The 72,089-nt window shown below is 33.6% G+C and overlaps 2 protein-coding genes and 3 long non-coding RNA genes across 12 annotated transcripts; 2 read left to right on the top strand and 3 right to left on the bottom strand.

The window, feature by feature from the left end:
• Positions 1–7,846: 7,846 nt before the first annotated feature.
• Positions 7,847–9,216, top strand: LOC145069253 (large ribosomal subunit protein uL23). Of its 2 annotated transcripts, none has more exons than XM_079016196.1 (4): positions 7,847–7,959; positions 8,147–8,187; positions 8,500–8,863; positions 8,969–9,216. In XM_079016196.1, the coding sequence occupies exons 2-4, from the start codon at positions 8,172–8,174 to the stop codon at positions 9,051–9,053; spliced, it is 465 nt and encodes a 154-aa protein (XP_078872322.1). In that variant the 5' UTR covers positions 7,847–7,959; positions 8,147–8,171; the 3' UTR covers positions 9,054–9,216. The 2 variants fall into 2 exon arrangements, with proteins under 2 accessions (XP_078872322.1, XP_078872323.1); XM_079016197.1 differs by having other exon boundaries at positions 7,914–8,050.
• A 16,454-nt stretch (positions 9,217–25,670) lies between these two features.
• Positions 25,671–35,373, bottom strand: LOC145066707 (uncharacterized). The gene is made up of 2 exons (XM_079013984.1): positions 33,927–35,373; positions 25,671–27,265 (listed from the first exon to the last, which is right to left on the bottom strand). The coding sequence occupies exons 1-2, from the start codon at positions 35,371–35,373 to the stop codon at positions 25,671–25,673; spliced, it is 3,042 nt and encodes a 1,013-aa protein (XP_078870110.1).
• A 4,997-nt stretch (positions 35,374–40,370) lies between these two features.
• On the top strand, positions 40,371–43,009 carry LOC145071029 (uncharacterized). Its single transcript, XR_013690195.1, has 5 exons — positions 40,371–40,637; positions 42,180–42,223; positions 42,306–42,378; positions 42,560–42,625; positions 42,750–43,009. It is a non-coding gene; the product is annotated as an uncharacterized LOC145071029 (long non-coding RNA).
• Positions 43,010–49,913: 6,904 nt separating this feature from the next.
• LOC145070348 (uncharacterized) lies at positions 49,914–51,920 on the bottom strand. Of its 5 annotated transcripts, none has more exons than XR_013689910.1 (6): positions 51,577–51,920; positions 51,386–51,472; positions 51,245–51,314; positions 50,998–51,063; positions 50,670–50,710; positions 49,914–50,178 (listed from the first exon to the last, which is right to left on the bottom strand). It is a non-coding gene; the product is annotated as an uncharacterized LOC145070348 (long non-coding RNA). The 5 variants fall into 5 exon arrangements; XR_013689907.1 differs by having other exon boundaries at positions 51,612–51,918; XR_013689908.1 differs by having other exon boundaries at positions 49,914–50,191; positions 51,386–51,919.
• An 872-nt stretch (positions 51,921–52,792) lies between these two features.
• Positions 52,793–58,399, bottom strand: LOC145070349 (uncharacterized). 3 transcript variants are annotated; one of them, XR_013689911.1, is made up of 10 exons: positions 58,171–58,399; positions 57,308–57,381; positions 57,147–57,232; positions 56,706–56,813; positions 56,512–56,627; positions 56,344–56,421; positions 56,173–56,267; positions 54,931–56,098; positions 54,801–54,846; positions 52,793–53,143 (listed from the first exon to the last, which is right to left on the bottom strand). It is a non-coding gene; the product is annotated as an uncharacterized LOC145070349 (long non-coding RNA). The 3 variants fall into 3 exon arrangements; XR_013689913.1 differs by having other exon boundaries at positions 56,353–56,421; XR_013689912.1 differs by having other exon boundaries at positions 57,171–57,232.
• Positions 58,400–72,089: the final 13,690 nt, after the last annotated feature.

Raw genomic sequence — 72,089 nt, 5'->3', positions numbered from 1 at the left:
AAACTTTTAATGATTATAAAAATATCTTTAGGAAATAGTTTAGTTAAATTGAAATTACAATTTAGTTTTTGCATTTATCACTACAATATATCAATTTTAACTATTTACAAAATATTCTTTGATTTTTTTAAGTGGAATTGGATTTATATTTAAGTTGACATTGTAATGTTATATTTAAATTAACAATTTAAGTATTTTGTCCAAACTGTTCAAAAGTTGTAGCTTTAAACTAATAAATGTTTACATACAACAACATTAATAAATTAAGTATAATATGTTAAAAGTTAAAGACATAACTTTATAAGTAGAAGTAAAGATATTATTTTAAAACTAAAATTTATTATATTTATGATTACTCTTTAGTTTTGATATTTATTTAACTTTATTAACCAACTTATAATCATTATTAGAAATACACTACAATTTATCACTTTTAACTATTTGCAAAATATTATTTGGGTTGTTTAAGTTCAACTAAAATTTATATTTAAGTTGACCTTGTAATGTTATATTCAAATTAATAATTTAAGTATTTTATACAAGTTGTTCCAAATTTGTATATTTAAAATGATAATGGTTTACATCCAACAATATATTTAAACCAATAAATTAAGTATAATATGTTAAAAGTTAAAAAAAAACATAACTTTATAAGTAGAAGTAAAGATATTATTTTAATATTGAAATTTAGTTTATATATGATTGCACTTTAGGTTTGATATTTATTTAACCTTATTAACCAATTTATAATTATTATTATTAGAAAGAAATTGAAAAGTCATGGGAGTTTCAAATGAATATGACGAAAGAAAAAATGCATGGTTGTTTCAAATGAATGTGGTGAAAGGAAAAATGTTTCATTTATAATATAGTATGATATGATGATTGGGAGATGCACAAACGAATAATCAACTTTAAAGAATTAGATAGTCAATGGGGGGAAGATATCGGACAAGAAGTGTTGAAATGTATTCAGGGGTAGGGTATCAAGAATGTCATGACTTGCACGATTAATAATGCAAGTTCTAATGACAAGACAATAGAATTTTTAAAAAAAACAAATTACCAAACATGTACAACGAAGGAAAACACTTTCACATTAGGTGTATGACACACATTATCAATCTAATTGTGAAAGATGGGATGGATAAAAACGATGAAAGTGTTAAATGTTTGCAAAATGCGGTAAGATATGTTAGAAAGTCCACACAAAGGATTACCCTATTTAGAAAGTGCATGAAAGTCGTCGGGGCGGAATCAACCAAGTTTTTTAGCAACGATTGTCCCACTTGTTGGAACTCAACCTACGACTTATTGAAGATCGCAGTGGATTTAGAAAAAGATTTATACGAGTATGAAATGGAAGGTAGTTTCTTATTATATTCTTTTTTTTTTTTTTAAATCTTCTGCATTGTTGCTGAATTTTTTTTATTAGTTTTAAACTGTCATATCTAATTTGCTATAAGTCCGTTGGGACTGATTTTTTTTTTTAAATGTAGTTCATTGTTTGACAATAGTTATCGACTCCAGAAACACCTTATTTGCATTTGTATTGAGTCATTTACAACCCTCCAAAAATGAGATATCAAGTTTTTTTTTTGTTTCAACATTGTTGCCGATTTTTTTGTAAGTTTTAAACTGTCATATCCACTTTGTTATAAGTCTGTTGGGGCTGATTTTTTTTTTTTTAATGTAGTTCATTTTTGGCGATAATTATAGACTTCAGAAACACCTTATTTGCATTTGTATTGAGTCACTTATAACCCTCCAAAAATAAGATATCAATTTTTTTTCTGTTACATCGTTGTTGTTGAATTTTTTGTTAGTTTTAAACTGTCATATCTACTTCATTATAAGTCCGTTGGGTCTGTTTTTTTTTAAATGTAGCTCATTGGTTGACAATAGTTATAGACTCTAGAAACACCTTATTTGCATTTTTATTGAGTCACTAACAACACTCCAAAAATGAGATATCAATTTTTTATAGATATTTTTTTATAGATCGTTCCTTTACATGAGATATGGTAACCCCCGTGAGTGAAGATTTTGTAACTTGTCGAGCAATGGTCTCATTTCTTGAGAAGTTCAAGGTCAAAACATAATTGGTGTTGACGACTTTAAAACCGATGGCAAATCGGTTTTTTGGAGAAATATGCGGCGTTTACAAGCATATACGGGTATGGTCGAAAAACAAACGATTTTCTTCAATTGGGAAGGATATGATAGACAAATATGAGAAGTATTGGGGCAAATTTGAAAAACTGAACGACTACATGTACTTTGCGACTATCTTGGATCCGCGAATGAAGACAAAATTTCTTAAACATGCTTTTGAAACATTTATTAAGTACAAGATGCCGAAAAATAACCCCCTTTCTGAATTAGGTATTATTGAAAAGGCTAAGTCTTTATCAAATGATATTTAAAAGAGATTTGAGAACTTTTATAATGAGTACAATACCGACTCTAACGTACCATCAGAAACCGATAGTAGTCAAGATGTCGTGCATATTGATGACAATGACGACTTTTTAGACGACTATTTTGTTCAATTGATGAACCGATTGGCTTCAAAGGAAACGGAGTTAACACGGTAGTTGAATGAAGGACAACCCCAAAGTGTTAAAAACTTTGATATACTAGTTTGGTGGAAAAATAGTGCATCTCATTACCTAATTCTCTCGCGGATGGCAAAAGGTATAATTTTAATTACTTATAGTTTTTATTATAAACAAACGATTTTCTTCAATTGGGAAGGATATGATAGACAAATATGAGAAGTATCAAATATGAGAAGTATTGGGGAGAATTTGAAAAACTGAACGACTACATGTACTTTGTGACTATCTTGGATCCGCGAATGAAGACAAAATTTCTTAAACATGCTTTTGAAACATTTATTAAGTACAAGATGCCGGAAAATAATCTCGTTTCCGAATTAGATATTATTGAAAAGGCTAAGTCTTCATCAAATGATATTTAAAAGAGATTTGAGAACTTTTATAATGAGTACAATGCCGACTCTAACGTACCATCAGAAACCGATAGTAGTCAAGATGTCGTGCATATTGATGACAATGACGACTTTTTGGACGACTATTTTGTTCAATCGGTGAACCCATTGGCTTCAAAGGAAACGGAGTTAACAAGGTAGTTGAATGAAGGACAAACCCAAAGTGTTAAAAACTTTAATATACTAGTTTGGTGGAAAAAGAGTGCATCTCATTACCTAATTCTCTCGCAGATGACAAAATGTATAATTTTAATTACTTATAGTTTTTATTATAAGATAGTATAATTTAATATTATATGTTTATGTTATTAGATATTTTGGGCATTCAAATATCTACTGTGGCATCCGAGTCCGCTTTTAGTACAAACGGTTGTATAATTGATACTTATAGAGCAAACTTGTCCACACCTATAATAGAGGCCTTGGTTTGCAACCAAGATTGGGTAAGGAAATCAAAGAAACCGATTTTTTTACAACATCGAAGACATTTTTAAAGATAATGACATAGTTAAAGGTAACAAACAAATTCATTTTATTATCTAATAACAAATCGTTGGTTATATATTTACTTTCACATTACTTTTTTTTCCGATATATATTAGAGTTGGAAGACGCGATACGCACCCAAAATCGAAATGGAAAAAGCCCCATAGATATTAATGACTAGTTATATTCTTTTGATATCAATTTTATTAAAATTATTGGGACATGGTTGGTTCACTGTATGATTAAGATGTGAGAGTTTCTAAATTTATCATTTAATTGTATGATTTACTTGTTTTGTATTGTGCATGTGGGTGTAAATTACACAGGGTAAAAGTGTACACTTTACTCGGATGAAATATTTTAACCATTGGATGAAACTATAAAATTTATTCCAAGTTGAGGTACTTAAAATGTTACATGAGAAATTTAATTGTATAACTTATAGTTTTTCCAGCAAATAAGCAACTAACCTGGGTAACCATTCAACCATGGAGGTTGGTGTCATACATGGAAAGAACTTAATTTAATAGATTATAATTAATTAATTTTGTTCGGTGTCATAATGAAATATTTAAATAAAACAATTCAAATGTAATATTCAAAACAATTGAAATCAATATTCTTAAACAATTCAAAATCAAAGTCTAATATTCAAAACAATTCAAATCAAAATTCTTAAACCATTAAGAACAAGACAACACGTGTTCCTTGACCATCTTGTCGAGTTAACGCATCTTCAATCTCTATTGATAAAACAAAAATAAACATATTTAGTATTGAAAAAATGTTACCAAACAAATTTAAAGCACAAAACTTATTACCTAGTTATATTATTCGGATTTTTGACACACGTACGACAATGTCTATTAAGGCTACTTGTACCGTGTCGATAGATCGGCTTTAAGTGTAGCGAAACAATACTTACAATTTGATTGCCTTCATTCAACCGCATCATCTTCTACTACCTACAACATATCAAAATGTAGCCAACATGTGGACATCTCCTTCAAATTCAAATGTTATACAAATAAGTAAAAAATCTAGGTAGATTTAAAGCATGTAAAAAAAAACGATGTATCAAAGACATAAAACTAATAGATTCAAAACGAAACCTAATTGAAGTATAAAGACGTAAATTAGTCAATTACTTTAAATGCATATTTGCATAAAATTAAAAAGAAACATACTTCAATTGGGCGGTTAGCTTCCATGTATGCTCTTGAAAAGAAAAAACAACTTCAAGCCTTCAACCTATAGAATAATAAGTTAAATGAAAACGTAGAGGTGGAAGGGTCTATTTATAATGAGATGTTGTGAGGTGTTGACAAAACATGAAAATTAAAAGATTGCTAATGTCAAAAAATTGTCTTCTTGCTTTTATGTTCATGTTTTTAAAGTTGAAGCCTTAAAAGTCAAAGATACAAAAGACAAGTTAGTGTGGTTGCCCAATAAATAAATAGATAAAAATTTAGAATTTCCACAGAAAGGTGTTGAAGAGCTCGACAATATTATCTAAATATCTCGGGATAAAAACTTCTCGAACGAAAATCCATATTTCAAGCACGAACCCAGCCTATGGCTTTTCCATTTTTACCCTTCGGCCCAAAACACAATTTAAGGGTTAGATCTCTCAACCATTATTACCTCCTTTCACAATGTCTAATACTTACCTCCTTAAGTCTCAAAGATTTTACACAATCGACTTTTGGCCCACGACAAAATAAGAAATGACCGGAAATATGATGTTACAAATTACAACAATAGTATGGAACGAGACATTTAGAAGAAAGTATTTATTTTTCAAAAACTGAAAAAAATAATTATTTTCTTCAAATATATCATTTATATATGTTATATTACTTAATTTCCCTAAACGAGGTTATTATCCATAATATTTGAACATTTAATATGCTTCGATGTAACTCTTTCCGTATAAATTGGTTATAAGGATGGTCATATTTATCCATACCAAAAAAATATAAGTAATTTTATAGGTAAAAAAAAGTAGAAATTTGAAGACTATGCCTACTTTTGAGATTTAAATCTGGGAAATCTCCAAAAAAAATCATAATATTTTACCATAATTTACGAAAAAAGACATAAACTAAAATTTGTTTACGAAAAAGCATGAATTACGGTTAAAATGACGATTTGACCACTTTTTTTCAATTTGTCGGTTTCATTACTTATCTGTTTCCATTAAAGTCTCATTATTTTATCATAATTTAATAATAAGTCTTCAACAAAAGTTTAATGATTTGACCATTTTCTCCATGGAACATATATTTTTCGGTTTCATTGGTGGCCTAAACGCCTAGTCATTAAATGAGCTGATCAACTAGATATATTGAGTTATATAATGTTATGTTTAGGGATGAGCATTTGGACCGGGGAACCGGCCGGAACCGGTCCCGGAACCGGTACCAGAACCCGATGGAACCAGTAGGGCCGGGACCGATACTATAATTTCGTTAATTTTTGGAACCGGGACCCGGTAAGAACCGGTCGTTGGAATCGGCCCAAAAACGGGAATCGGACCGGATAACTCACTCAAAATTTGAAAGTTGCATAACTCACTCAATTTAATTTTTTTGACCTGAATTTTTTTCTACATGTAGATTATGATTTGTAGTTAAGTTTAGACTATAAAAACACTTGATTTGGTTAAAAATTGAATGAGTTACAAGCCCCGTAAGGAAGGGTGTCAAATCAGAATTTTTTTATGTTTCAGCAATTAAGTGTAATCTGACTTTGTTGTTCAAATATGCATAACTCACTCAATTTAACTTGTTTTGACCTGAATCTTTTTCCTACATGTAGATTATGATTTATAGTTAAGTTTAGACTATAAAAGCGTTTGATTTGGTTAAAAATAGAATGAGTTACAAGCACCGCAAGGAAGGGTGTCAAATCATAATTTTTTTATGTTTCAGCAATTAAATGTAATCTGACTTTGTTGTTCAAATATGCATAACTCACTTAATTTAACTTATTTTAACCTGAATCTTTTTCCTACATATAGATTGGGATTTGTAGTTAAGTTTAGACTATAAAAACTCTTGACTTGGTTATAAATTGAATGAATTACAGGCCCCACAAGGAAGGGTGTCAAATCATTTTTTTTATGTTATAACAATTAAATGTACTCTGACTTTGTTGTTCAAATATGAATAACTCACTCAATTTAAGTTTTTTTGACATGAATCTTTTTCTTACATATAGATTAGGATTTGTAGTTAAGTTTAGACTATAAAAACTCTTGATTTGGTTAAAAATTGAATGAGTTACAAGCTCCGCAAGGAAGAGTGTCAGATAAAAAAAAAATATGTTACAACAATTAAACGTAATATGACTTTGTTGTTTAAATGTGCATAACTCACTCAATTTAAGTTTTTTTTTTTACCTGAATTTTTTTCCTACACTTATTTTAGGTTTTGTAGTTAAGTTTAGACTATAAAAACGTTTGATTTGGTTAAAAATTGAATGAGTTACAAGCCCCGTACGGAAGTGTGCCAAATCAGACCAGTTCCAAAATCGAAAACCCAACAAAAACCGGAACCGGTATAACCTTTGGGCCGGTTCGGTTCTTGATTTTGGCCGAAACCGGTTCCCGGTTCGGGTCTGGGTCCTGCCAGTTCGGTCTGTTTGCTCATGCCTAGTTATGTTTACCATAAAACTTGATATATTGATTTATTGTATATTTTTTAGAATACAAAATGCATTCAATGAAGACTGCAATAATTACATAAAGTAGCAACAGCTTCGTTATTTTTTAAGTTTATAAGAAATTTCAATTTGTCTATCTAATCTTATGTAACCTGGTATATCGATCTCATTAGACATTAGCTCATTTCCCGCCATTTTCCCCGATAACATATACATAGTCATAAATGAGCCAATGAGATGAATATCAAATTTTACGGTAAATGTAACATCATACAACCCATCATATCCAACTTATCAACTCATTTAATGATTAGACATCCACGTAACAATAAACTGATAAAATGTATGTTGAAAAAATGATTAAATCATCACTAAGTTTTAATTTTTGACTTACTCGTAAATTAGGTAAAATAATGAGACTTTAATGGAACCATGTAAGTAATGAAACTGGAAAAAAATGGTATAATCGTCATTTTTACAAATAATTCATGATTTTATAAATAAATTTGAGTTAAATTTTTTTTTCCTATATTAAAATAAAATATTAGTATTTTTATTAAGATTTTTTTTTATTTTTTATTTTTTTATTTTTAAAATCATGTAAACTATGAATGGGCTCATCTCTTATCAAGGTTGAAGAATAGTTAAAAATAATCGGTGTACGGTCTTTATCGGGCTAGGCCCATTTTCATATTAGTGTATCAATTTAATAAAAACCTCAATATGAACGTCGAAACTCGAAACCCTAGTTACTAGCTGCCGCAAGCAACTCTTCCTCATTTCTTTTTTGCAGGGTACGTTTTTGGTTTTCTTCTTACTGATTTAAATATTCTGAATTAGGGTTTCAGATTACATTCGCAATCCATACGATTGTCGCTATACTATGTATGCTCATCACTTAAGATCTATCCTATATCCGTTTGTTTTTCCTCGTTTCGCAATTTTACATCGTTTTGACTAACCCTGTTTTATTATTTTCAGTGGATTGCAGTAGGTTCGGCTAGCAATGTCGCCCGCTAAAGGTAACACCTCATCGCTTCTATATGCTGTTCCTTTTTGTCGATCTATATTTATCAATTTTATCGAATATTTAAAGCTTATACATATCAAAGGCTAGAACTCACTTTACAATCCAACCTTATGTTTCACATCCAGCAAACAAATTTTCTGTTTAGTTAATACGAGATTGTTGAGCTGCAGGAAGCATGAGTAATTTGAAGAGAAGTTAGGTCACAAATATATACTTGTATTAATGCGTATTTGTATGAATGCTCTGCATCTGATAAAAAAAGGACTTCTTGCTGATACTCATGTTGCCCAATTTACTGTTACAGCTGATGCTACAAAGAAAGGAGATGCAAAGGCGCAGGCTCTGAAGACAGCGAAAGCTGTGAAGACAGGATCAACATTCAAAAAGAAGGCCAAGAAGATCCGAACAAAGGTGACATTTCATCGCCCAAGAACATTGAAGACTGACAGAAACCCAAAGTATCCTCGTATCAGTGCCCCACCAAGAAACAAGCTTGACCACTACCAAATCTTGAAGTACCCTTTGACTACTGAATCTGCAATGAAGAAGATAGAAGACAACAACACCCTGGTTTTCATTGTTGATATTCGTGCTGACAAGAAGAAAATCAAAGCTGCAGTTAAGAAGATGTATGATATCCAGACCAAGAAAGTCAACACTTTGATCAGGTATTATTTTCAATAATTGTCAACTATTAGTACACATGTTTGATAAATTTTAGACAAAATGGTGGATTTTTGAAGTTTTGTTGTTTTTATTTAAAAAAAATCCAGGCCTGATGGAACAAAGAAGGCTTATGTTAGGTTAACCCCAGACTATGATGCTTTGGATGTAGCAAACAAGATTGGAATAATCTAAGTGAGGTAAGGTGTTGTTTTGGTTTAAACTTGAAAGGGAAAGTGTATGCTCATTGTGGCAGTTTTGTTAGTTTTAATATCTTGAATGTTACAAGTTTAATGTGGTTATTTTTTATTTGGATTCTTCATTTGGTAATGGAAGCATACTATAGCCTCTGTTTTAAGTTGTTTTGTTATGTTGAAGTTTTTTTTTTCATGGTTTCTTAGTGGATCTGAATTTTTAAAACATGAATTTATAACATGTTGTGGCGCTGGAACCTTTGAATTGTTTTGCAGAATTGTAAAAATGATCATTTTACCCTTTTGTATTATTTTGAATTCAATGTTTCTGTTTTATATAATGCTGTAACCATCTTTTTAAATAATCATAAATGATATATAAACACCATACAAAAACATGATGACAAATTCCATTATATTGATCAAAATTGTAGAAATCTAGAAACATTTAAAAGAACAAAAAAAAAAGATTAAGCTTTTGGATTCCCAGAGGAAAAGAAAACATGTATTCTTTCCATCGTTACATCAAACATGCCCTTCAATGGTCACTCCATTTTTCTTTCCAATGTTTAAACCTCCAAATTCTACAAGGAAACAAATAGGCTCGATGGAAAGTTATACAATCATTAATGGAGGTATTTTCATTGACTTCAAAATTGAATTGATCTTCAGAAAACTGAAAATGATTAGATTATAGTAGACAATCCACATGAAATTTGTAAGATTCCAATCAAACCAATAATCCAAATGAAGACAACCAAAAAATTATCCCATGGATGTTAGGAACTGCAAGGATTGTCCAAGCTGTATGCGTTACATTGGATATACAGCTAGGGTAGGGATGAGCATGGGATGAAACCGGCACCGACCCGTACCGTTCCTGATTTTCCGAAAACCGAATTCGATCAAAAGTTCATCCTGAGTACCGAACCGAATTAAAATCACCGGTACCGGGAATGGTACTGGTTTTCGGTACTAGTATTGGTACCAGTGGTTTCGAATCCTGAATTTTGTGTATTTGGAGTACCAAGTACCGTCCCGTATTTTTAAATTCGGTACGGTTCGGTACCGATACGGGATCGGGATTTGGGAAAAACTGCTTATCCCTAAGCTAGAGTACTATGACATTTGTTTAGTTGCAAAATACAACACAACTCTTCATTCTCATATAATTTATTGGAATAAAGAAATACATGATGCAAACTAAACTAATTACATTTGGACATATGCAATATCTTACCAAAACTCACTTGTTTGACTAAAAAAACTCAATGATATTGCAACAAATGAAACATAATTCCAGCTGTGATTTTCAAGCATCGCAACTACATACAACTTCAACATAGAAAACTCGATTTTTAGAGGAAAAACAAACCACATAAGAAGAAATAAAAAAGACCAAAACAACCCTAATATCTTGAACTCGATTTTCACAGAAAGAAAAAAGAAAATAGCGTTTGATAATTGATTTTTAGAGGGAGGAGGAAATTAACAATTGAAAATACAAGCAAAACATTCCAGAAAAAAGTCTCCAACTCTTATTATCGAGTTTTGGGGGAAAAAAGATGAAGAAACTCTCACCTCGAAAAAAACATATTACTTTGACGAAGGGAGTCGGCGATAGAGGATGCGGCGCCGTTGGAGGAGTTGCTGCCGGCAAAGTAGCTGGTGGAGGGAGGTAGCTCAGAGAGGGTGAGAGGGAGAAGTGGTTGCTGGTTTGGTGGAGGTGAAGGAAGATAACGAGCCTTCAAATTTTGTGGGTGTTTGGCATAGCTTTTTAAAACAACTTATTAGTTTTTTAGCTTTTCAAAAAGCTAATAAGTTAAAAAATTGTTTGTTTATTTGAAAAACACTTTTTAAAACAGTTTTTTGGATAGGAAAAAATAAAGCTTTTAAAAAACTGAAAAATCCATACTTTTTAGCTTTTTAACCATTTTACTTTTAAAAAACAGTTTTTCTTATTCAAACACTTTTTAAAATCAATTTTTCCTAAAAGCCATAAGATAATAAACACTTTTATTAAAAAACACTTTTGTGCTAAAAAAGCTAACCAAAACATTTAGATCACAAAGGAAAAGACGCATTATTTTTTAAATTCAGACATGGTTTCATATATGAAAGTTTAAGAGGTATTTAGAAAATTAAGAGTTAAAAACTAAGATGCTAACAAACAAACTGAATCTGAAAATTTAAGAGTTTGCCTCTTAATTTTCCAATTAAGAGGTAAACAAACTAAGGAAGTAGTTCGACACAAAAATCACACTCGATTGGCTCAACTAAAGTAAAAACATTTGGACAATGATAAACCAAACTTTCTAACATACACCAAGTATTTGGATGATTGAGATTTATCAACAGCAACAACGGACCCATATACAGCAAATATGGGCTCAAAAACCCAATTAGCTAATCTATGTCTACCTAATAAGTAACTAATAAGATTGTATTTCATGTACGAAGGTTTTGCCTTGTGGGTCCTGTCTTTGATCTTGTTTCGTCGAAAAATGATCTATGACTTTCCCACCTTGTCAATAACCATCCCAGAGTCCTCGATTAGCCATGAAAGTTGTCGAAAAGTGATTGAAAAATGATAACATGGATTTAACCTATTTATTTAATAAATTGGGTTGGAGAAAAACATAAGTTAATCCAATAGCAACCCATTTACCCGGAATGTTATGTTGGTTTGAAATTTTAATCCATTTAATCAAATATGTTTTGTTGGATTGAAATGTTTGACCCAATTAATAGAGTTTATTTTAAGTTGTGTTAAATGTCAAACAGAATACTTAAATGTAAGTTAAAAAAAAGTGCTATTTCAAAAATATGAAAAGATAAAAATAAAATAAAAAAATAAAGTGGTATAGTTGTGAAACATACCAAACGGAGAATACTTGCTCACTGTTTATCATGAGATGGCAAAAAGCCTACTCTACTAAACAGAATAAAAATCTACTTCTTGCAGTGAAAATCTCGGTTCAAAAGAGAGCAAAGGACATTTTTGCCCTTTCTTTCACCTATTTTGTGTTTCCTTTCTTTATTTTCTCTCTGTGTTCTCACCATGGCAAGATATCCATATCTTGTTGCAGCTTTTAATTTACATTGCATATTTTGTGTACTGATACAAGCAACCCAATATTATAAGAAACCCATGATTCTCATCTTTTTAAATCTGACGATGATATGTATTTTTGAAAAAAAATAAAAATCTAAGTGCATAGTTTCTGCAGTTAAGAAAAATGTTTAGAAACACATTTGAAAGATATCACACTCTGACGATAACAAGTTTCTTCTTTCTGCAACACCACCATCCTCTCTATCCATCGTGCGAATGAAAGAAGATCTGAAGTGAAGAGAGTCGAGGTATGGTTTCTTAATTTCTAGGGTATTCCGGATCTTCTTTCTTATTTTGTTCCAATTCCAAACATCCTAATTAATTTGAGGGAACGTAATGAACATCGAATCCATATATCGCGCTTTAATCTGTGTATATGTTTTATGGTGTTGTAGTTTGTTAATGATATGAAATTGGGATCGGATCCATATCTCTGTGGAATCCTACTTTTCACTACATGTAACAAGATGAGATCCCACGGACATTTCTTATCTTGCCTTGATTATTGGAATCGGTGGTCTCGGAAGAAAAATGGATGTGATTAACATATCCACAAGGTAAAATTCCTTAATTGTAGCTGCATTACAAATCTTTTATATAGACTTTGGAATTATTTATTTGACCTATATATAGAACTAAGTGTGAATTAGTGAATATATTTGGGGTAAAGTTTTGAGCTTTGTATACTTGATAAACTGAAAACTACAGAATTTGTACACCTATATATAAAACTAATTTTTACACTGAGCATGATCATTCATCGAGGTCCATAAAAAGAAATAGAATTTCATAAACTTCACTGTAACATCATGGGTTTCTTTGAAGAATAAAACATAAGTCCAAAATTCAGTTCAAGTGGTGGATTTTTGTGTTGTTAGTTTTTGTTATCAAAACTAAAGAATTTGCTTCTCTCTTTCATCCTTGCATTTAACTTTAAAGATAAAAGTAATTTTTTAAGTTGTAAATGTTGGTCAAAATTATTCTAAAGGTATATATATATATATATATATATATATATATATATATATATATATATATATATAGGGTTAGGTTCACATCTCATGTCAGACGGCCTAATTTTGTGAGACCGTAAGACGCATTTTTTTATTTTTTATTTTTATTTTTTTTAGTTAATTCAAGTTCCGAAAATAATATTTAAAAAAAGAATTTTTTGATGTTTCCATTTATTTTGCATTTTAAAGTTATTTTTAAAATATGTACAGTGTAATATTCTATTTAGAATATTTTACGTATTTTAAAAAAAAATAGATATTTTTTTTTATTTTTATTTTTTTAGTTAATTCAAGTTCCGAAAATAATATTTAAAGAAAGAATTTTTAGATTTTTCCATTTATTTTGCATTTTAAAATTATTTTTTAGAATATGTCAGTGTAATATTCTATTTAGAATATTTCACGTATTTTAAAAAAAACGGGATTTTTTTTTAATTTTTATTATTTATTTATTTTTTAATTTTTTTTAGTTAATTCAAATTCCGAAAATAATATTTAAAAAAAGAATTTTTGGATTTTTCAATTTATTTTGCATTTTAAAATTATTTTTAGATTTGGTCTCACGGTCTCACAAAATTAGAATGGTCTCAAATGAACCTGAACATATATATATATATATATATATATATATATATATATATATATATATATATATATAGAGAGAGAGAGAGAGAGAGAGAGAGAGAGAGAGATTTGAATTTAATAAAATTTTAAATTAAACAAAAAAAACATCATATGGATAATTTGGTATTTTCAGTTTTCTGAAAGATTAAATAAGCAAGGAAAGATTTTCAAAAGGACCATCAATCCACAACTTAAGAGTTTGGACGTTTTTTTCTAAAAAAATACATATTACAACGACGATTTTTACATTTTTGTCACCTGTTAATATATATGTATTTTTCTAAAATTATGCAATTACTTATGATTGACATGCACCATAATAACATCTACTTTGTTGGATATAAAAAGAATGATCTTAATGACACCTTATTATAACCTATTTTTCTGTTATTTTTCATATTAAGATAGTTGACTCATTAAATTTTGATTTTAATTTGTAAACATGTTTCAAATTATGCCCTTGTTTTATATAAATAATTTTAACTAGATTCCTAACCTCCGCTCCGCGGGAGGCAGAGGGAATCAAAAAGTCATTACAAACATTGATAAGTGTAGAAGGTGATTAATATGCTTATAGGGTAGATAAAGACAGTAACTTATAAGGAGGAAAAACTAATATTCATTAAGTGATAAAGGTTGTCGATTACAAAAGAGTCTGAATGACATTCGATTACAAAAAGTGTAGGAAGAGTTTCTTGTTCATGGTGTGTGGTGGTCTTCAATGATTTTGTTGCAGATGTCTTGCCGCGCTCATGTTGTCTTGCATGCTTTGGAAAATGTCCAGCATCAACACAGTGTTCTTGTCGAGGTCGTTGATGAGCGATTCCGTGATGACAACATGTATGTACGGCATTTCCTCAGGAGCTTCTTGTATCATTTTCTGTCTTAACTGGTTGATGTTGGTGAATGTGTTTTGGACCAAGGCTAACGACTCTTACATTGTTTCCAGCTGGTTCTTCAGTTTCTACATAATGACTTCCATATGTTGTGTGTTGTGTTTGTTGGTGAAGCCGATGAGTTTGCTGTGGGATTTTATAATGGAGTATTGTGGTTGTTGGATGGTATTAATTAGGGACAATTGATTACTATTCTGGGAAGTAATGGATATAGGGTGGCTGCTGTGACCTTTTTTTCCTTTAATTGATAGATGTGATTGTTGGGTTTGTGTGTGGTATTCAATTAGCAATTTCTGTCCAGATCTTTGACTGCATGGGGTCAATTTTAATAACTTACCTTTAATTGGGTACATTTCTTTTGGTACTTACATTTGCGTTGATTGGTATGTCAGAGAGCATATATCTATGTATTATTATCTGTTTTAATTGTTTATTATTGATGTGGAACAAATATAAAATTGATACCATTAGACAATGAAATTAGTAAACTTAAGTTATTTAAATTATATTTTTGAAATAGATAGTGGCTGTTTTGTATCTGTAACGGATAGAAAGTGAACAACAATGACTGGTGCTGGGATTTAGGATTCACTTCTCTCATTTCTTTTGTTCAGGTTTAAATAGAATAATATTTTGTAACAATTTGTTTTTCTTACTGGGTATATTTGTCTTTTTGTCCAAAGTTGTTTTTAGGTCGGGAATAATTGTGTTGCTGTATATAAGTGAGTTATTAATTAATAGAGGAAGGAAATAAATTTTTTCTTCTAGGACAAGCATGCAAACAGTGTTGACTAATTATAGTTTCGGATAGTAGGATGTTGCGATGGAATGTTTATACATAGGATACTTGTTTATCACATTTGTTACAAAACGATAATGATATCATTCGAAACAAAACATGGGGTTGAAAGTGCAGCTTTGTGGTATTTACTATTTGCTGCTCTGTTTTTGATTTTTTGCTGGTGGTGGGCCTGTGATAGGTGAATTGGAAAAGTGTTAGCATTCGTTGTGGAAAATATATATATTTTTTATCTTAGATATTGGTAGACCGGGTTATTACCTGGTGTTGGAATTTTATATATAAAGGAATTGCAAGTTGGCAATTTCCTTGTATCCCACATTGGTGGGGGGAAGAAACTTTTAAGGGTTTATAAGCCTATTCCCTTGGTAAGCCTTCAAAGGCTTTAGTGGATCAAAGGAATGAGCCAAGCCCACGCGCGCGCCTAGCCTAGCCTAGCACTAGCCGACGCTGCGAGTGCGCGAAATGGCTTGCTTAGAGAGCAAGTCGTCGCCCTAGGGTTTCTGGGGCCGGCCTATGGGGGCCCGTTTTATGTAGCCCCCTAGGAGCCATTTAGAATACACACGAAATCTAAAAGCTCTCTCCCTCTCTCTGCATTTTTCTTCTAGTTTCCGAGTAGTCGCTTTGTGTTTGTCGATTTCCAGTGCTGTTGGAATATCGATCAAGCTGCATTAAATCCTGGGGTTTTACTCTGTTGCTTACAGCCAGTAGAAGCGAAGTAAAAACCTTTAAGGACAGGAATCTGATCCGTGCAGTTGCTTCAAGATCAAGTCAGCAATCAACAGGTCGGTTTTACTTTTCTGTCTTGAGTTTAATTCGTCCAATAACAGGACAGTCTTCTTCTACCTTTCTTATAATCAGATCTAATCGAGAAGGATAGATCTGGTTTCTGGACGAAACTTGGTAAATATAATAATAATAATTGAATTTATTATTCGCAACTAATCGACATATAATTCACAATATTATTTGTCGGTTTCCTTGCGCGTCTTTTAGTTTGATTTACAACATTCTTAAAGGTTTTTTTATTTTGTGATAAATCAACAGACTAATGGACACTACTGCTAGCCTCCACTTCATGAACCAAGAGTTTGCCAAACTTGACCAATTCGATGGTCAGAACTACACCCGTTGGGCCGAAAAGGTCAAGTTCATGCTTCATGTCTTGAAGCTCTCCTTTGTGTTGGATCCAAAACTGGCACCAATTCCTGAAAATCCAATTCCCAAGGAGGGGGAATCTGTGGACCCAGCGGTCATTGCAGAACTGGAAAAACAAAGGATTCTGCGTAGAGAATCCGAGGAATTGTGTGTGGGTCACATCAAGAATTCCCTATCTGATCGGCTCTACGATCTTTACTCGCCGGTCAAAGATCCAAAAGAGCTATGGAGTGCGTTGGAACTTAAGTACAAGGCACACGAGGAAGGTACTAACAAGTACCTTGTGTCCAAGTACTTTGAGTTTCAAATGGTTAATGACAAATCAATTATGGAGCAAGTGCATGAACTCCAAGTCATGGTCAACAAGTTGAACGCACTCTCCATCTCTCTTCCAGAACTCTTTCAGGTTGGTGCGATCATCGCAAAACTGCCACCCTCGTGGAAAGATTTCTCTAAGAGAATGATGCACAAATCTGAGGACTACTCCTTGGATGATCTGATGAAACACCTCCGCATTGAGGAGGAAACTCGCATCAGGGACAAGCGGGGTAAAGTTGGCCAAAGTGTGCATCATGTGTCAGCTGGGAGTTCTAGCCACAAAGGCAAATCTGGGGGACAAAACAAGAACTTTGGACCCAAGAAACAAAGCTTCAAGAAACCGGGTCATCAGAATCCCAACTCAAAGCCAAAAAGGACCGGTCCTTGCCACGTCTGCGGAGAGATTGGACACTATGCGAGAGAATGCAAAGATCGCAAATCAGTACCGGTTGCACAAGCAGTCGAGAAGGTGACTGACATGGTGGCTAGTGTGAACCTTGGAGAGATCTTCATGATCTCCTCTCTTACTCGAGCAATCTGTGCTCGAGGTTGGTTCGTGGACACTGGAGCCACTGTGCATGTTTGTGGGCAACGAGAGAGCTTTCGCACTTACCACCCCATGCCACATGGGACGGTTGTCGCCTGTGCTGATGGCCACAAAGCTGAATTTCTAGGAAGGGGTGATGTTCGGTTGAAGTTCATACGTGGTGAATGGGTGACTCTTCGAGATGTTCTACATATTCCTACTATCTCGAAGGGTTTGGTTTCTGCAGACAAGTTTGACAAGGGTGGGTTCAAGATGGTGCTTGAAAGAGGCAAAATTATGATCACTAAAGGCAGAAGACATGTTGGGAGGGCGAACAATACTTTGGGAATGTATCGCTTGTGTCTTAGTGATGAGGGTAATATGAGTGGTCCTAGTGTTCAAGGAGGTGTGTCTAGTGTTGCTAGTGTGTCGAGTGTTGGTAATGATGTAATTGATGGATTGGTTGCTAATGTGAATGAAGTGAACTTTTCTGGTTATATTGTTTGTTCAATTTCTTTATGGCATAAACGTTTAGCTCACACTAATGTTAAAAACATTGAAAAAATGCAAACAAAAGGTATGTTAAAATATGACACAAAAGATTTTGAAAAATGTGAAACATGTGTGAAATCAAAATTCACTAAGAAACCATTTCCATCAGTTAAGAGAAACACATCTTTACTTGAGTTGATTCATTATGATATATGTGAGTTAAATGGAATCCTTACTCGATGAGGAAAAAGGTATTTCATCACATTTTGTGATGACTTCAGTAGATATCTATATGTTTATTTGCTGAGATCAAAAGATGAAGCTTTTGATGCATTTAAACGATATAAGGCTGAGGTCGAAAATCAACTTGAAAGACACATCAAAATTCTTCGTTCGGACAAAGGCGGAGAATATTTCAACCAAGAGTTTGACACATTCTGCGAAGAGAATGGAATCAAACATGAGAGAACATCACCATACACCCCTCAACAGAATGGTTTGGCTGAAAGAAAGAACCGAACTCTTTGTGAGATGGTCAACTGTATGTTGAACCAATCGGGTCAACCAAACAATCTGTGGGGGGAAGCACTATTAACCGCTTGTTATGTTCATAACAGGATCACTAGTCGTGTGATTCCTACAAGCCCTTATGAGTTGTGGAAAGGTAGAAAGCCTAACCTAGACTATTTGAAAGTGTGGGGGTGTGTTGCTTATTATCGGACTCCCGATCCTAAGCGAACCAAATTGGGAGCACGAGCTAATAAGAGTATTTTTATTGGATATGCTCAAAATAGCAAGGCTTACCGATTACTAGACATTGATTCGGGTGTTGTTGTGGAATCCAGAGATGTGGAATTCTTTGAGGACAAGTTTTCTAAGGATGAAGAAAACTCTAATCATACAACACCTACAAATACCTCTCGAGAAATACTCCTACCTCCTCCCATTGTGGAGGAACCAAGGAGAAGTACTAGGGCTAGAATTGAGAAAACCTTTGGAGATGATTTCTATTCTTATTTGGTCGAAGGAACACAAAAGAAAGTGACGAGAGAGGTCATCTTTTCAATTAATTTGGATGATGATCCTAAGACCTTTACTGAAGCCATGATGTCTCGGGATGCTCCTCTGTGGAAGGAAGCAATCAATGACGAAATGGATTCAATTATGGGTAATGGAACTTGGGAGTTAGCTGATCTACCCAAAGGGAAAAGACCCATAGGATCCAAATGGATATTCAAGAAGAAATATCATCCTGATGGATCCATATCTGCTTATAAAGCAAGGTTGGTTGCAAAGGGCTATAGGCAGCGAGAAGGGATCGATTATTTTGATACTTATGCCCCAGTTGCTAGAATCAGTTCAATTAGAACTCTCATTGCAATATCAGCTTTGAAGGGATTGTACATTCATCAAATGGATGTGAAGACAGCCTTTCTGAATGGTTATCTCAAGGAGGAGATTTACCTGGAGCAACCTGAAGGTTTCGTAATACCTGGACAAGAAAACAAAGTATGTAGACTTGTTAAGTCTTTGTACGGGTTGAAACAAGCTCCTAAACAGTGGCATGAGAGATTTGACACCACTGTGACTGCCTTTGGTTTTCAGCACAATAGTGCTGACAGATGTATTTACTCTAAACATACATCTGATTACATAGTAGTTATATGCCTTTATGTTGATGATATGTTGATCATTGGCACTCACCTAGAAGGTATTCTTGAGACGAAGAAATACCTATCCTCGAACTTTAAGATGAAAGATCTTGGAGAAGTAGATACTATTCTTGGTATCAAGGTGAAGAGGACAGGTGGTCAGATTTCTCTGAGTCAATCTCATTACATAGAGAAAATTCTGACAAAGTTTCAACATTTGAACATTAAGGAATTTAACACTCCTTTTGATTCAAGTGTGAAACTTAAGGTGAATTCTGATTGAGCTGTGGCTCAACTGGAATATGCTAGTGCAGTTGGGAGCATGATGTATGCTACTCACTGCACGCGACCTGACATCGCATTCGCTGTAAGCAAATTGAGTCAGTATACAGTTAATCCAGGGACGGAGCACTGGAAGGCAGTGGGTAGAGTACTAGGATACCTGAAAAGGACAAGTACTTTTGAATTAACATATTCGTCATCTAATGGAATACTTGAAGGTTATTCTGATGTCAGCTGGATTGATCACACCTGTGATTCAAAATCCACAAGTGGTTGGATTTATACTCTAGCTGGTGGTGCTATTTCTTGGGCGAGCAAGAAACAGACATGCATAGCTCATTCAACGATGGAAGCAGAGCTAATTGCCTTAGCAGCAGCAGGCAAAGAGGCAGAGTGGATTCGAGATCTACTTATGGATATACGTTTGTGGGATATTCCGATGCCTTCAATACCCATGTACTGTGACAGTGAGGCCACACTGTCTAAAGTATATAATGCGGTATATAATGGGAAGTCAAGACATGTAGGTCTGCGACACAATTTTGTGAGACAACTAATTGAAAGTGGTACCATCAAGGTTGTCTATGTCAAGACAAGTAGGAACTTGGCAGATCCGTTTACCAAACCTCTGACGAGAGATTTGGTTACATCTACCACGAGAGTCATGGGTCTAAAACCACAATAGAATCGTTTAGTGATGGAAACCCAACTTGACATTAGTGCTCCTAATTTTCAAGTTTAAAGGGTAACAACGAAATCACTAACGATAGAAGGTACTATCATTCATGATAGATCCATGTAAGGTAGGATAGTACGTCGTTGCCGAGAATGAGGATGAGTTACTACTCTTAACATAGTTTTGGAGACATCTAAGCAACGAAGATGTTGTAAAACTTTGCCTATATGATCTAGAGGTGGTGCCGCCTCAAGTGAAGATTAGTGGTTTATCTTCTAAAGGGTCATGAAAAGGATTTATAGCGCATGGCCATAATAGCGCTCAGGGAGAACATAAATATGACTTTTGATGTGTGGGGGTAAACCAGAGAGGTCATTTAGGTTCATGGTTTAAACCTATAAGGATACCATTGAATCGGTCTCTTCGTGTTTGTTCTCATTAAACTAGGGTTTAATCTTCGTGACACCCGAGTGACATCATCTGTCTGAGTGAAAGGAAACTTACCAACTTGGTGGGGGATTGTTGGAATTTTATATATAAAGGAATTGCAAGTTGGCAATTTCCTTGTATCTCACATTGGTGGGGGGAAGAAACTTTTAAGGGTTTATAAGCCTATTCCCTTGGTAAGCCTTCAAAGGCTTTAGTGGATCAAAGGAATGGGCCAAGCCCACGCGCGCGCCTAGCCTAGCCTAGCACTAGCCGACGCCGCGAGTGCGCGATTTAGGCGCACTTTGCACGTCGCTGAGGAGCTTTTATTTTTGATGAGTTCGGGTCAAGCCGGTTTGACCGACCCGGTCAAATGGTTGACCGACGTTGACTTCGTGAAGGATAAGTCATCGGGGCATTCTAGAAGGATCAGGAAATGGCTTGCTTAGAGAGCAAGTCGTCACCCTAGGGTTTCTGGGGCCGGCCTATGGGGGCCCGTTTTATGTAGCCCCCTAGGAGCCATTCAGAATACACACGAAATCTGAAAGCTCTCTCCCTCTCTCTGCGTTTTTCTTCTAGTTTCCAAGTAGTCGCTTTGTGTTTGTCGATTTCCAGTGCTATTGGAATATCGATCAAGCTGCATTAAATCCTGGGGTTTTACTCTGTTGCTTACAGCCAGTAGAAGCGAAGTAAAAACCTTTAAGGACAGGAATCTGATCCGTGCAGTTGCTTCAAGATCAAGTCAGCAATCAACAGGTCGGTTTTACTTTTCTGTCTTGAGTTTAATTCGTCCAATAACAGGACAGTCTTCTTCTACCTTTCTTATAATCAGATCTAATCGAGAAGGATAGATCTGGTTTCTGGACGAAACTTGGTAAATATAATAATAATAATTGAATTTATTATTCGCAACTAATCGACATATAATTCACAATATTATTTGTCGGTTTCCTTGCGCGTCTTTTAGTTTGATTTACAACACCTGGTGGATTGAAGGTGAGAGCACGTGCGATGGATTGAGGAGTTATGTCTTCTTCAGTTGATGTGTTATCTTTTCGCATTCTTGTCATCCGTGATAGGGCTGGTGTTGTCGGAACAGGTGGCTCTGGTGTTGGTGTTGTTGTTGGGTCATCGATGTCAATTATTATGAAGCGGATGTTGTTAGGTGCTGATGCCCTCAACATTTAGATAAACATTGTTTTTGTTTGTTCTTTTTGATCGATGATGATTGCAGGCAGTCTGTTTCTGTTTGTGTGGGGGTTGTCAGATATGTATTTGTCAAGTGATGACTTTAACAACTTTCGACATGATGTTTCGGATACAACTGGAGGTATGGTGTCTGTAGTGTCGGTAATGGTTACTGTCAATTTGTACCTATGGATATAGAACAGTTGTAAATTGTGTAGTTGGTGAAGAGTTGTTTTTTGTTTGATTGAGTATATACTTACATGTAGTTTGGTTTTTCAGTCAGCCCATGTGCAATGCAGTACCAGTCATAACCTCTTCTGAAAATCGGATCTTTGCAGATCAGACATGTTGCTTGGTACCAGGTGTTTTGGAAGTGAAAGTCCTTGATTGAAGCTTGTACCATGAATGTTTTATCCTATAGGCAAAGGTGACCTGGTTGTGGGAGTACAAAATGGTGTGTATTTGTAAAGAGTTGTATTAGTGATATCATCTTACCAGCAGATCAGATCGGGTTTTTGGTTTCATGTCATGTAAGGTTGAGGGGGTTCCAGATGGTGTCGGCACTGGCCTTGAGGGTCCTGTGAATCTGAGGTTATATACTTGTTGGTATATGATATCGATGATATGAAGGATAATATTGTTCTGTAATGTATGTCACTTACAAATTAATCAGTGCTGTTGTCTCTGGTATATCTCTGGATTCACATAGATATGTGTAGCATGTGATGACCCATATCGTAATGCTCCTGTATGGAAGTTAGTTGGTGATTAAGGGCATCAGAGGATACAGTGTCATAGTCATATCATATATATATATATATATATATATATATATATATATATATATATATATATATGTATGTATGCTAGTATGTAGAAGAGGATACCATTAGATTTTGATGGTTTTAGGTTTGTTACTGCAACAACGGTTGGCGTAGCCGCATGATCCAGGGCGGCACGGTTGAATTTATGTGGATTTGTTATGCATTCTCTCCATAGATTGATTGCGAGGTCACTACCACTATTGAAATTTTGGTTGTTTTTGGTGCTAAACAGTGATGTTAGAACTTATAAGTGTAGTTTGATGGTTATTATATATATACCTTTCATCTGTGAGAATAAGTAAGACAAACGGTTCCTTATTTGTTTTCGTGCAATCTCTTGTCTTTGATAGAACACCAATGAAGTATGTTTAGAAGGAAATATAAGTATGTAAAAAGTACTGGTACTATGAACTTGTTTATTGTGAAGAATACCTGGATAATATGGTGGTGTTTCTCCGAGTTCTATCAGATGCGACTTTGAAACAAAGCGAAACCAGTTTTTTGGAATTGTTGTTGTGTCTGGAATTGGTTGTATGATAGACTTCAGACCAACATCTATGTAGATGTCATTTTCAAGAACCTTTTGATACTTGTCTAACACTGGGCAGCTGTAATCAGATATGACATAACACTCTGAATCATTAAAAATGGATTCAATGTAGCTCTGATTTGTTCGTTGTCCAAGAATTTGAATTGCATCAGCCTGTACGAACAGATTATTATAGTGTTATAATCAGTGTTATTATGTGTGTTTTTGGGCTTAGGTACTCATATTAACTGGTAATCGTATATGTTTTTTTAACAAAGAAAGCAATTCTTTTCATCAATATTAAAAGGCAATTGGTAATGCTTTGGTTGATATGAAGTTTAATTGCATGAAACTTCATGTTCAGAAACTGTTATTGTTGTATTCTTATAAACAGGTATGGCATGTTGGTTGGTACATATTTCATTTGCTGAATTTTTTTCAACTTTCAACCCATTTTGTTGTCATATGTTTTGGTAGGAACTTACAAATCTGTCAACAACCAGGTACCAGGTTTCATATTGGCGGACATCGTGCTTCTATTTACGTAGGATTCTATCATGTAAGGGCCCTTCGATACCCTCAGCTTTGAGTTCTGAGATACTCGTCATCATTTGTGTGGTCTCTCTAATATAAGAAAAGATATGGAGGTCAATAGTATATCCAGATGAATATAAAAAAGTGAATAAACATGTAAAGAGTTTTGGAATAGCAAAGAATGTATGAAAAAAGTAAAAAGTAGTAAGGTTCATGAAAATAACTTTCTGCAGTAGATCTTTCAAGACAACATTTTTTGTTATGTTGGTTTTCATTGTGTCAGTGTTGTTTATTAGTATCTTTATGGAATCCGGTGATGTTGCATGGGAAAGGGCAATGTAAAGTTGTCCGTGTGCGAAGACAGACTGTGACAAATAGATACCAATTTTACGTAGTGATTGCCCTTGACTCTTGTTGATAGTCATTGCGTAACAAACCTTAACTGGAAACTGTTTTCGCGAAAAGATGAATGGTAGATCTGATGACTTATGTATGAACTTTATGCGTGGTATATATACACGTTTTCCGATGGATGTACCGGTTATGATTGTGGCTTCGATAACAGTTGGTAACAATTGTGACACAATCATAGGGGTACCATTACATAAGCCTTCTTTTTTATTTATGTTTCTTAACAACATTATCAGACAGTTGACCTTAAGTAAAAGGTCGTGTAGTGGTATTCCTGGAAAGCTTAGTTGGTTTAGGTATTCAATTGGATAGAGCCCCTCCAAATCCGATGTATGTTTTCCATTTGGCTGCATGGAGTTTGTGCTACTGTATACCTTCGCAGCTGTTGTGACTGTTTCTAAAACATGAGTGTTTATCTCATCTGCTGAATCGTTTTTGGGACAAACTATTGCTCTTGATGAAAGGTCTCCTGCAGTCGGCTGCTTAAGTGTACCATCCCCATAGACAAAATCTATTAAGATTTGCAATGAATTGGAGGAAGGTGAAATTAGAAGTGAAGGTGGAATTTGTATCCAACTTGTGTCCCGTGGGTCATCTTTGTCAGGTACACCTATAAGTCCATAACCAATAGCCAGCAACCACGTGGCAAAATCCGATGAGGACATTGTACCGTGAGGTACTACATCACAGGACTCTAGTCTCATGTTCGTATGTAAGAAGTGAATACTAAAGTATTTCCATAAATACGAACTTGGTAGAGTTAATGCTATGATTTCGGAACGTGTACTCTTTGGTAGAACAAGAAGAGTTTGGCGTAAATCACCACCAAGGAGTATAGATATGCCTCCGAATGGTTTTTCGTCGCAATCCAGGACATCTCTAAGTGAACGGTCCAAAAATTCAAAGCACCTTCTGTTACTCATCGGTGCCTCATCCCAGATAATGAGTGTTGTATGTTGCAGAAGATCTCCAAGGAAGGTGCGTTTTTTTATATCACATGACTTTTTGTCGTTTAAATCGATAGGTATTTTGAACCTTGAGTGTGCAGTCGTGCCAGAGGGTAACAAAAGCGATGCGAATCCAGAAGCAGCAACAACCAAAGCAATCTTGCCACTCGACCTCAAATGTGAAAGAATAGTTGTCCACAAAAATGTTTTACCAGTACCACCGTGTCCATAGACAAATATTAGTGTTTGTTTTTTTGTCTTGTATGGAAGTAACAACTTTGTTGTAGACTGATCGCTGGTCACCGTTTAGCTTTGGTAGGAGATCATTGTGATGTTTCAGTAGTGCTTCCTTGTCGTAGCTCATTTCTTCCAAGAGCAGTTGATTTCGTAGGACAGCAATCATATCCATTGACGGAACTGGAAGAGGAAGGCCAAAGTCTGCCATCGATTTTGATGGGACCGCCGAACGGAGTGTATCTTCTAAATCATGAAGCAGTTGTTGTTCAACTATCTCTGCAACAGAAGCAACTGTCTTATCTGGTATTTCAGTTGTGAGGCAATGTAAATGATCGTCTTTCATCTGATCACACGCTGTATTCCACAGCAAAAGTGGATTGCTAACCTCACAGAATAACAGTAGATGACAGAAAAGCGATCGTAGTTGTGATGCAGTTGCCCAGACGGAAGCCTCTGTGAAACATGTCAACCACTCGATATCATCACCTATCAATCCAAGTGCATTACAGGCAGCTCTGAAAGTTGGGTAAACAGTACCAGAAACGGTACGCAAGTCATCAAACGATGTACATCCTTTCTGGTGACATAATAGCATCCGTAAGTAAAATAATTCCCCACATGTCGGATGTACAAATACTAGCCGGCCTACCGCTTTTGATGATTCATAAACCCGCCGACCCCAACTCTTACTTATTTTATCCCATTTGTAACTTTTTGGATAATCAAGATATGTCAATTCATGACCTTTAGGGTCCCTTGAGTTGCTTTCGAACCATCCAAGTAGCGTTGTTATGTTGGCAACTGGATTAGATAAAACCTCGGGTATGGAGCTGTCCCCTTTGAAGATCAATTGTTGCATATTTTCTTCATGAACGGTTAGAATCTGAACAGATGGATGTCGATGATGTATATTGAAGTCCAAAATCCGCCATGCTGCCTCATGTGGACATATATATCGCCCATCCGAAAAAATTTGGACTTCATTTATAGGACGACTATCTTCATTTGCAGATCTGTGAAAGCTATCAGTAGGCATTGAACTGGATGATCCATGTGAAGATTCTGCCTTTTGGATACAATATCTAACACGGTCTGGACCTTTAGAAATATACTTAAATAGGTACTTAATCATCATGCTCCAGCCACAGTACTCAACATTAATATGTGCACGGAATCTTGAACAAAGCCTTTTGTTGTAGGGCACAATATATCCATTGTCAACAATCTGTCCATATTGGTTAGTGTAGTGCGCAGTTGAGCTACGTTTGTACCGTACATATCCATCTGTGTCAAAAAATGTAGCAGGAAAAAATGGCTTAGGGAAGTGTTTACTGCATTTACCATCTTTCATACATGGAGCCTTTTGGTTAAGTGGTCCACATGGACCATGGATCATACAGCTTGTTATCGTCTCGTATAATTCTGCCTCATTAACTGGATCCGGCAGTTCAACTGTGATATACCTGTCAACATCACTTCCTATTTTTATCCGATCTGACGCTGACACCCACACCAAGGTATGACAATGAGGAAGTCCTCTTTTCTGGAATTCAATAGTATAGAGATCTGTGATAATGTAGAGATTAAATCAATTAACACTTGTTAATACATTTGCTATAAAAGACGATATAGGTATAAACATATATTTTTTTGTAAAGCATGAAATATTTAAATCATAACAGACTAAGAGCAGCAAATTTGTACAAACAGCCAATAGTATTAAACTGTGAGAAAAAAAAAATACTAAAAACGTACACAGAAAATATACGTACAAACGTAACTCTTAAACAGTTATGAACAAAATATGGAAGAAAAACCGAAAAACAGGAATTGCAAAAGGTAACGTAAAATGGAACAGCTACAATGAACAATCACACATATTACATATAACACATGGACTCAAACTATAAAAAATTTAAGATAACGAATATGTCGTTACAGACGTAATCGACGAAGAGGCAACAAAAATGTAAGTTACAGATATAGTAACGGAAGGACAGATAGAAAATAAGAGTAATGAATAGAATCCAAACAGTGTTAATATACAGTGGCTGGAAACAACAGATAGATAGAATTTGTAGGACGAAAAAATAATAATAATAATAAGAAACAACCGCATACACAGATCATAGTAGTAACATATCCAATGAGGGGTAATTTTGGAAAAAGAGACAAAATATAAAAAAAATTAAAAATAAGAAACAATTGCATACAGAGGTGATATGAATTCAGGGGTAATTTTGGAAAACCAGAGAAAATATCAGAAATACTTATGTATGAGTAACCTACACTATAGCAAACTATATATTATATACAAGGGGAATTAAGTTTTGTGTAAACAAATTAAAATATGATAGTTTCTACCATACAGAGACAGGAGCAACAACTAATCCATAAAAAAGTAATTCTGGAACCACACATAGTTTGTACCACAGACAGATAGAAGTTATAGGAATCTAAATAAAAAAATAACAATAACAAACATTAAAATGCAGAGGTGATATCAACTGAGGGGTAATTTCGGAAAAACAGAGAAAATATTAGAAGTGCATATGTATCAGTAACCTACTCCAGAATAAACAATATACTATATAAAAGGGAATCAAATTTTCGTTAAACATATGAAAATACAATACTTTCTACCATACAGGGGCAGCAGCAGCAAGTTATCGATAAAAGGCTAATTTTGGAAAGACACATAATCTGTACTACAAACGGAAACAATAGGAAGCTAAAAAGGAAAAATAACAACAACTAACAATAATTTTACATTTTGTTTTATTAATATATTTAGAATTTTTAAAACGTTATTATTTTTGTATATACACATTCAACAAATCCTATTTATAAATTTACACAATTCGTTTACAATTGAACTTGATTCTCCAACCTTTTGTCTAGAGTGACATCTTTCTAACATACCTAATACCACGAAAGGGATATTTTTTTATTTTGGAAAAGAAACCTTAGGGGATGCAGCACCAAGATATCAATAGAAGGGTAATTTTGGAAAGACAAAATGTCTGTACCACAAACGGATACAATAAGAACCTAAAAAAATAAGTAACAATAACAAACAATAAAATGCAGAAGTGATATCAATTCAGGGGTAATTTCGGAATAACAGAGAAAATATTAGAAGCACATATATATCAGTAACCTACTCCACAATACATAGTATATTATATAAAAAGGGAATCAAATTTTCGTAAAACAAATGAAAATACAATACTTTCTACCATAGAGGGGCAGCAGCAGCAACTTATTGATAGAAGGGTAATTTTGGAAAGACACATAGTCTTTACCACAAACGGATACAATTTATAGGAAGTAAAAAATTTAATTACGATAACAAACAATTGCATAGAGGGCTGGCAGAGTTAACATACCAATTCAGGGTTAATTTCGTAAAAACAGACACAATATTAGAAATACATATGTATAAATAAGCTAGTGAATAAGAAACTGTATATTATATTAAAGTGGAAATAAATATCCTTTAAACAAATGAAAGTATAATACACAACTGATCAGACCAGTGGAAACATTAGAAACGTGTAACTGTATGCCAACATATATATATATATATATATATATATATATATATATATATATATATATATATCATTATCATTATATACTTATAAAGCTAGCATTTTTTCTTAAATCTCATGCATTTGAAACTCCCATTCATTTTTCCTTTAACCACATTCATTTGAAACTCCCATGACTTTTCAATTTCTTTCTAATAATGATTATAAGTTGGTTAATAAGCTTAATTAAATATAAAACCTTAAGTTTAATCATATATAAACTAAATTTCAATATTAAAAGAATATATTTTTTTTCTACTTATAAAGTTATGTTTTTAACATTTAACATATTATACTTAATTTATTAGGTCTAATATGTTGTTGTATGTAACTATTTTCATTTTAAAGCTACAACTTTTGAACAATTTGTATAAAATACTTAAATTGTTATTTTAAATACAACCTAACAAGATCAACTTAAATATAAATTTTAGTTTAACTTAAACAACCTAAAGAATATTTTGTAAATAGTTAAAAATGATAAATTGTAGTGTCTTTCTAATAATGATTATAAGTTGGTTAATAAGGTTAAATAAGTATCAAACCTAAAGTGTAATCATAAATAAATTAAATTTCAATATTAAAATAATATTTTTACTTCTATTTAGAAAGTTTTGTCTTTAACTTTTAACATATTATACTTAATTTATTAGTTTTAATATGTTGTTGTATGTAACTCATTCTCAATTTAAAGCTACAACTTTTGAACAGTTTGGACAAAATACTTAAATTGTTAATTTAAATATAACATTACAAAGTCAACTTCAATATAAATTTCAGTTCCACTTAAAAACTCAAAGAATTTTTTGTGAATAGTTTAAAATGAAAAAGTGTAGTGCTAAATGCAAAAACTAAATTGTAGTATCCGTTTAACTAAAATATTTCCTAAAGATATTCTTATAATCGTTAAAAGTTTTCAAATAAGTTGCTTAAAATAACTTACAATAACAATAGTTAAAAATAACTTTGTATAAATGATTATACTGTTACCTTTAAAATAAAATAAAATTTGTTTGATGTTTTAAATAATTACAATGATCGAAATTAAAACTTTAAGCAAATAAATTTAAAAAAAAAATAATTAACAATAACAACAACTATAAATAACATTAATCTATATATTATATTTAATTTTATTGATGAATAACCCACGGGTAGAAGCCATTCAAAAGATTGAGATTATGCAGTTTTAATATATGTATATATTATCATATAATTCAAATTAATCAATATATTATATCAACTTAGTATATGAATTATTATATCAAATTTAATAACCACATTATTGTTATATTTAAAAAAACATATATTGGTAAATATTTCAGCTATATAGATGCTTCTGCGCAATGCGCGGCCATTCGCCTAGTATATATATAGGGTTAGGATTAAATATGAACTCTAAATATAATGTGAATGTATGACTATTTTTGGTCCATTAGATTTAAAAAATTGAATGATTGTGATCATTAGATACATGATATTAACATAGGGTAGCATTTAGGATATAATTACACCTAATTAATTGTGTGGGTAAATTAGTAAAATTTGTTAACAATAATTTATGGAAACTAAACATATTAAGTGACGAAATTTAAATTATATTTCAAAAAAGAATATTATATATTGTAAATTTGATCTTAGTTATTGTATCGTTAACTATGATTTATATAAATGTCTATATATTTTTAAATTTTTTTTTATTGTTTGTGCATTCTTTAAGAATATGATGTAATAATTATGCACATTGGAAATTTTATAAGAATACCTTCATTTTTTTTATTGTATTGATTATTATCCATTCATAAAAATATGATATACTACAACATGCTGAAAATTCTTTCAGAATACCTTCATTCTTTTGTTTCATTTTCATGGATTAATGTATGATATTTTTATCGATCTATGAAAAACAATGTTATTAATTAATTTTTTAATAATTTGTTTTAGCGTAACGTAAAACCTTCTTGTAAAATTAGTTATTTTGATTGAATGGTTAATAATTAGCATTAAACGACGGTTAAACATTTGTATTATGAAAGAATGAAAACTAATTAGCATTCTATTACTGTAAAATAGTTGATTCTGCAAGAATGGTAAATAAAATAGTCTTGTATACATGTACAGATCGTATCAATCATGTTTCATTCTATAAGAATAAAATGCAAAAGGCTTCTTTCATTCTTTATAAATAAGTTTTTTCATTCTTCAAACATTACCACCTTCAAATTGGTGACATTTATGAAATATATTTCATTCGTTAACAACGAAATGCAAAAAAGACATAATAATATCAAATAATATAAGACTCATCTATATAATTCTTTAAGAATCATATTACATTTTAAAGTGAGGATATTAACCGAATAATTCTTGCAAAAAATAAGCATTTTTGAAGAATTCTTTAATATTACAATGTCTACAACTTTTGTGTTTCCACTGTTTCTTACAAAAAATAAACATTCTTGAAGAATTCTTTAATATTACAACGTATACAACTTTTGAATAATTCTTTAATTCTTGCAAAAAATAAGCATTCCTGAGGATATTAATAGAATAATTATTGCAAAAAATAAGCATTCTTGAAGAATTCTTTAATATTACAATGTCTACAACTTTTGTGTTTCCAATCCATGTCGATTACTACCTGCATCACTGTCCTCTCCCACCATCTACTTGTATAAAAATGCCACCATAAACATATTGTATTTCCATCTTTCTCTGATTGATATCAACTACTACATGTTCACCAATTTGACTTTTTAAAATAGCATAAAAACAAGTTATTTATCAAAATAAAACAGTAGGTCATAGAAGAATTCACTCATTTAGCACAAAACTAATTTATATTTTTTTGTAAGAACAACCTCACAATGTCAAAAAACAAAATCTTAATCATATTATGTATCTCAAGAATGAAACTTTGATAGTTTTCTGGATATAAGTATAATATTAGCAGCAAGCCTCACCAACTAAAATAATAGTAGCACCAATAATAAAAATATGCCCATATCTACACAATTCTCAAAAAATACAAAAAAATGCGTTCATACCAAATTTCTACTTGATGAATATGGATAACATAATAAAAAAACACATTCATGACAATTTTTTGCTTGCTAAATATGAGTAACATAATGTGGCAAATTTCTATTTGCTGAATATGCATAACATCATAAAAAAAATCATCCATGACAATTTTTTCTTGCAAAATATGAATAGCATAATCAAAAAAGGCAGAGAGGTCAAATGGAGAAGAAAAAAAATACATCATATCCATGGCAATTTTGATACTTATATACGAGTAAGATAATAAAATAAAGAGAAAAGAATGATACATACCTGCAAAGTCTATGTGAAGAAATTGATCGGCAAAGATGATTTAGGTTGTTGCTTATGATTGATGCTGTATTATGAAGGCTGGATTATAGTGATTGTGGAAAGATCGCAGACGGCAATTTACACAACAATTATATTAGATATGAAAATTTATATTAGAAAATAAGAATAAATTGTTACATTTTCTTTCTTCTTAAACATGAAATGTCCCAAGGTCTGCAATAAGATAGACCAAATATATTAGATATGAAAATTTATTATAAAGAAAAGCTTGAACAAACAATTATCATCAACCAGAAATAAAAAGGGCTCTTGGAAAATAAAACATAGATACCCAATACATACTTAAGTACCTATCGAGTTTTACCTGATTTGTACAAGAAACAAAGTTCTTGCTAGAAGTCCATGGATATAGTCAAGCCCACAAACAAAATTTCAGATGCAAACTTGCAAAAGCAATTCGTCGAGCAGTTGGTAGGCGCTAACCAAACACAGAAAAATAAAAAATCGTGACTTCCCTCTTTCAAAACTCGGATCCTAATCATCATTATTCCAGTGAAAAGAATGGGGCTAATGCATTGCAACCTGCCTTCTGATGAATATTAACATGCAGTTCGCGGTTGTAAAGAGGGTGACGTAAAGAAGGTTGTGGTGTTGTTGGTTAAAAAATGAAATAACGATGATTGGTATGGCAGATCTGTTCCGATGGTGAATGGTTACGGTAAATCAGATGATGGGTAATGTTGATCTTGATCGAAACGAAAACGACATGGGTGATGATTGACGATAAACTTCAGTCGCAACTAAGGTGTCAATATCGGCGATGGAAAGGTGTGTAGATGATGATGGTGATCAGTGTTTGAAGATGAGCTGATGAATTCAATTAAATTGCCTAAGTAAATGGATTTTGAATTGACGATAGGTGTTTACCTTTCCTAAATTATTGGTTTTTAAATTTGGTTAGTAATTAACTAATCAGTGAATTTTACCACAATGCCCCTATTGAAATGATTGGTCCGGAATAAGCCATACATTCACACAATATATAAGGTTTATATATGAACCTAACTCTCTCTCTCTCTCTCTCTCTCTCTATATATATATATATATATATATATATATATATATATATAATTAAAAGGAAAAGAACTGCAATTCAGTTGTAAAACACCAAACTAACATACACATAACATACACACATATATCTTAAATCTCACGATACACACATATATCTTAAATCTCACGAAATACACATAATACATATTGAAGGTAAAAGGGAAACCAAATGGAGAACATACATGCTTCAACGACGCCAAACGTTTTGTCTTCCTTAAGAAACCGGATAAAGTCATGAACTTTGATATTGAAGACCCTAGCAATGATATCAGCTCTACTATGGGGATCGGTCTGATGATGTGCATCCATATAGCGGGTGATCTCTAGCAACTTCACATTGCATGTAAACGTGATAAAGTACTGTGGGTTGCCATAGATCCTACATATGGAAAGGGCGTCTAGATAATGATTGTACATGAACCGGGGACCACCAATAAACGATGCAGGCAAGAATACACGTTTCCCAACAACAACAACCTCTCTATTCCCCTTTGAAAGCGCATCATAGAGACCACTAACGTAATCGGACCGAAGATTTGCTTGATGTTTTACAATGTACTCCAAACGGCCTTCTTCTATACATGTATATGCATCTACTAAATACCGTTGGAAGAGACGGGATGAATTTACAATTGGAGACCAGATATGTTGACGGGCATGGATGTAATATGCATAATACATATTGACAGTAAGATTTTGAGCAGCTGCACCCCTCTGATTACCAAGTTTCAAACGGGGTGACCAACCCTCTTCACCATATGGAAACAAAAGGGGGTACTGTAAAGGCATATAACTCGGGTGTAGCTTACTGATACGTTGGGGACGACCAGATTGTGAGTGAACTATAATGTCATATGTGGTAGCTGTCGTGTCATCACCACTCACAATACATCCCAACGAACCTGCTGAGGGCAGATCATACCTACGGTCAGGAACAATGTTAAACAATCGAACCGCATAAGACTGTAAATTACTTCCTTCGGCTATCTGTTTTGTAGTCTTGAAAGTCCGCACATATTCATTATTAGCAGCAAAGAAGTCAACCAAAAACCTGACAACAATTGGGTCCAAATTGCTTCCTTTAAGATCATCAAAAGCCCACAATCGATTTTCTACTTCGTGATCTGTATCAAACAGGTAAAGCTGCAAAAACCTCGGACCTTTGACAGGATCAGGAGACAGAGAACCAATCTTGTGACTGATCTGACGACCTGATATCTTAAAAACATAGGGACCCCGACTATCATTCACATCCTCATCAATATTAGCCCCAAAGGAAGTCATGGAAAACAAACTGTTATAGGCCCTAATATCTTTTAAAAAATTTCGACTTTCATACAACGCAATAAACGGAGCTGGAAACGGAGAAGGATACGGAAGGACAACGGTGCCAGCTCTACAACAATGGGTGTACCGTGCGTGAGCAGCGGTAGACACATTAACAGCCCTCTCGACATACCAGAATAATGCACCACAAAATTCACATACCCAACTGCAATCACCACAGTCGTGGTACTGGGGAAGTACAGATAGTCCATCTAGACGCCGATACTTTCGTCGACCACCAATATCAACACCACCCGACGACGACGTAGCGTCATGACGGGTCCGCTTAGTCGGAACCGCCATGACATGGAAACAGGACCAGACAACGGCAACAAACGAACCAAAAATAAGAAAAAAAAGTATAGGAAAGAAGAAGAACGAACTAAATTTACCTTGATGATACGAAGAGCGAAATCCATACACTGTTGCAGATGACGAAGAGAAAAAGAAAGACAGATGGAAAAGAAAGAAAGATAACGAATCCAAAAGGAAAATATCAGAAAGAAAAAACACATGGAACTGGGGAACAAATGACACGAAGATGCCAAACATTAAAATATTATTTATTCCACCTTTCTTCACCAACCATATTAATTGAGAACTCCCAATAAATGAGTTCAAGAAAACGGACAACACAGACAATTTCACAAAAATATAAGGAAACAAATATGAACATAGTCCAGGGGCGAAATTGAGAAACAAAGCCTACGTTTACTGTTCTTTTTTTTTTTCATTTCCTTATATATATATATATATATATATATATATATATATATATATATATATATATATATATATATATATATATTATCTATTTTATTTTTATTGTGTACGTATAATAATCAGTGTTTTAAAATCCGGTTTGAACCGGCCGGTCGAACCGGTTGGACCAGGAACCGGGGAAGAGAACGGTTCAACTATCACCGGTTTTATACTAATTTCTGAACCGGATTGAACCGGCCGGTTTTTAGAAAAAACCGATTGAACCGGTCAAAATAAACCGGTTGAACCTGTTAAACTAAATAAAAATACATAGAAAAAAAACCATTTTCAATAATAAACTTTGGTGAATTTTTTCACATCTATTTAGATTTCCTTAAACAAAAACATATGATAAATATTATAATGTTTTTTGATGCACTTGTATTCATTTGAAACTATATTTTGTTTTGATGTTATACTTTATTTTCTTTTGTCGTGTGTGAATTGATGTAAAAACTTATAGTTATGTGTTGTTTTTAATGTATTTATATTGATCTACAACTTATTTTTATATGTATTTTAATGTTTGAACTTGTAGACGTCAAATTCATAATTTATATATGTATGTATGTGCAGAAAAATAAGAAAAAAAATGAAAATTATAGAAATCGGTTGACCCGGCGGTCGAACCGGTTAAACCGGTTGAACCGGAAACGGATCGCTATACCGGTTCAACTAAAAAATCGGTTTTTAAAACATTGATAATAATAATCTATTTTTATTGTTTTTCAAATTATGCCCTTGTTTTATATATATATATATATATATATATATATATATATATATATATATATATATATATATATATATATATATATATATATATATATATATACTAGTAAGATACCTGCGCGATGTAGCGGCACGGATATGATGATTAGTTTCTTTTTAACAGCCGGCGAATAGTTTATTTAATAGGTAAATGATAATTTCAACTCGACGATTAATTTTTTTTTTCAAACATGTAGTTAACAAAAAAAAACCTTTGGTTGTAGTCTTTTTGTTATTGACGTTAAACATATAAACATATCAAATTCCAAAATAGTTACATATAAACATATTAAATTTGAATTAATTTTAAAAATGCAGATTGAAAAAAAAGAAATTAATTATCCCTTAAAATCTGAAATTTTCCTTTTTTAATATAAGTTAACTGATCAAAACATATATATATATATATATATATATATATATATATATATATATATATATATATATATATATATATATATATATATATATATATATATATATTCTTCACCTTTTTTTTTTATTGTCATACCCCTTCCATTATTACATTTTAGGTGAAAAGATAAGAATCTGACAATGTTTCCGTGCAAAAGTCTTTTTTTTTTTTTTTTTTTTTTTTTTTTTTTTTTTTTTCATTTTCTTATCTCCATCTCCATATCTCCATCTCCATCTACTCTAATAAATGAAGGTTTTTTGCCACTTGTCATATTCTCATTCAATTTGCCACATGTAATTTTATGGTAAATTTAAATTAATTTTTATTTCACTTGTCATTTTATGGTTTTTCTATTTTATTAAATGTCAAATATTATTTAAATCTAATAATAAATGCATATCAATTTCATTAATGGACTTTCCTTCTAATTTCAAAATTACTAATTTAAAGTTTCATTAATTTCCTTTATTTAATTATCTAAATTATTTTTTTAAATTTAAAAGAAAAAAAAAACACTTTAATTTTTATAATTCAGTTCTCACTTTTCTTATAAATTCAAACTTCTCAAATATTTTGAATTTTATATTAATTTCTTTTAAATAAACCCATGTGATATATGGGTCTCACACCTAATATTCTAATAAAAGAATAGGTTTAATCTCATATTGACAAGTGTCATGCAATTAGAACCCCTCATTAATGTTATATAGCATTTGTCAACATATTAATTATTCGTTTCAAATTTCAAATTTTAAATTTCCCATTCTAATTTTACTAAATTAATAATTGATTCTTCATTTTAAATTTCAAATTTTAAAATTTCTCCATTTAATTATATTAAAATAATAACATTTGATTAAAAAATAAAATAAAATCAATATAAATTTTAAAATGATATAACTCCACGTATTTATTTAAATCAACGATTATAATTTTATATATCTAAAAAATATCTCTTAAGTAATAATTTATTTAAAATAATTGATTAATAATTTTGATTTTTTAATACGAAAGTTTGATTAATTTTATAACCGTGGTTATCACGGGTTATAAACTAGTTATTAGACAAACTAATAATTTTTGTTTAGATCAAAGTAATAATTATTTTAATATTTATTTAAATATATTATTTCATCTATGTCATTTAATTTTATTTATTATTATATTTATATTTATGATTTGAAATTTATTATAATTTATTAACATTTTATTTGTTTATATTATATAATATTCAATATTTTAGATTTTTTCTATTTTTTTTATAATGACGCCATAAACATAAACTAATAAAACATTATAAATATATTCAAACTTCCATTTATTTGTTTAAATCTGTTGTTCAACAAAGAATCAAATATTTTTTTTAACTATACAAAAAAGAATAAAAATTTAAAGATTTTTTTATTATACAAACAAACAAAACGGCATATATTTTTTTAAAAACAAAAAGTCATATTTTTTAAATTCGTCGTTCTAAACAAGAATAAGTTTTAAAAATAAAATTTTGGAATAAATACAAACAAACAAAACTTAAAAATATATATTTGACCAAAGACAAAACTGCATAAATGGTCCCTGTGGTTAGATAAAAATTGTCACTTTGGTCCAAAAATGTTTGAATTAGCATCAGAGGTCCAAACTTTTCATTTTGTTGCGAGTTTGATCCATTTTTCTATAAACTTTTTCATAATGACTATTTTGCCCTTATTTTTTTCTTTTTCAGTTTTTTTGTTATTTAAATACTTTTTATGATTAAAAGAAAAAAAGAAAAAAAAATTCATTTTCTATTTTATTTTTATAATTTTTTTATAACAAAATAAAAAAAATAAAAATAAAATCTCTCTCTCTCTCTCTCTCTCTCTCTCACAGGCTTTACTCTCGCCGGAAATCGTGAACAACACAGGCAGAAAAGATGAACACCACCGACAGAAAAGACGAACGCAACCAGATTGAAGCTCTGGCAGCGAAACCCTAACCCTAAAAGTTCTAGGTTGTGACACAAAGATCGAAGCTAGGGATTGAATCGACCGCAACCTCTGAAAACCCTAGGGTTTTAGGAAATGAGAATGGCCGCAGCCTCTGAAGTTGAAGCTCACCTGAGGGTCGTTTGATGGAGCCAGGAGGGTCGAGAGACGGCGTGGTCAGTGCTAAGCCTTGTGTTCTGTTCATCTTGAAACCGTCATCGTCTTCTTTCTTCTTCTGATTCAATCGGTCAGCAACACACGAAGGAGGAATAAGGACTCTGGTCCTCTGCCTTTGTCTGATTGAGACGAGGGACCCGATTGGAAGCAGCAACAGATTGAAGGGGATGTCTTTTTACCAACAACAATGCAATACCGAAGTTAATCGTCAAGTCTCTGAATAAAGAATCATCAGCTACGACATCCATGTTCAAGAATCAATAATCATCACCAGAAAAGTCCAAGTTCAAGAAATCAAAAACCAAAAAAAGTTTTAGGATTACTTCTCTATAACTCAAGAATCATCAGTTATGTCATCGATTCAATATCAGATCTAAATAGAGTCAAAGCTCTGTCATTTGTTTAGTGTTGAGGAAATTGGTCCATGGTGATATCAGATGTGGTAGTTGCCGCCGATTTGGAGGTTGGAGGTGAAGTTCTAAAAATTTCCTAGGTTAGGTTAAAGAAGATGATTTTGTTACAGGTTCTGGGTTTGAAGATTCCCACAAATTTTATGATTTTGTTATAGGTTCTAGGTTTGAAGATACCCATAAATTTAACTGATTCTGTTCACGGTTAATCTGGAGATTGAATATGAAGTTTTGAAAAATCCTAAAGAGTTTATTGGTTTCAATTGGTGATTGGATATGAACATCTAGACGATCGACTGCAGATTTTGATTTGTTAGAGAGAGAGAGAGAGAGAGAGAGAGAGAGAGAGAGAGAGAGAGAGAGAGAGAGAGAGAGAGAGAGAGAGAGATTTAATTTAATTATTTATTTATTTTAATTTTTTAAATCTGAAAATTAGGAAAAAAATTAACAAAAAAGAGAAAATCATATTAAAAAGGGTAAATTTGTCATTTTGAAAAAATCAGAATAGATTGGAACAAACAAGCAACAAAATAAAAACTTTAGACCAGCAGTGCTAGACCAAAATGACAATTTTGAGCAAACCACAGGGACCATTTTTAAAGATTAAAAATTGTTTTTTAGACCTATAACCCATTACAACTCGGAAACATGTTTTTTTAGGGATAATGCACCCAAAAAGTAATATAGTTTAGACTGTTTGTTTACCTTTTAATAGACAAATTAAAAGGCATCCTCTTAAAAATTAAGATATGGAATGTTTGATAGCCTCTTTACCTCTTATAAAATACCTCTTAATTGGTTAAATGTCTCTGGAAAATTCACACATAAACCCAAGTCTGAGAAAGAAAAAAGACGTTCCTGCACTATTATAACACGCCTCCTTTTCACGCTCCTTATTTTCTTCTCCTCGGGTGCAGACGCCTCTCTTCAACCCCCATTTGCTGCAACTTCGATCCCCGCTATCGTCGCCAACATCGAATTCGCCTCCGCCTCCTCCACGTTGTTCCTTTCCATCTTCACAGTTCCGATCGTCGCCACCCTCCCGCACCTCCGAAGCCACCGCTACAGGTTTGTAATCCGTTCTTCAAAAATACCTAATTTTTCTTTGATTTTTTTCTGAAATCGAGGATAAGGTCCCAATACCCTCCTCCAACTCTGATGAAAATGACAATTTCTTGTTGAAATTGATGATGTTCTGATTGAATTGTGTGTTGATTTCATCTGATGATCAGATGTTGTCTTTATGAAAATTTTGATGGACTGATTTCTGTTGATATATACTGAAAAGTTTATAGCTGAAATCAATAGTTCATGTAATTCATTTATATGAAATCATTAGTTCGTCTGATTTTTTACTGATTTGTTGTGGTTAATTTTTTGTTGACATGAAAGTGATAGAATGTTTTATGGGTAATGTTGGATAGAGACAACATCACAAAGGTAGCATTCATCCATTTTTTCATTGGTTTTCTTCATTTGATCATTATTGAAGTACATTAATCCAGTCCCCGTTCTTCCACCTAATCTAGGTCATAACAGTTAGCATCTTCTTTAATTGATCGACAATAGTTAGTTTTATTGATTATGTATCTGTCACTTGGTGAGGATTGCTTTTATAGCTTGTTTTTGTAAGGGTTGAATGTAAGAAATAACAATGTATTAATTTCAAATTTTAAACTTCAATTTGAATTTTAAATAAATTTACAATTGAAACATTCGTATTTAACATTTTGTTATAATCAGCACATTTAATACACGGGTTTGACAACCAAATACATAATTTTAATTTAATTTTTCATGTTTTTTTAAAAAAAAAATTTATTTTGAAATTTAAATTCAAATAAACTTGCTGTCTAATCATTTGTATTTAGCATTTTGTTGTAATCAACCCTTATCACAACTGGTTTTTAATATATATATATATATATATATATATATATATATATATATATATATATATATATATATATATATTTTTTTTTATTTTTTATTTACAAAGGGCTTGAACGATTTCATTGTGTGTACTTTTAGCCCTCAATCCCTACATCGTTTTATATTTTCTTCTTATTTGGTTCACACCGCCTCCAAAACACCGGCGCCACAGCAGCCTCCATCTTCAACATCTTCCCTAATATTCTCCTTCCGACTGTTTCTTGATATAACTGATTTCTTTACAATGTACTTTCTTGTTGATAATGACCTATAATTTCTGTTTCCATGGCTAATTTTTTACAAGTAGTTATTGAATTGTTAGGGTTTGCTAGTTTATGTTCGGTTGGTTGAAAATTGAAATTCAATCGTTAAGAAGAATTGTATTTTAAGTAGGACATTGTTTTGAAAACAGAGGAAATTGCATTCGTATTTGGAGCTATGATTGTATTACTAACCCATCACTGAATTGGATCTAAACTGAAGCATGATCAAGAACAAGAAAATCATAGAACAAGATCAAAGATTTTATGCATAAAAATTTATCTTTCCACATATTATTCACATTACTATCTTGTTCTCATACAATTTCTGATGTAACACATGTTATTTTATGTTAATTTGATCAACAATGCTTGAAGGTCATCCCTAATTTTGAGAACTTTTTTTTTTTTTTTTCAGAATCTGCACTTGATGGATCCTAAATACACAGGAGAGATGTTAAAGTAAGTTTTCTTGAAATATTTTTTAATCAAAAATGACTAATAACAGTACATAATAATATTATTCTTTAACTTTAATATGTAGACACTTGGAGAAACAGGATGAACTCCTCATGGATGCTTATAGATCAATGTCACATGAATTACATAAACTTCAGGTAACACATCTTTTCTTAATCTTGATTTATATATAAATCAAGTTAAAATATTCTTTAGTTTTTATAATTGACTTCCATTCCATTTTTTATAACACGCAACTAAAGTGTAAAATTGGCATTTTGAAGAAAAAAAAACATGGAAAATATCATAGAAATATTTAATTATTTAGTCTTTTTGTAGGTTGAGGAAGAAATGTTAATGCGTGCGTTTTATGATCTCATGGCATCTCAAGGTCTGGCTACAAAGGTGATATTAATTTTGTAATTAAAAATGGTTAATTTTATTAGCTATATGGAATCATTCTTGAAATTACTTATTAGTCAACGTTTATGGTCAAAGTTAATATGTTTTCTTAATTCGAATTTTGCAGAGACAAGATGGTACAAGTGTTTTGGAAGATATTGAGCCACCACAGTCAAAATCATTGGTCAATGTGGATAGTAATAAAAAACATTAAATAAGTCAAACGTTGTTTTGGAGGTTTAATTTTTGGGTAAATATTTGTTTTTGAATAGCATATGTGGCTAACGACTTTTGTTACACAATGTGGATGTGGTCTATGAGAAACGTATTAACTATGTGTACACTAACACTAAATCGAATTTTAAAAAGTAGAGCTATGTTCTTTTACTTAATTTAGTATAATCACTAGTAACTCGTCAAATTACACTAAATTTGTTAATGCATTGCTTTTTAATAACATAATTCGAAGTGTTTCATTTTAAAAAAATTTTGATTAATGAACTTGTTTCCCCACTTTTATCAAATTTTGTTAATTTACCTTGAAGATTAATGTTTAACATAAGAAAATTTTTAATGCACTTATATATGTTTTGATACCTTTAAAATAAGGCTAATATCAATTTAATTTCTTTTTAATATTCATTCAAACCGCTTTTTTTTTCAAATAATTTTACGGTTAATTATTTATGTCAATAGTTAAAGAGTAAATTTACCAATCTTCCGTTAAATAGTTTTGGATGTGGAAACCATAGCTTCAATTTGCATGAATAAGTTATTTTAAGACATGCATTGAGTGCAATGTCCTTTCTCTGTTTTCATAAGATTCGTATGTTTTCCAACAGAAGACAAGTACAATGTTCCAAAAACTTGCGTGTCTTGTGCCCTTAAATTGTGAAGACACTCTTCTCTTTCCAAAAAATATTTACATTACTATCTTTATTATGCTCATTTGAGTACCTATTTAATCAACAATACTTGAAGATCATCTGAGAACCTTCGGTTGATGTTTAAGTAAGGTTGGAGGCTAGGATTTCAGGGTATCAATAGAGATCGCATAATCTAATGGACCTTAAATATGAAGAGATTTTAAAGCAAGTTTTGCTGAAATAATTATTTTTCTTATATGATTAGTAGCACATAATGTTCTTGTTCTAAATGTAGACACTTGGAGAAACAGGATGAACTCCTCATGGATGCTAGTAGATCATTGTCACATGAATGGCAAAAACTTAAGGTGATTGTTTTTTTGTTTTTTTTTTCTTTGCATGTATTGTTAAGTGTAATATCCAAAACTTTGCTTGATTTATTATGATTTTAATCTTTTTTGTAGGCTGAGGAAGATATGTTAATGCATGCTTTTTTTGATTTCATGGAAGCTCAAGGCCGGACGACAAAGGTAATGTTAATATTGTAGTAAAGCACGGTTATCACTCAAGTTTTTATTGGACATGTGAGAAGTGAAGTAGCGTAGGTTTTGGCTACTTTCTTTACCTTTATAAGATTTTTTAATTTACAACTATTTTACTATTAGTTCTATATCTAGTATTTCTATTTTAAATCTCTCCCCTTTTAAACTCGGCATTTGTTGTGGTCTTTTTACAGAAAAAAGATGGTAGGGATGTTGTTCTTGAAGAAATCAATGGACCACACTCAAAAGACGTTGTTAATGTAGATTTTGTTGGGTGTCCTAACATTAAAATAAATTAAAGAATGATATTTGGATAAAATAAATTAAAATAATTGAATAAAATAAAACTGGTGGATTTAAAATTTCAAAGTTTATCACTTAAAAATAATTAAATAAAAAAATAATTAATTAGTTTGATGATAGATTGGGTCAAAATGTTTGATTTTGAAAATTAAAGAATGATATTTGGATAAATTCATTTAATATGAATTTAGAGATAGTAAAAATTCAATTATAAGGTTGGATTAGAATATAAGAAACTAAAAAAATATTTAGAATGTCATATTGGAGTTAATTCGAAATTTAAATGTTGAAGGGCTAATTCCACTAAATTTGAAAACTAAGAATATTATTTAGGATGCTATCCATACAACAAACACAAAATGGACTTTGATTCTACACCATGTGTGTTTCTTGTATACAGTACCTCTCACCATGGCTATCACTGCTTGGATCGACAAACTAAACGCATTTATATTGTCCCCTATGTTCGATTCAATGAACAATCTTTTCTCTCACTAAGTTTACATCCTCATCGGAAAACTCTTTGTTCCTAGAACCACATTATTCATCCTGTCCCACTCCACCACCTGAAATCATTGAAGCACCTGTCTCCACTCTTCTTGATCCACATTTCGAACCATCCCCTAACGTCACATACACCTCACCACCGCCCACTACTTCCTCACCACCGCTCACCCTACACTACCTAAAATATATGTTCAACACTCACACTTAAACAATAATCCTACTACCATTCCACCTTCGAGCTTTACTCTCATCCTCAAACCATTACTACATCCATTACCACTCAAACATTGCCCACCTCTTCCTCATCTTCAAATCCTATTCCACCAAACTCCAACCTCAAAACAGCCCACCACCACGCTCCCATCCTTCAAACTTACGACCCCATCCTAAACTTACTACAAAGCACGGTTATTGCAAAAGGTTTTCACCAACAACAAGGGGCAGATTATCATGAGACTTTTAGTCATGATGTGAAATCAACAACAATTCGCCTTATTCTCTCCCTAGTTGTTGCACAAAATTGGCAATTATGATAACTTGATGTTAAGAATGCATTCCTCCATGGTGACCTACAAGAGATGCTATATTTACAGCAACCATAGGGTTTTGTTGATCCACAAAAACCAGATCACGTGTGCGCGTTTTACACAAGTTGTTATATGGTTTAAACCAGGCTCCACATACATGGTTTCAATGCCTCTCCAACTCTCTACAGGGACGTGGCATTCATGGATCCAAAACAGATCCATCACTCCTTACCTACTCTAAAGGAGGCACATTGCTTTACATGCTTTTCTATGTTGATGATATTATCTTAATTGGAGTAACTCAGAGGTGATTAATCAGGTGGTTCACACTCTGGGTCATTCATTTTCCATTTAAGATATGGGTCGACTCCCCTATTTTCCAGGGATCGAAATCATTCCATGTGGAAAGGACATAATTTTCTCACAACAGAAATATATTTTGGAGTTACTTGAACATGAAAATTTATCAAAAGTCAACCCTATGCCTACAACGATTGTTGTTAATGCTAATATTTCCCTTGGTGACAGTCATCCACACGATGACCTAATTCAATATCGTCAAATAGTAGGTGCACTCCGGTATGTCACTTTTTCTGACGTTGATTAGGCTAGTTGTCCAGACAACTGTCGATCCACGGGGGGATATGCTATATACATAACTTTGTTACCTTGAGCTAACACGATTGCTAAACTTACATGGTTACAATCCAGTGTTTCATGCGAGGAAAGCATGTTAAAGTAGATTTTCATTTTTTTTAGTGAAAAAGTTGCTCAAGGAAACCTATTAGTCCAATCTATCTTCATAGATGATCAAATTGCAGATGTCTTTACAAAGCCCTTATCTTCTCAAAGATTCTTCAATTTAAGACACAAGCTAAAGATCGTTTCCCGAAATTAGCTTGCGAGGGAATATTAGACTAGATATATAATTACCATATATTAAGATGGTACCCACGTGTAATATTATTCTATATATATCCCACGTAACCCATTTACATAATATGTGAAAATACAATTACTGATTACCAAGTTTTTTATTCTTAACAGTATAAACAATTAAAATTATAGATTTCGAAACATATTGATAGTAGACTGCTATAAGTGGTAACCAAGATCAATTTTTAAAATTTCAAAGTGCAAAGTACTATGTTATAAGTGTTTAGATTTTCACAGTATATGTTAAAAGTAGGAAAAAAAATAAAACATGTTTATAAAGTTAAAAAATGAAATAACAAGAAATAAATCTAAAAGTATAATGCTAGAAGTGGTAACCAAAACCTAACATGTTTAGGTTTTCAAAGTTCAATGCCACAATAGGAAGAAAAAAATATCTTAATATGTTATGTTTTAGAAGTACTATCTTATAATTGTTTAGATTTTCAAAGTACGATGTGCAAGTAATAAAAACAAAATAAAAGTACAATTTCTTAATAGGTTAAATAATGAATATATAATTTTATAACTGAAATAATAATGATATAATTGCATAAGTTATATTATCTTAATAGGTTACATATTGAAACCATAGTGCTATAACTGAAATAACAATGTTATAATTGCGTAGATTTTCCAAGTAGATGGTCTTAATATATATATATATATATATATATATATATATATATATATATATATATATATATATATATATATATATTCCTATCGAGTCGTTGTACTTGAAAATCTATACAACATTGATTTTGCTTACCACTCGTAACATTAAATTTTCAATTTACTTTCCATTTACTTTTGTGTGTGTATGTATGTGTGTATATAACTGAAATAATAATGATATAATTGCATAAGTTATAATATCTTAATAGGTTACATATTGAAACCATAGTGCTATAACTGAAATAACAATGTTATAATTGCGTAGATTTTCCAAGTAGATGGTCTTAATATATATCACGGGATATATATATATATATATATATATATATATATATATATATATATATATATATATACACACACACACACACACACAAAAGTAAACGAAAAGTAAATTGAAAATTTAATGTTACGAGTGGTAAGCAAAATCAATGTTGTATAGATTTTCAAGTACAACGACTCGATAGGAAAATAAATAAGAGTACAATGTCTAAATATGTTACGGTGTTAGGTATAAACCCAACAACAACCAACTGTCGATTTTCTAGGAGGAAGCGGAACCAAATCCCAAGTACAGTAGAATGTAATGCATTCATCTCATTGAACATTGCCTTATCTCAATCCCGAGTCTATAAGAGCCTCCCTTAGATTTTTAGGAGTGGAAACAGAAGACAAAGACGATACAAAGGTAGTATAGGAAGGGGATAAACGATGGTAGCTCAAGAAATTATAAATTGGATAAGGGTTACGAGTGGAACGAGTACCTTTCTGTTCAGCTACGGGATGGTCTAAATCTGGATCTAACACTAAAGGCATGATTGACATAGCAGGGGAGTTTGGTAGGCATGTAGTGTCATCAGGCTCACTTAAAGGTTCTGTTGTGGGTGAAGTCACGTGCTCAAACGAATGTTCATCGAACAAGAGTCGGTCGGTTGGGTTGGACCGGCTGATGTCGATGGTAAGTAGGCAAAGGTGGCGGCGTATTTGTGATAGGGTCCACGGGTGGTGACGTATCATTGATTAGATTTGTGATCGGATCCTCAGAGTGGAAGTTTAGTGGGTTATGTGGATCATCTTCAAGTACGAAATCAAGAGGGCACTTACTACGGTCGGTATGACTCAAGAACATGGTAGTTTCAAAGAAGGTTACATCAGCGCAAATGAAATGTCGTCCAAGATCAGGAGAGAAACATTTGTAACCTTTTTGTGTCCAAGAATAACCCAATAAGATACTTTTGAAAGATTTTACGTGTAGTTTATCTTTTCCGGGTGTGAGATCATGGACAAAACAAATGCAAACAAAAGATGCGAGGCGGAAGGGAAAACAGTTGTTGAGTAGGAAATAATAAAGCATGAAGGATTTGATTTTTTTAATACCGAAGAACGCATGCGATTAATTAGGTAGCATGATGTGATAATGGCATATCCCCAAAAACGCAGTGGAACATAGTTATGAAGAAGGAGAGTACGTGTTGTTTCGATTAAGTGTTTGATTTTCCGTTCAACCACTCCATTTTGTTTTGGGGAATGTGCACATAAGGATTGATGAAGCATACCCTCTGAGGTCATGAATGATTGAAACAGAGTTGAAACATACTCTTTTGCATTGTCACTTTGTAGGATACGTATAGGAATACCGAATTTAGTTTTAATTTCAGAACAAAAAGACTTAAAGGTAGAAAATAATTCAAATCTATTTTTCATTAAGAACAACTAGGTACACCTTGAGTAATCATCAATGAAGGTGACGATAATTAAAACTCAGATGTGATGTAACATGACTAGGACCCAACACATCTAAAAGAACTAAAGCAAAAGGAGATTCAGATTTTTATTGACACGACTAGGAAATGAATTACGAGTAGGGATGGCAATGGGTACGGGTATACCGGGTTTCGTGTTCCCCATCCCCATACCCGAATCCCTATCCCCATCCCCATACCCAACCCCATCCCCAATGGGTATCGGGGATCTCCAATGGGTAATCGGGGATTTTCCCCGTTACAAAGTTTTGAAGTTTTATGAAAAATAACTCATAATTATATATTAACCAGCAAACAAAAACTAACAGAACTAATATAAAACACTATAATCACTGAATGTCTTCAAACACGAACAATAACATTCAAGGTTACAAATTAAATCATTCTTTGCAAAAAAAGACATAAAAAGTCTTCCCAAAACTATACGTTTGATTGTTAGAAAACCTTATTTATTCTAATGAACATTTGCTTATGCATTATTAAAAATAAAAACATAAATATTATATATATATATATATATATATATATATATATATATATATATATATATATATATATATATATATATATATATATATCGGGTACCCATCGGGGCCGGTTTCGGGTACGGGTATGGGTACCCGACAGGTAAAACCATCCCTATCCCCGGTCAACTCGAGTATATACGGGTATGGAAATGATTTTTATTATTACCCTATTAGACATTTTGCATGTATGTTAAAATTTAACTAGTGGAAGCCCCCCACGCCATTGGCATGGGTTTGAATGAGTTTCGACTAAAACTGTAGCTTTCTATCTTTTTCCTATTAAAACATTATACTTTGAGAAATATACTCACTTATAGCATTGTACTTGTGTTGTGTTGATTCAGATGTAATTGTTTGTTTTTGAAACCTGTTTTTTTGGGGTTTTTATTAAGTTTGTGTTTTTTGGATTTTCTGTCCCAGTTAGTAATCAGAGTATATTTGCTGAAATGTGAATAAACAACAAAATTTGGCAAGCAAAAAAGACCAGGTGTGGGTAAATGTGGTTTTTATGATTAACAAACAAAAATATATGATTCTTAGATAATATGTTGTTATAAAACATCATGTGGTAAATATGTTTTCCGTTATATATAAACCAAAAAATTATGAATAATTGAATATCAATGGGTGGGTTGATTCAGTGGCTTGACATCTATAAGGATCTCTAATTGTATATTGTATATCTTGATAATAACATGCTTATGGCTTAACCTTATCCACCTGTCACACTTTCAGGCCTACTAACATGTTTATGAATTAGGGAAATTATTAAGTGACATACACGAACAAAATTATTATTAAGATTTTACAAAGTACTGCTGGCAAGCAATCATTGTTTGGAGTCAGATATAAAAACCTTTTTGATTGCAGAAACCGACTCCATTTTGCTTCCCATATGTTCCCAGCATTACTATATATAAAGGCTGAAGAAGGTGAATAATTTAAGCAAAAAGGGTAAAAAAAAACATGAAAAACGAAAAATTTAGTGTTAAACACCTGAGGTTATTTTCTTGAAAAACAATATTACTGAAATGCAGTGAGGTTTAGATGGGATAAGGAATCATAACAAAGGAAATTGTTAGGACATGCTATAGATGACAAATTGGAAGACTGTTTATGAACTATGTAAAAGTAAAACCACTATACGTATTAATTAATGTCATAATAGGTAATTAAATTTAGGAATAAATAGATATTTATCTAGATCATAAATTTCTTATGTGCCTACTTCACTTCTCCAAAACCTGAGATAAATCATAATAACTTTTAACAACAAAGTTGATTTTGATAGCTAAAAAATGCATGTATTACCAAAAGCATGTTTGCTTATGTATCATAGTTTTCTAGATGTTCTAGGTTTGAATAATTTTCTTACATTAACCAAAGGAAATCATAAATTACCTCTTAGTTGTATGCATCTCCTTATTCCACATCAATGTAACCTAATTTATAAACCAAGCATCATAATATATTTAGAATAAACTCAGTTTATATTTGATTTATTATACGAAGATGTTCATAACTGTTAAAAAAAGGGAACTAATGATTCAAAAACCCAAATTTTTGCAGCCAGAAACCACATGGTCTGTAATAAATGCAAAGTGAAAGTGTCACAAAATAACTATATAACAGTAAAAAGATTAGATGTTTCAAGTGTATGCTTTATTTGGCCTAAACTTGAAAGGGTTAAATATATACAACAAATTTCACTTATTTGTTTATGCTTTACCTTGAGCTAATTAATACACCTGTGAATCCAAAACATCATATGAGGCCGAGCTGGTGAATGGCCATTCTGTAATCATTAAAAAATCAACAAAAAAAAGATCAACATACAAGGGTATTTATTAAAAATCCTTTTCTAAGCAGGTGAGAATATAGATAACACTGGTAAAGGGAGAAGAGATACATGTAACTGTAGAAAGAGATATAATATAAACTGTAGAAAGAGATATCCAATAAAAATAGAATTTTACAGATGGAGTGGCTGTGACTTCTCATGTCAAAGCTTTCCGACTCATTGGAATGCAGCAACGACCTCCATGTCTGCAATCACATCTAAAAAGTTTAATCGATATTCAAAAGTATATAAAAGGTGGTAAAAGAATTGAAGTTACCTGAACAAAGTAACCACGTTTCACTTTTCCATCTTCTGCATAAGAATTGAAACTGCAACTAAGTAACAAATATCGTATCAGATTTACCTGCAGCAACCAAACCATCCAGAATTTTAGTAAAAAGAAAAACGATTTTCAAAATTTTGATAAAATCATATACAAGAATTGGAAATTAAGGAAAGATCATCTACTGAAATCAACATATTTTGAGGGTAAAATTCTTAGCTGCTTCACCAAATTCTTGAAAATTTTGAGTGGATATGACGAATGAAAGAATGTAAAAGTCCATCCGATTAAAGATTCCACCGGTAGGGATAAGTAATCAGAAAACCAAATGGAAATAGGCAAAGGGCATCAAAATTAAATAATATAAAAAGGAATCACGAGGAAAGACTACAATCGATGTATTGGAATTTTAGAATTCGTCTGTTCCAATTTATACAAAAAGGAGTCATAATCGAAATACACAACCAAAATAGGAAGAAAAGGTAGGAGGATAGTAAGATATGCATGTCATCGTTTCATATGGATAGTATGATATGTAGGAAAAAAAAGGTAGGAGGATATTTAATTTCACCAATCAAATTCTTATTGGCTTACAGAGTCGGTGAATGGAAGTGGAAGCCGGCTAATAAGGGACAAAAATTGCCAAAATATAAAAAACTTTGTGGCATGTCATATATTAATAATCAGCAAAATACGGTTTGGTTATTTACCTTGGCATCGTATATAGTCATTTAGCTTTTTCTCCAGATTTCTAGTTGCTCTTGACTGCTGCGGTTATCCTGTCAAATAACCACAAATTAGTAATTGAAATACATAAATTAAGATAGGTATGGAAGCTTTTACAATCAGCCAATATTACAAGAAGCGAGTAAAAAAGTTAATAGATAGTTAAACTTAACACATTCAGACCAAATGACTTATCCAAGATTTTGACCAGAGTTATTTTGTTAGTAAAATGCAAATCAATGAAAGAGAAACAAGAAAGAAATTGTAAGTACGATACTTTTATCCGTAAAGACAATGCAAGTATGTTGTTATTATGGGTTACACATAGCTACCATAAGTAAAACATAAAGTATATATTGCATACATTGGTAAAAAGAATGAAGTATGTTGCTATTTCTTGATATTTACCTTGTAAAAAAATAAAAAAAACAAATGTGTGTTACCTCTTCAACCCCAAAAGGATGCTGTTTCATCAGACCAGTGATGATTTAGCAAGTTTCCAAAAATAGATGAAAAATAATTTTTTCATGACAATTATATGAGACAAAGCCTAATTATTTTTGGTAAAAAAGTAGCTTTTCTTAATTTATTTTCTGATATAAATTACCTCAAGAGGGTCAGAGGGTACTCAGTGACTCTTTGGGAAGTGGGAACTATTTGGGGGGGGGGGGGGGGGGGGGGGGGGATCAATGGGGGCCATTTCAAGAGGCTGGTGGTCTTTGGAAGCCGAAATATTTCTCCTCCTTCCTTTTGACCTTGACTTTGACTTTGACCATCCATCTACAAGGCCTCTGCCTGCTGTTTTGCTGCATGCTGCCCAAATGATTGTCTTCTAAAGTAGTAACTATAACAAGTATCTTCTGATTGTTATCAGAGGGAGAGCCTCTGAATGAAGATGAAGGTGTTCCATTCACAAGAGAGAGAGAGAGAGAGAGATCTTTGTTGGAAGCTCCAATGAAGAAAATTTTCTTTTGAAGAGGATCTTGAAAGTTATTCATAGGAAATACATTCGTGTCTTCTGATGATCTGAAACAAAAACAAGAATAGTTTTTAAGCATATCAGATATCAGATGCAACTTTTTTTTTTTTTTTTAAGGAAAGAGATGAATTTTGTTGGGGTGTTATTTATGCTGCTTGAACATGGAAATGAGAGAGATGAAGAAGACAAGGGCAAAATGGTCATGTTGAAATTTTTAATATCTGTGTTGTTAAAGTTGAAAACCCATGGACCAAAAACTGTTATGGAACCATGAAATGAGTACCAAAATTTCAAAAAGTATTCCTTTTTGGAGAATCTTTTCTGGGATTATTAGGATATAGTTATGCTCCTTAAACATGCAAATGGAAGAGATGAAGAAGACATTGGCAAAATGGTCATTATAATAAATTTAACATGTGGGCTTCTAAAGTTGAGAACAAGAGACCAAACACAATATTATCAAATAATGAAATGAGTGCCATATTTTCAAAAAGATACTATTTTTAAAGATTTAGGGTTTAGTTATGCTCCTTCAACATATATGACAATACTTTCTATCCATAATTTCAAAAAGATTTTATTTTTAAGGATTTAGTGTTCAGTTATGCTCCTTCAACATATATGGCAATAGTTTCTAAGGAAATAGAGAAATTTTGTTGAAATTTCATCATGCCCCTTGAAAATGGAATAGAAAGAGACAAAGATGACAAGGATAAAATGGTCGTTTTCATAAATTTAAGCATCTAGGTGACAACCCAGGTGCCAAAAGCGATTGAGAAACCATGAAATAAGGACCAAAACTGCAAAAAGACTTCCTTTTGGATTGGACCTAAAGCATACCAAAAGCAGAAGAGAAGAGAGTAAGGATTATATCACAGAGACATCCACAAGCTTTACTTCTGAAACATGTATGCTAAAAAATGTACTTACATTGATTTGTAGCATCCTATTTTTAGTTATTCCTATTATAGGCACCATTGTACTTGGAAAAATCCACCCAATTACAGCAATGTTATCATGATACCAAGAAATTTTCATTGCTATGATTGGATAAATTTTTAAAACTATGATGTCCTAACAAGAAAGATTACAATTACAACGCTATAACTACATAGAATAGAGATTTCATAATGTAATGCCCTTATAAGAAAAAGAAAAGGTTGAAAATACAATGTTCTAATAACAGAAAGAAAAGGAAGTTTGATGCTATAATGAAAACTGACCACAAGTAGGGTTAGGGGGGCCTACATGACCCAAGAGGACATCCATCCTTCTCATTCATATAAGTAAATTTTTTGAGGTATAATCTCCTAATAAGAAAAAGAAAAAAAATTGAAAGTACGATACTATAAAAGGGTAGGTTATTCAAAGTAATATGTCACAACAAGAAAATGCTATAATTGGATATAAATTTTAAAGCAGAATAACCTAATAAGAAAAAGATGAAACTACATTGTTATAAACATCTATAAAAGTATAATGACCTGATAAGAAAATAGCTAAAAGTAGGATGCTATATAATTTAGTAAATTTTTTTGAACTTTTAAAGTATAATGTCTTAATAAGAAAAAGTTAGAAAGAAATGAAGTATGTAGGATGCATAAAACTCAAATAAATGAAAGTAAGTTGTTATTTAAAGTATGGAATGAAAACTACAAGGCGCCTTCCCTCTTTTGTGGTGAAGAAAGTTTTGAAAATTGTTACCTTTAATTTAAATAATGCTTTTTGCCTCTTCACTGCATTCATAACACTGCAATAACCAACCACACACACACACACACGTAAATGAGTATCAATGATTGAAAAATACATAAATTTATCGTTTATACCCCACCCGTCATATGCTCTGTTATATAATCGTGTAACTCGGTAGGTTGAACTCAGTTTTGCCATGTCATCCAACAAGTTCAAGCTGTTGACTTACACCAATGAAAATATAGCAAGTAAGCCAAAAAGAAAGAGTTGTTTTGTCATGAACTTTATTTTCTTTGGAAAGGTACAAAACCAACAAGTATTAAAGTAGTATACAAGTGACATGCCTAATCTGCCTTAAAAAATAAAGTATATGTTTTGTACCCAATCTACCTTAAAAAATAATAAACCACTCAATATACTCTCCTCCAAAAATAACTCCATCTATTTGTAATCTCAGAAGGTTTCAGATGCATACCTATTGTGGAAGCAAATTAGTGATGTTTTTTTTTCAAATATATACAATTTCAGTGAAGAAAGTATTAGTACACAAAATTATGATGTAAATTGTAAGGTACCAATTTCCTGTCTTCAATTTCTCTGGAAGAACACTATTGTACCCTTGTTTTACCCTTAACTACCACAACAACAAAATCAGTAACTATGGTGATGAAATGTAGAGGCCATAGGGTTTACATTAAGAGTGTATATATGAACATGAAATCTATAGTTGATAAAAAAACAAACCATGGAACAATAAAAAATGTACATTGATTTAGGAAAAATTAATCCCATGTGTGTGAAACATATGTATCAACTACTCTTGTCTTATTTGACAATCTTCTTCTATTAAACTAAATTCATCCAGAGTTTTTAGAAAGCAGACTACATACTCACATTGAATCCAAGATATGACCTATAATCCAGATGGATATACACTATTATTATGCCTTAAGTTGCTTGCCAACAAATGTAAAAAAAATCTATCATACCATACATAAAGCATTGACCAACACAATTGCACTTGGCATATGATGTTTATTCAAGTTAATAATTGTTGTTTTTGGATGAAAAGCTATAAATACATTGCTATTATGAGTAAATATTAAAGAAAATTATCTATTAAATACTAATAGTAAAACAAAATTATCAATTAAAATATTAACAGAATTTGCGATACCTGATAGCATTCTTGTATAGACCATCAGAAAGAATGAGATAAAATCCATACTTTCTTAATATAATTGGTTTGGCTAAATGGTAACAACAATAAGATGCTTGTTCAGCATCATAGCTGAACTAAGAGGTTCCTGCAAAAGAATTGAAGTTTTTCATAAAATTCACATATTTATATTTTTATTCACAAAAGAGAATTGATTATTACCTTCACCCTTTTTATATTCACCACTTGTTTCTAACATTTCAACCCACCAAAGACCACCACCATGTGGCATTTCTCTTCCCTGATGTCTCAATTTGCTAAAAAAAAGAAAGTACACTTTTTAGATAAATAAAAAATTTGACAAAATAATAAATATAAATTGTAAAGAACTACCAGGCGTACTAAATGAGTGTTGAAGGCATTTTCCATGCAATATTTAGCATCTTTTTATGAAAATAAGCACATCATTTCCTGAGGATAATAAATAAGCACAAGTTTTAGGAACAGAGGGGTATTTCTGGAAATACACAAACAGGGTCATAGACTCATAGTTATAGCTACCTGTACACATGTATATCATTTCCATACTTTGTCAACTTGTAAATTCTAATCAGTGGATTGAAGGCAGTAATTTGATAAAGCAAGGTATTTGAGATTCAATGGACCTAAAAGTGTACCTTTAAACATTAAAAGAAAAACTAAATAAGAACATAAAAAGCATGAAGTGTTTTATAGTGTTAAGGGTAAAAACATACATGTTAACACTTTGATTCATGGGGGCATCTTCTTTTCCTTTTCTAAACCACAAGTTTTGTATTTGGTTTCTGAAACCTTGTCTTGTTGCAGAGTAATGAATGGAATTTCTAAAAGGAATTGGAATCAAGGATAGCAATTAATCTCAGAGTAATGGAAGGGAATTTGCGGTTCTCAAAATATTTTTGAAATGAATGAAATTTATCAAAGGAATTGGAATATGCCATGTGTATGGTTGAAAAGAAATGGAAGGATTTCAATTCCATTCATGTTTTGTTTTGTGTTTGGTTTGTAAATCTATCAAGAGAATTGAAGTGAAAATTATGTTGAATGACTAAAACACCCTTTAGTGACTTTTTTTTAAAATCAATAGAATTGCTATTATAACTAAATCCATGAAATTTAAATGGGAGAATGAGCAACAATTCAATTTAAAAACTTACATGTAATAGATGATCAAAGGATACATTGTGTACAAATTCTTTATTGAATAACCGGAACCATGCTGGCATAAAATTAGGTTGAGAAGCTGCAGGGGCAAGTTACGAAAAATAATTTTAAAATGATAAAATCTAAACTCTTAGAATTATGTGTAAAAACTTACAGATGGGTATAGTTTCGAGTTCTATATATAGGTGAAGGATGGCTCTAAGTACAAGTCTGATTCCTCATTGTTTCCTGCATCAGCAATAACCAGTCTGAATCCTCATTAAGGAAAGCATTGAACCATGTGATGAATGTTGTGAACATGTAAACAAATAAATTTATACATTAACATTTGATTGTCCAACATCTGATACCTACAACATTCACAATTTGAAGCCTATAAACAATATGGAAAGGCTTTTCATTATTACCCTATTAGACATTTTGCATGTATATTAATATTAAGTAATTAACAAAGTACAGTCTGGTTTCTTAATCTTCAGAAATTTATTTACCATGGGGAATAAATCTATGTGTTGATAAATGTGGCAGATTATGTGACCCTAATAATAACCCGTGATGACAATGTTGTTGTTAGCCAGAATTGGTTATTCACAACAAGAGATTTGAGTAAGACATTCGTGATCTGATCTGATAAAATTGGTTATTCATAAGAACACATTCTGAAACAAGCGTACCATACACGTTAAATCAGATTTTACAAAGAAAAAAATCAATAAAAAGATAGAGGAGAAAACCCTAACGAGACGATCAACAAAACTACAGAAAAACTATGTGGTTTCCTTATGTTTTTAAGTTGCAATACAACCTGTGCAATTAGAAAACCAGAGTTTACTGAAAAAAAAAAAAAACGCAACTATGCTTCGATTTTTCTTTTATCCATACATACAGAGGAGATTACAACATCTGAAATACAGAAAACCCTAGAGAACTTAAATAAAAGGGAAAAGAGAAAAATGATAAGAATGAAAAGTTACAGATAACTTCTTAGGTTTACCGACATGGTTGTGAGTGTCTTACGAAGGGTGGGGGTGCTTGTGTCTCCGGTGAGCTGAGTTACAGAGGTGGCGATGAGTTGTCTCCGACGGCGTTTGGAGAACGAAGCGGGATGAGTGAAGTGAAGCAGGAAGAGTAGAGAACGTAACGTATATTTTATGCGCAAATACACCGACCCAAACCTTTTGGCTTCCCAATTCCAACGGTCTTTTATAAAACCTTTCCAAAATTAAAACCTTTCTAACTTACACGTCTCCGGATCGTGAGTTTTGTAAAATGAGGATTGTTTCCCCACAACTTCCATGCGTATTCCAACCAATTGACATAAATGGTCCCTTGAATATTAAAACTTCTTATTTATGCTTTTATTAAATTTTATACATGTGTTTTTCTTATAAAATATTATTAAACTTTATGTTAGGTTGCAAATAATATCACAAGATCCGATCAATGCTTTCAAATTAGTACCAATATTTAGTATCGTAACTGAATAAAATGTTCAATGCACCGTTTACAAACTGTTAGGTGAAAATTTTGTTTATGTTGATTTATTTAAAAAATGTAGGAAATAACATAGTGTTACATTCATTAACTTAAAAATAAATAAATAAATGAACAAACACCAACAATAAACTATGTGTTTTTTGTGGACACGTTTCGTATATACCTTTTTAAATTACACCTTCTTCAGATCATATGTAGCGCATTGGTCACGATCTAATTTCTTTTTATTTATTTATTTATTATTATTATTGTTGTTATTTTCACATAAGAGGTTTTCTATGAAAGCAGTATCCAATTTTACGGTTTAGGGTGTCGACCATTCTACCTCCCCTACCCGATTTGTATGAAACTGAGACTCGAGTAATATTATTGTTGTAATAAATTACACCTTATAAAACCAACATATTAAATCATTTACTATTTCTAAATTAAAAAACAACTTAGATCCATATCATTTTGTTTAATTTGTATTCTTTTCATAAAATGACCTAACTTTGTTAATATGATTATTTATCAATCATTTACATTAATATTTTAGTTTGGGATTACACATACAATTAATTTTGAGTGCGGCTTACGAATAGTGTTGGTATTCGACTGATGGCTTGGACGATTTGGTTCGGCTTCAATACCGTCGTAGTTTCCGGATGCTTTGCAATTGGAGCACCGTCACCTCCTTCTCACTCTTCCCTTAATTCAATCACTCTTCCTTTTTCGCTTCCCAAACTATCGTCCATCAACTTCTTCTTCATATCTAATTCCCACTGTCTCCTTCTACCGTCTGATAAATCGACTAAATCGACTGTAGCTTCCACTCCATCTCTATCTTCTCAGATCCAGATGGGACTGTGTCTTTCTATAATGATTTTCTTTTCTGTAATCATTGACATCTTTGAACTACTACTGATGTCTTCTATATATCTCTTCATAATAATCAATATTCCCAACCCTTAAATTGATTTGAATGGTTCAAACAAATATCGAGAAGAAGACGGACCCTGGACACCCTCTTGCCACCGTCATCACCGGGACATGCATTCAAGATTCAAAGGGTGATTTTGAGAAATTACAAGAACAAGTTTGATTAAAAGTGGGAGTAAGTTCAAAAAGGTCAGACTTGAAGATACAGCCGACACAAACCTTTTGACACATTCTCGCCACTACCACCATCCCTTCTTCAATTGTCGATGATTACTACCCAGTTAGATGTTATTTTCAGGAGAAACCCACTTCAATTTGTGAATAAGTTTATCCGGTTGATGGTGTTTCGGTCATGGTTGTTAACGACTCATCTTCTTCACCTAGCTTCCGTGAGCTTGACGACGTCTCCTTACAGGTAATGTTTGTTTTACCTTTTTTCTACCCACCATGTGTTTGTCAACAATTAATCTGTACTTTTAAGCTCGTTTAACAAATTAATAAAGTATCCGAAACAATGTTAATTACACTAATAAGATTTTTTATTACTATTCTTAAATGATTAATTTCAATTCTTAGTTTTCCGATTTTAATTATTTGATATGCAGTATGGTTTAGATTTTTAGACATTAATTCTTTTACTTCAAATTGCTTTTCTTTTAAGTGTTGTGTTGAGTTGTCTAAATTTTTCCATAGTTTTTTAAGTAAATTAACTTTATAATTGTTATCAGAATTACAGTATATTTGAGTTTTATTGATCATAATTATTATTTATTTTTCGTTCTACCATGTTAAAGGTGGTTTAATACTAAGTGACTATTCTTTGTTAGTTTTTATTTTAGATATTTTTCTAGTAATTTTTTCTGTTGAGTTATATTCTGTAATAATTCAGAAATTTGTTTGGGCAAAAGTAAACTATCTGTTTCTATAATATTGTTTAGTTTTTGAGTAATTATATTTAATTTATCTCTTACTGATTTATCTTTTTCATAACTAAGACCAAGTATATAATTTTCCTTATAGTAAACTTTGTGGTATTTCTGTAACACTCATAAAAATCGTGTCAAATTTAAACTTTTTAAAACATTTCAAACCATTTAACATTACAAAGTTTGTTTTCAAAATAGTAAATATCAGAGTATCCCAGTATCAAATCATAAAATCATAATAACATGAGGAGTTGTAGGATTATGCATTCGCCTTCCCGCGATCACTAGAAGTACCTGAAACAATAATCAATAGATGTAAGCTCGAAGGCTTAGTGAACTACCCCAAAATACCAACCCCATACAACCATAATCATATCATAATAAACTAACATAGAACAACATGCATAATAAGCCTTCAGCCTGAATGGACCGCCTCGCAGGCCTTCGGTCTATCTGGACCGCTCTCCGAGCCTTCGGCACATCTGGACCGCCTCACAGGGCCTTCAGCCTATCCGGACCGTTCATCAGGCCTTCAGGCTGACTATCATACCCTCCTGGGTTTGTAGTCTATCCGGTACGCCCTAGGTATGTTGACCTTCAACACAAAGCAGGACTGCCTCAACTCATCCCCAATCAAAACACACATATGCACATAACTATCATACGCTAGCATAACACATATAACTATCAAACTGTTCTAACAGATCATATAGCATAGCAACATCCTATAACCAGGAAACCGACCTAACCAGGTCACTAAGCATAAGCATATCACCATCCTAAGTACCAGAATGTAAATCAATAAACATATCATGCCATAATCCGGATACAATCCATAAAGGGTCGGCCTTGGTGCCTTAGACTCTGTTGATATAGTGAGGATAACTCACCTCGCAAGTAATGTTGAAAGTACTGATAACCTCCGATCGTTGTCTCACCGGGAATCCTGAACTATCACATAATAAATACCAAGTCAATACATGAGATGCCAATCTTGACTAAGTGTCCACACAATCCACCATGTCCTTTCTCTTTATTGGGCCAAGGCCCAATGCCAAATCCATGATCCTGAAAGTCCACAAGCAAGGCCCATTATTGGCCCAATTTACCACATTGGGTCCAACTCCCTATTTGGGCCTTATTATAAGATCCATATTCAAAACTGGCCCAAAACACCCTTATTCAAAAAAAAAAACCTTCAAGGCCCAAGTCCAACTAGTCCAAAGGTGGTCCAATCTCGAAGCCAATTTTGAAAAAAGCCCAACAGAGGATGTACGCGGGGCGTACTCCTCTGGTATGTTGGGCGTACTCTTCCTGACGTTGACCACCATCAGGGTGGTTGACTCATTACGCTTGGCGTACAGGATTTACGCTTGCTAAAACCATAATAAGTGCTTAATGGCTTAAGCACTTAAGCTTAAACTTCAGATCCAGTGACCAAATGTGCCTAGGACTCATAAAGTCATGAACTTTAACACTTTGGACGTCCAGAAAGCTCTTAATACTTGGTCTTAATCCATTAAGACCTTCCTACTCCATACATGGGACATCTTAAGCCATTGGGACCTCATTTATCACTTAGAACCTCTTCAAGAGTCTAAAAGGATAGTTTATTTCATCCAAATCATATCATGCACCGACTTGGGATTTTTGGGACAAGAAATGGTTCCTTAAAACTAAAATGGCAAGATCAATAACATATATGCATAAATTTTGAAGCTTTTTACCTTCTGGAGCTTCTAGGGCACCAAACAACTTCAGATCTACCAGCTTGGATTCCTTCTCCAACTCCTTGATGCAACACCTCCTTTTAAAACTACTCAAAATACACTCTATAAGCTCACACACTCAAGTAAACGGTTAGGGTTTGGGGAAAATGGATCTAAACAGTGGAGGCTGAGGTAATGGAGGGTTATGAGCTCATAATTTTGTTTATATAGCCCCCAAACCCTAAATATTAGGGTTTCCTCCTAACGTAAGTACGTCTAACGTACATAAGAGTACGCCCAACGTGCTAAGGCGTACCTTAGTACGCTTAGCGTACTCTTATGTACACTCAACGTACTCCTTCCTGATCTAAGGTTGCAACCTTGGTCCTTAGACTTATCTTGGCTCTACACTTCCAACCTCAAGGACAATAAGTGACAAAATAATGATAGAAGAGAGGTTCGGAAATACCTGCAAAATCTCAGGATGTTACAATTCTCCCCACTTGACATAGACTTCGTCCTCGAAGTCTGATGCAGTAAATAGATACGGGTAATGCTCCCGCATCTCAGACTCGAGCTCCTAAGTCTACTCGGATCCATTCTGATGCTCCCACTGTGCCTTTACCAAAGGTATCTCCTTGTTCCGTAGATCCTTCACCTTTCTCTCCAGAATGGCTACGGGCCTCTCCACATAATTGAAGCGCTCATCGACCTAAATATCATCCAACAACACTACTGCCTCTTGATCCATAATGCACTTTCACAATTGCGAAACGTGAAAAGTGTTGTGGATCCGACTAAGCTCCTCCGGTAGCTCTAGCCTGTATGCCACCTTGCCAACCCTGGCAATGATCCTGAATGGCCCAATGTATCAAGGACCCAATTTCCCTCTCTTTCTGAAGCAGATCACACCCTTCCAGGGTGAGACCTTCAGGAGTACAATGTCATCGACCTGGAACTCTAACTCATATCAGCGCCTGTCGGCGTAACTCTTCTGCTGACTCTGAGCGGTCTGCAGTCACTGTCTAATCTGTTGAATCGTCTCGGTAGTTTGCAAGACTACCTCAGTCCGTCCCATTACCCTGTGTCCAACCTCACCCCAATAGACCAGGTGTGACATCTCCGCCCATACAACAGCTCGAAAGGTGGGGCACCAATGTTGGAATGATAGTTGTTGTTGTAGGCGAACTCTGCAAGGGGTAGGTCAGAATCCCAACTCCCACCAAAGTCAATGACACACGCCCTCAACAAGTCCTCGAGGGTCTGAATGGTCCGCTTGCTCTGACCGTCAGTCTGCGGATGATATGTTGTGCTATAGTGCAGCCGCGTGCCCAGTTTCTCGTGGAACTTCTGCCAGAACGGGAGGTGAATCTACATCTCGATCGGAAACAATGGAGACCAAAACTTCGTGGCAAGCAATGATCTCGCAGACATACACGTCGGCCAACTTCTTGGCCGATGAACTCTCCCGTATGGCCAAGAAATGGGCACTCTTAGTCAATCGATCCACGATGACCCATATAGCATCAAACACCTTTCGTCATCCTCAGAACCTTGGTAATGAAGTCCATCATGATCTGTTCTCATTTCCACATGGGAATCTCCAGAGGCTGCAGCTTGCCATGTGGCCTCTGATGCTCGGCCTTGACCATCCTACAGGTCAAGCACCTCTCGACATACCAAGCCATTTCTCGCTTCATGCACAGCCACCAGTAACTCATACTCAAGTCCTAGTACATCTTGGTGGCTCCCGGGTGAATAGAAAAATGAGACTTATGAGCCTCCTCCATAACTTTCTGTCTGACCCCACCAGACATCGGAACCCATACCTGACCGCATCGGGTCCATAATCCTCGGTTGTCCTGCACAAACCTAGCGTTCTCGCCCCTGATCCTCTCCAGTTTCCAGTTCTCTGGTCGCATGCCCTCATCCTGAGCATCTCTAATTAAACTCACGAGCAGAGAATCCACCGCTATCCTCATACATGTCGCTAGGGTGGAAGACCCAGCTAACTTGCGACTCAGAGCGTCAGCCACCACGTTCGCTTTATCGGGGTGGTAAAAGATCTCACAGTCATAGTCCTTGACTGCATCTAGCTACCTGCATTGTCTCATATTCAGGTTCGGATGATCCATGATGTGCCTCAGGATCTTGTGATTCGTGTATATGGTACAGCAGACCCCATAGAGGTAATGTATCCAAATCTTGAGAGTGAATACCACCGCTCCCAACTCCAAATCATGAGTAGAGTATCTCGTCTCATGCGGCTTCACGACTTCAGCTGCCGCGAAGCGTAAGCTATCACTCATCCTCTCTGCATGAGGATCGCTCCCAATCTCGTGATAGATGCATCACAGAACACCACAAAGTCCTCAACTCCCTTCAGGAGAGTCAAAACTGGAGCCTCACGTAATCGTTGTCGGAGGGTCTCAAACGCCTCCTACTGCTCGAGGTCCCATCGGATATCCGTCCCCCTCCTCCTCAGACGAGTGAGGGGTACTGCAATCTTGGAGAAATCTCGTATGAATCTCCAGTAGTACCCTGCCAATCCCAAAAAACTCCTGATATCCAAAGGAGATCTCGACACTCCCACTACATGACCGCCTTGATTTTGGCTGGATCGACCAAAATCCCCTCTTGGTTAACGAGATATCCGAGGAACCGAACCTCTCGTAACCAAAACTCATACTTTCAGAACTTGGCATACATCCGTTCCCATCTCATAACTCCCAATAATTCTCGAAGGTGCTCCTCATGCTGCTCTCGGGTCTTGGAATATACCAAGATATCATCTATGAACACGATGGCCGAGCGATCGAGCATCGGTCTACAGACCCGATTCATCAGGTCCATGAATATCGTTGGAGCGTTGGTGAGCCCAAACAACATCACCACGAACTCGTAGTGTCCATAACGAGTCCAAAACACGGTCTTCTCCACATCCTCCTCCCTAACCCTGACCCGATGGTACTCGGACCTCATGTCTATCTTGGAGAACCAAGATGCTCCCTGCAAACTGATCAAAGAGATCATCTATCCTCTAGAGTGGATAACGGTTTTTCACCGTCAACTTGTTCAACTCCCCATGGAGAACTGCTCGGACGAATGAATTGTTTGCCCAATAGTTCCTGCAGCTATGATGAAGGGTCCTGCATCTCGGGTGGCGCCAATCGGTACGACGCCTTGGTGATAGGGGTCGCACCTGGCACCAGGTCGATCTGAAACTCGACCTGCCTCTCCGGAGGTATCCCTGATAACTCCTCTGAAACTGGAGTCTGATCCCTGACCTGCGTATCCACCACATACGGTAAATAACCCACACATCCGTGCTGAATATACTGCCGAGCCCTGGCAGCTGAACAAAACCCTGAACCCAATCTGGTACCCTCGTCATAGACAATCAACTCTCCCCCACTTGGGGTCCGAACCACTACTCGCTGACCCTCGTAGTCGATCATGACACCAAATCGACTAAGCTAGTCCATCCCCACAATCACACATGCATCCCCCATGGGAATCAGAATCAAGTCTATCGGGAAGGACACTCTGAAGATCTCCAACTCACATCCCCGACAGACTAAAGAAGCAGAAATCATGTGTTCGTTGGCGATAAAGACTCACAACAGACACTCTAGCTCTCCTACTGGCACACTGAACTCCCTACAAAATGTCTGAGACACAAACGACCGAATCGCCCCCGAGTCAAATAAAACCAATGCAGGCAGGGAGTTCACTAAAAATGTACCTAACTACAGGTACAAATAGATAAGCATAAACAAATAATGTTAGTAAGATAAGGAATAGAAATGTACCAGCAACCACATATGGTGCTGCCCCGACCTCCTATGCAGTGAGCTAGAAGGAACCCCCCTGAGCCTTCCGAGGCTCCGCTCTACCTGGCCTCCCATCCGTAATCCTTGATGTAGTCGGCACTAGAGCCTACGCCGGCCTGGCTGCGAGCTGTAGACAGTTGGTCTTCACGTGACCAACCTTATGACAATGATAACATATCCTCATATCCAAGGTAGGGGCGGACTGGCGACAATTCTTTGCATAGTGCCCCTCCTTGCTACACCTGTGGCACCCACTACTAGCTCGACAATCCCCAGAGTGATTCCGCCTTTTGGATAGCGTATCTTACACGATCAGCTCCCTTGGAAATGTATTTGAATAGGTACTTAATCACCATGTTCCAGCCACAGTACTCGACATTATTGTGTGCACGGAATCGCGAGCAAAAGGGCACAACATATACGTTGTCTATAACCCGTCTATATTAGGTGGTATGGTGTGTAGATGACCCACGTTTGTAGCGTACATATCCCTCCGTGTTGAACAACGTAGCGTAAAAGAAAGGGTTTAGGGAAATGTTTACTACATTTACCATCTTTCATACATGGAGCTTTTTGGTTAAGTGGTCCACATGGGTCGTGGATCATGCAAGTTGTTATCGTCTCGTACAAGTCGGGCTCTATGATTGGATCTGGCAGCTCGGCTGTAATATACGTGTCAACATCAGCTACATTTTTTATTCGGTCTGAGCTTTTTACCCATAGTAAAGTGTGACAATGAGGAAGACCTCTCTTCTGGAACTCAATGGTGTACAAATCTGCAATCATGAAGAATTTTCCAAATATTAACATTTAACATTTTTTTGTTCTAAGTAAGCGAATAACCATAAGTTGAATTTCATGTTGTAACACATACTAAACTGAAAGCATAACAGATTCAGTGGAATACAGATAAAAAATAATAATAATAAAATGATTAAAAAATACACGCGTTAGGTTATATAAAACAAAGGGTATAGATCCCGGGCAAATATGGAATGGAATGTAGGTTGGTTATAGTATGGTACAAAATTGAGAGGTAGAGAAAAAAAAAGGCAGGTTAAACTTATTTCATATCAATAAAGGGGACTGTTTGGAAGGATACACAGGTTGTCTGGATTGAGTAAAATATGTGTTATGTAAATTTTGTATGAGTCTCATTAAAACAGAGAACCTATAAAGTATCAATAGAGGGGTAAATTAGGAAATAATCATGTTACTATGATAACGTGAATAAGAAATATAATATAGTTTACAACAAAAAAACATAGTACGATACTTGAAATAAGGAACCAGTAAGATACCGACACAGGAGTAAACCAGGAAAGAATAGAAAAATCATAAATGACCTGCATCAGAGTATGCAGTAAAAGTTTTTATGAGAGGGGCATATTTGGAAATTTTAGTTTGTAGGAAATGACAACAAAATACCAAAAAAGAACACGGTAAAAAACGGGTAGTATTTTCCTAATTTAATCTACTTATAATTATAGTTTGTGAGCAGAGATACAAAGTAATGATTTCTGGTGGAAAGCCCTTAAAATAACAATAACGAGATAAACAATTTTCCAAATAATAAAGTATTTCATTTGTTATGTTTATTGACAAATAACTAACTTTTATGTAAGCAGGAAAACACAAAAGCAGAGAATAACAGATTGAGTAGAAAACTGAGAGCTGAGAGCTGCAGAAAAGTTGGGAAGCAGGGTACGTTGGTTATAGTATGGTACAAAACTGACAGCTGCAAAAAAAAAAGGAAATGGTTAAAGGTTTTAGGTATGAATGGAGGGGGACGTTTGGAAGGTTACATAGGTTATCTGAATTGACTAAAATATGTGTCATGTAGACTTTGTTGGAGTGTGATAGCATAAGACCTTAAGCATTTGTTAGTGCGATTGAAACAGAAGCATGAAGGTATCAACAAAGGGGTAAATTAGGAAATAATCATCTTAGTATGATAACATGAATGATAAATATAATATAGTTTGTTTAATCATATAAGAGAAATAATTTTTTTTTGAAGAAATAACAGATTCATAGATGGCCCATATAGCACATTGGAAGAAGTCAAGTTGTTGGAAAATGATGTACAAATCCCTAAGTTCTTGTTGTAGCACATAGTCTATTGAAAACATAACAAATCCAGTATAAAAACAGGAAAAATAATATAAAAAGATAAAAGAAAACAGTTAAAAAAAATACGCACTGTAGGTTATAGAAAAAAGAGGATATAATTAAAAAAAATATATTAAAAAAACTGTTAAACTGATTAACTATCAATACATGGGCATATTGAGTAAAATATGTGATATGTAAGTTTTGTAGGAGTATCATAATATAACATGGTCAGTATTTCGTAATGTAATGAAAAACATGTAAACTAAAGGGGTAGACAAACGACTACAAAAAAACATTGAATGATACTTAAAACACGGAAGCAGTAAGATATAAACACAGGGGTAAATTAGGAAAGAATCGAAATTTTATTAAATATACTTTTAGATATGAATAAAAGGGCATATTTGGAAGCGTATATTAATTTTCTGAAGTGAATAAAACATGTCTTATGTAAGATTTGTACCAGTATGATAGCCTAGGATTTTGAGTATTTGTGAATAGAATGGAAAACATGTTTACTAAAACAATGGAGATATGAGAACAAATACCCATAAGATGATACTTAAAACATAGGTGAAAGAGAAAGGAAACGAAGACATACATGCATCAACCCCACCAAAGGTTATGTTCTCTTTAAGAAAGTTGATAAACTCATGAACTTTGATGTTGAAGACTCTGGCAATGATATCCGCTCTACTGTGGACATCTCTTTGTCCATGTGTATCCATATAGCGGGTTATCTCTGGCCACTTGACGTTACATGTATATGTGATAAAGTATTGTGGATTGACATAGACCCTACATATAGAAAGTGCATCTTGATAATGGTTGTACATGAACCGGGGACCGCCAGTAAATGACGCAGGTAAGAACATATGTTTGCCAACAACGCATGTCTCTGTGTCCCCCTTCGAAAGGGCGTCATGGAGGCCACTAACATAATCGGACCGAAGGTTAGCTTGATGGTTGATGATGTAGTCTAAACGCCCTTCTTCTATACATGTGTATGCATCAACCAAATATTGTTGGAACAGGCGAGAGGCGTTTATAATAGGAGACTAGATGTACTGACGAGCATGGATATTATATGCATAATACATATTCACAATCAGATTTTTAGCGGTTACGCCTCTCCGATTACCCATCTTCAAATGGGGCGACCAACCTTCCTCGCCATGTGGAAACAAAAGTGGGTATTGTAAAGGCATATAGCTCGAATGCAGCTTACTGATACGTTGAGGCCGACCCGAATGAAAATAGATAAGAATGTCATACGTGGAACACGTTGTGTCATCACCGCTTACTATGCAACCCAATGATCCAGGTGAAGGCAAATCACACCTACGATCAGCAACATTGTTAAACAGTTGCACTGCATAGGACTGTAAATTATTTTCACCGGCCATCTGTTTACTAGTCATGAAGGTCCGCACATACTCGTTGTTAGCCCCCAAAAAGTTTACTATAAATTGAACAATATTACAATCTAAATCCCTCTTTCTAGGACCATCAAAAGCCCGAAATCTATTCTCTAGTTCGTTCTCAGTATCGAAGAGATAAAGCTGCAGAAACCTGAGACCCTTTGCAGGATCCGGAGAGAGAAACCCTATCGTGTGACTAATCTGACCCGATATCTTAAAAACATAAGGACCATGGTTATCATTCACATCCTCATCTACATTTTCCCCAAAGGAAGGCATGGAAAACATGCTATTATAAGCCCTAATGTCCTTCAAAAAGCGTGCATTTGATACAGGTCAACGAATTCAGAGGAAAGCCTAGAAGGGTAAGGAAGGACTACACCCCCATCCCTACGCCAAGGATTATACATCAGATAAGCAGACACAGATACCTTAAGGACCCTCTTAATATACCAGAAAATGCACCGCAAAACTCACAAATGCAACTACAGACACCGAAATTGATGTACTGGGGACGATCAGAAAAGGCTGCAAGACGTCGAGACTTGCGAGGGCCACCAATAGAGGAGGAAGCACCGTCTTGAGGCCTCCATTTGGCCGGAACAGCCATCAGAAAACAGGCGGATGACACAACAGGAATAAAGTAAACAAAAATACCACAACGGAAGAAACAATAAAAGAAGAACACAAGAAGATTACCTGGGACAGAAAGAAGCAAGGACGTATGAAAACAGAAGCGAAGGCTGAACGAAAGATAAAGAGAAAAGAAGAAGAAGGGAACACATGAAAAAAAAAGGCAGAAGAGTACACGTGGAAAGTATAAACGTTTGACAAGAAGCAGGAAATTGTAAAAAAAAAAATTATTTAACAAAAAACAACGATAGAAGAAGAAAAAGGTCACTAAAGACAAATATAGAAAATAGAAGGATGAAAGACGATAGAAATCAGAAATATAAGGGGGTGAAATAGACCAAATAGGTGCAACTTTACTGTTGCTAATGTTGGATAATTTTAATATATATATATATATATATATATATATATATATATATATATATATATATATATATATATAAATGTTTAACTAAAAGAGAATTAATAATTCCATAATGACATGGTTTAAGTTTAATTAGATTAAGAGTATAGTTTAATTAATAGATTAAACCACTTAGTATTTTAAAAGTTTAAAATACACCCTTATACTATTAGAATATTCAAAGTTTAATATATTATATGTATATGTAAAAAGTCGGTCTTACCGTTAGTAGGCTTCATTCACGAAGCCGATATATAAGAGGGTATAAGGTTACTGTCTATAAAATGGCGGTTTAATGGGTGTCCACTCCCACCCACCGCTTCCTTGACTGGTGGAGGGTCGTTAGTCGAACGGGTAGGATAGGACATTAATTCTCATTAAAAGTATAACGAAAATACCAAGTAACTAAACACTCATAAATTTCCAATCTTATTTACTTAGGAAAAATGTGAATTTGGTGCTAACCCATGAAATTGCACTTTGCACCTTATTAAGTCGTTAGTGGAGCGCATGTGGTTAACCAACACACTAATCTGGGACTGACAGTGTGTGGCAAAGGGTAGCTTGATGTTAATCATAGATCAATGGAGCGTGTGTGGTTAACCGGCACATTGATTAGGTGATCTGTAACATTAAGTGTACCACGCTAATTTGCATGGTTATTCACACCTTGTTTGTGATCCTCGGCATCACAGTCACAAATTTGAAGGGCATAATCGAGATTTAAACATGTCATTGAAAAGTTCAATTAATCTCAAAAGATCTAGGAATTTCAATTCATTTAAAACTTAATAATTAATTTCGTTTTTCATGGTGGAAATTGGTAAATCGTCATTACCTACCTTCAAATATTTCGCAATTGGATTACGGCATCCCTCTTTCGAATTGTAAAATATTGTGTTGGGTCCTAGCTTCAATATTTCATTTGGGTGTTATATTAAGAACTTAAATCAACTAACTTGAATTTCTCCCTTGTAGATGTCTAGTTCAGACAACTACGGTCTTCCCAAAACTTTTGGAACAAACTCTCCTCTCGAAGATGATGTTCCACGATTGGATCGTGGAAGTGGAAATCATACTTCACTTCCTCCACCTCCTCCAATAATTCTCCCTGACCCACATGTTCGAAGACTTGAAAAGTTCAAGGTCACTCAAGCCTTATTGGCAAGCAAACATGAAGATGGAAAGTTTGTATGTGCTCACGTCTTGGACATAAAGCTGCATATTGACAAGCTGGGAATGTTGGGTGTCATGTTCCCAATGAAGTTGGTTGTTGACTTGGTTCTTGATTCACTTCCCAAGTCATATAGTGAGTTTGTTAAAGACTATTATGTGATAGATCCTGACATGACCCTTATCGATCTTACCTATTTGCTAATTGCTGCTGAATCAAAAATGATTTGGACACTAGTAAAGCAAATTTGAATGGAAGATCAATTTCCCAAGCTTCCATGAACATTGACAGTGGAAACATTGGA

The sequence above is a fragment of the Lactuca serriola genome, chromosome 8 (genome assembly GCF_051521515.1).
Source record: "Lactuca serriola cultivar US96UC23 chromosome 8, Lser_US96UC23_V15, whole genome shotgun sequence".
NCBI lineage: Eukaryota > Viridiplantae > Streptophyta > Magnoliopsida > Asterales > Asteraceae > Lactuca > Lactuca serriola.
The sequence above is the reverse complement of the archived record's forward strand: the minus strand, read 5'-3'. Positions and strand labels throughout refer to the sequence as shown.

Coding starts and splice junctions, on each gene's coding strand:
- LOC145069253 (XM_079016196.1), top strand. Junction 8,864..8,968: donor AAAGTCAACACTTTGATCAG/GTATTATTTTCA, acceptor AAAAAAATCCAG/GCCTGATGGAACAAAGAAGG.
- LOC145066707 (XM_079013984.1), bottom strand. CDS start 35,373: ATGGCGGTTCCGACTAAGCGGACCCGTCATGACGCTACGTCGTCGTCG. Junction 27,266..33,926: donor GTTTGGCGTCGTTGAAGCAT/GTATGTTCTCCA, acceptor ACATTATCACAG/ATCTCTATACTATTGAATTC.